The sequence below is a fragment of the Ranitomeya imitator genome, chromosome 4 (assembly GCF_032444005.1).
Source record: "Ranitomeya imitator isolate aRanImi1 chromosome 4, aRanImi1.pri, whole genome shotgun sequence".
Lineage (NCBI taxonomy): Eukaryota > Metazoa > Chordata > Amphibia > Anura > Dendrobatidae > Ranitomeya > Ranitomeya imitator.
In genome coordinates this window covers 647,737,223-647,809,311 of record NC_091285.1, presented here as the reverse complement: position 1 = coordinate 647,809,311, position 72,089 = coordinate 647,737,223, and positions in this window count along the sequence as shown.

Sequence of the window (72,089 nt, the reverse complement as noted above, 5' to 3'; positions counted from 1 at the left end):
AATATGTAGTAGTAATCTATCCAGGCCACTCCTATAGATTTTTATTGTCTAGTACAGGAAGAGGAGACATCTAGCGATGTCCAAAGAGAAGACAAATGCCAGACAGCCCATAGAAGTCCCTATGATACATGGAAATAATAATTTCTTAGAACTTGTCATCCCTATAAATAAGACAACCACATTATAGACCCCAAAACGATCAGCAGTCTGTGCAGAAAATAGTAGTGTTCTACTGCAGTGCCTCCGCAGGAGAAAAAAGGTACTACACACCTACTATTGAAACCTATGGACCACACATGTAGAGCACAGATGTGTCAGGTCCTCCAGACTGATAGATGCTCCTTATAGTCCCCCTGGCTAAGATATTATGACACTGAACTCAGAAGTCCTTAAGAAGGTATCTGAAAATTAAGAATGTACCTGAAAATGGTATCTGATCAAGAGGATGTTATAGAGGAGCAGCTGATCAGATTGATAAGACATTTTTATGGGAAAAGTTTCAGTATAACTCATATTTTATTCATTGAAATCTGTGGTGTTGTATGCACAGGAGTCCAGTGGGAGGTCCTAGTGATTGACTGTCTTTCCTAGTTGTCAGTCACTAGTAGGACGGCCTACTGGACTTTTACATAATACCAGAGTATCAATGAATAAAATACAAATTATACTGAATCTTTTCCAACAAACCAATCTGTTATTCCGCTCAGCTTCTCTTTCTCTACGCCGGGGTGTCCACAGATCGGACTGTGACGGGTTCACTTTAAAAATTGAGAGTTTAATAAGGACAGCCCTGGACATAATAAAGGACCCAGGATATTACAGGTTTAGTTTAACATAACAAACTACTACAAAAAGATGTCCATTCAGTTTACATACTGGATTTATCCTTCCTTTCCTCTTGGCTTGACATTTGTTGCGTAAGATGGCACATGATGGCCAACTTTAAAAAAAATATATGATTTTGCAATACTCTGTTGGGAGATGTTTATGCTACTGTACATGTGGCCACCTAGTGGTTGTGATGAGAATTGCAGCCTACTACATTTCTCCATAATGTGATTGATTTATATCATGCGAAATTGAGATTCCTAATGAAATTTCCAGAAAGTTAACCATGAACCCCTCCGACTAGGTATTGTTTAATATAGCCAAAGTCGATCGAGCGATCACCTGGTGGGCTTAGGCTAGGTGCATACAATCACAAATAATGGTTGGACAGCAGCTGCAAAACACTCTCATCGATACCCGGCTTAGGGTTTAGGAATCAAGGATCCAAAAATGAAGACTGTGATGGATTTTTGCAACATTTTTCAAAATAAAGGTAGGGAAACATAAAAAAATGATGTAAAAAATTGACAATTTTTATTTTGCACAAAATTCATTTTGAAGAAATAAAAAGCCTAAAAAAAAACATAAAGAGCATAAAAAAGGCAACGAATACCACAAGACAAAAAAGTAAAAGTGACTTATCAAGATGGTTTTAGGAAATAGTAATGAATGAATTAAAAAAAGAAGTGGTATAGGTCAGGGGTGGGCAATTTATTTTCGTAAGGGGGCTACATGAGAATCAACTAAAGGAACTTAATTATGCTAATTATTATTTTAGATTTTTTTACTTAATATTGAGCTGTATAAAGTATGTTGAGCAGCAGCTACTGTTAATATATGTTATAATTGGGGTTATTGTAACCTTGTACTCTGTAGTAGCTACTCAAAACCATATAATATTCTGCTTCTTATAAAGTTTATAAATCAAATTCCTTCTGCTGTTTATCCTTAAATATATTTAACCCCTTCCCGATTTTAAATGTATTTATACGTTCTGGGTGGGAGGTACTTCCAGACTTTGGACGTATAGATACGTCATGACGATTTTGCGCTCATAGGAGCTGTGTGTGCGCGATCATAGCCGGATGTTCAGCGAAATTGACAGATGGCACCCGGCTCTCACTGCCAGGTCCGGTTGCAAACACCGATCCCGGCAGTTTAACGCCTAAATGTTGCAATCAATATTGGTCTCAACATCTACAAAGTTCTCTCTCCCCATCCGATCAGCGCCCCCCATGACGTCATCACGAGGGCGCTATTGATGCCATTGTAACCCGACATCAGATGACTTTCAGTTCACCAGGGCTGGCAAGTTTGTTAGGCCATGCTAAGAGCATAATCTAAAAAAAAAAAACAAGATAAAAATAAATGCTTTATGATCATACCGCCGAACAAAAAGTGGCATAAAACTAGATCAATAAGCCGAATAAAAACGATATAGCTGAAAAAGTTATCTTGTCCCGCCTAAAACAAGCCATCATACAGCTCCATCAGCTGCAAATTTAAAAAGTTATAGTTCTCAGAATACAGCGATGCAAAAATAATTTTTTCAATAAACAAAATGTTATTGTGTAAAGGCGCCAAAGCACAAAAATGATATAAATGTTGTGTGTAAATCGTACTTACACAAAGAATAAAACTGCCTTATCAATTTTACCACATGCAGAACAGCAAACAAAGACTATTCCTGAATTGCTTGTTTTTGTTCATTCTGCATGCCAAACATCAGAATAAAAAGTGAGCAAAAATGTAATGTGCACAAAAATGATACCAATAAAAATATTAACTCGTCCTGCAAAAAACAAGCCCTCACATGACTCTGTCGGCAGAAACATGGAAAAGTTATAACACTCAAAATAAGGTGAAAAAAAAGCTTCTTTTAGTGTGTGACAGAAGCCAAACATAAAAACCTATGTAAATCTGGTATTGCTGCAATCACATCGACTCGAAGAATAAAGTTGTCAATCACTTATACCGCACGAGGAACAGCGTAAAAAATAAATAAAAACAATTCTTCACCTGCTGTTGCTTTTTTCATTCTACCTCCCAAAGATTGCAATATGGCTGGACTCACATTTATCCTGCGTTCTGCACTGAGCGCTTACACTGGGGTGTCCATGTAATTCTCTTAAATATGTGATTTAGACTGAACCCCCGTAGGAAGATTTACTATATCGAGGCAGATGGAGGCACTGTGGATGCCAACTTGTCTATGATCTGTCAGTGTCTGTTTTTTTAGGCATGTTTAAAAGTGCTGTTGGCCACAGTTTTGTACACCTCTGAAAAGAAGGACACCGTTGAATAGAGGCCAGATGGAGTCCAGAGTAACTCTGCTGCCTTATTATAATGAATGGATTTCTCGGGAGTTTCATCTGAATTACATCACAACATTCAGAGATTTTGATGGAAAACCCAATGTAAGTGCTCAGAGTAGAGTGCAGGATAAATGTGATCCCAAGCGTTATGTAAAATGTTCCCAATAAATCTTCAACTCAGTCCACAAATAAAAGCAAATCCCCACTCAGGTCAGTCATCTGTTAACGGAAATATAGGGTCTTCAAATTTACTGGTAGTGCAAAGGCTCTGAAAAAGCGCTATTGTCCCTCACCCTCACAAAAGAAATTCACTGAATTCTGCGCTCCAAAATCCAAATGCCCCCCTCCCTTCTGAGCCCCCAGTGTGCCTAAACCACATTTAGCATCCACATGTCTGGCATTTTTGTAACAATGAGAACTCGCCTAATTTGCTGATGCATGTCTTCAGAAGCATGAGTGTTATGACCTGGTGGTTAAGAGGCCACACTGAAATGACCTGGTGGCTAAAACGCAACATGGAACGAGCTCTGAGAAGGTGGTATCTCTACTGATCGCAGTCCCTAATCCTAACAACACAACTAGAAATAGCCGTGGGATGTTCCTGACACTCCCTAGACACCTCGTCACAGCCTAAGATATAACTACCCCTAAAGAAGGAAATAGAAAGCTATCTTGCCTCAGAGAAACCCCCAAAAGGAAAGACAGCCCCCCACAAATATTGACTGTGAAAGGAGAGGGAAATGACAAACTCAGAAATGAAATTAGAATTCAGCAAAGGGAGGCCAATACTAAACTAGATAGACAGAGAGCAAAGGATACTGTGCGGTCAGTATTAAAAACTACAAAATCCACGCAGAGTTTACAAAAATGAACTCCACACTGACTCACGGTGTGGAGGGGCAAATCTGCTTCCCAGAGCTTCCAGCTAGCCTGAATAAGACATAGTGACAAGCTGGACAAAAAGAGACAAAATGCAATGCAATAGAGTCCAAACAAATGGACAAACAAAACTAGCAAAACTTATCTTTTGCAGACAAGGACTGGCCATATGAGAAATCCAAGGGAACGATCAAATCCAACCAAGAACATTGACAGCAGGCATGGACTAAAGCCCAGAGCAGGTTTAAATAACAAACCCAGGCAAGGCGATTAGTGAAGGCAGCTGCTACAGCTACCTAACGGAGCAGCAGTTCCACTCAAAACCACCAGAGGGAGCCCAAGGGCAGAACTCACAAAAATGCCATTAGCAACCACAGGAGGGAGCTCCAGAACGGAACTCACAACACATGAGCTGGGCATAATGTTTACATACTAAAATGTACAGGTACTATAATATACAGGCACTACAATAGCAGATTTGCAATTTTCACTCAGCAACATCCACTGCTTGTTTCTGGATAAACATCCATGGAGTCAAATAGCCACTACACCTGTAGATAAATTCCCAAACTGGTATGATTTCCAAAATGAGGGTCACTTGAGGAGGGAATTCTGTTCTCCTAGCACTTAGGGATTCTGTATATGAGTCTGCAAACTATTCTAGGAAAATGTGCTCAAATTGGAAAGGATGACCTCATCTCCATCTGTCACCTCAACTGTCTGTTGAAACTAATCTTTGGACTCAGCAGCAAATATGTACAAAATAACATCCCACAATGACCAAACTGCATATTACACCCATATAGTGACCAAATAATACCATATATTGATAAACATATGATATTCATATACCGTATATACTCGAGTATAAGCCGAGATTTTCAGCCCACTTTTTTGGGCTGAAAGTGACCCTCTCGGCTTATACTCGAGTCAGTGTCGGTGTGGGGTCGGCGGGTGAGGGGGAGCGGCGGCTGTGATATACTTACCTGCTCCTGGCGCTGTCCCTGCATGTCCAATGGTCTCCAGGCAGCTCTTCCTGTGTTCAGCGGTCACGTGGTACCGCTCATTAAAGTAATGAATATGCACGCATATTCATTACTCTAATGAGCGGTACATGACCGCTGAACACAGGAAGATGCCGCTGGCTCCCGGAGACCATATGACAGTGAGACGCTGCCAGGGACCACGCAGGGAGCAGGTGAGTATATCAGGGGAGGGGGAGCATTGCGCGATAGTCACCTTCCACGTTCCATCGCTGTGCGCTGCTCTGTCTTCCGTCCTCTGGCTGGGACTATTCAGGTCAGAGGGCGTGATGACGCGATTAGTGTGCGCACCGCCCTCTGCCTGAACAGTCAGTGCCAAGGATGGAAGACAGAGCAGCGTGGAAGGTGACTATCGCAAGTGCCGGGGGCATGAGCGAAGAGAGGTAAGTATGTAATTTTTTTTATTTTAATCGCAGCAACAGCATATGGGGCAAATGTATGGAGCATCTTATGGGGCATATATGAGGAGCATCTTATGGGGCATATATGAGGAGCATCTTATGGGGCATATATGAGGAGCATCTTATGGGGCATATATGAGGAGCATCTTATGGGGAATATATGAGGAGCATCTCATGGGGCCCCTAATGTGTGGAGCATCTCATAGGGCCACAATGTATGGGGCCATAATGTATGGAGCATCTCATGGGGCCATAATGTGTGGAGCATCTTATGGGGCCATAATGTGTGGAGCATCTCATGGGGCCATAATGTATGGAGGATCTCATGGGGCCATAATGTGTGGAGCATCTTATGGGGCCATAATGTGTGGAGCATCTTATGGGGCCATAATGTGTGGAGCATCTTATGGGGCCATAATGTGTGGAGCATCTCATGGGGCCATAATGTACGGAGCATCTCATTGGGCCCCTAATGTATGGAGCATCTTATGGGGCCATAATTTGTGGAGCATATTATGGGGCCATCAACCTTTATGCAGCATTGTATGGGGCAAATGTTTCTATGGAGCATCTTATGGGGCCATTATTAACCTTTGTGCACCATTATATGGGATATATTTTAATATGGAGCATCTTATGGGGCCCATCATGAACTGTATGGAGCATTATATGGGGCTCCTGATTCAATATGGATATTCAAAAACACTTAACCTACTGATGTCTCAATTAATTTTACTTTTATTGGTATCTATTTTTATTTTTGACATTTACCGGTAGCTGCTGCATTTCCCACCCTAGGCTTATACTCGAGTCAATACGTTTTCCCAGTTTTTAGTGTCAAAATTAGGGGGGGTCGGCTTATACTCGACTATATACGGTATATATATATATATATATATATGATATTCATAGTTGATAAATACCACCACACCATGACCAGACCAGAGATTACCCCCACATAGTGACTGAATATCACCATATACTATAGGGACAAATACTGCCACACCATGACTGGACCACATATTACCGTCACACAGTGACCAAAAACTACAGTACTGACCATTAATAAAAAAAATATAATACTAGTATTACCATAAGTGGCATTATACACAGGAGCTCTGTATATAGTGTACAGTGTATAGTGTACTGGTCATTCACTGACTCACCAATTACATTATACACAGGAGCTCTGTATATGCTATATAGTGTTTAGTTTAAATGTACAGGTAACACACTGACTTACCAATGATGTCTGTAGTTGAAGCAATTCAACTTCGCTTTGTTTCTTCATCCAGCACCGATCACCAAGGCTTCTTCCAGTCAGGACTAGTCTCTGCAGAAAATAACACAGCTATCTATAATTGATCGCTTCACATTCCCCACGTTTTCCCCAACTTATACACTTAAACACATGAATAATAAAAGCAACATAGTGCTGCCCTGCACAGTAACAGGACCCCCCCATTGAAAACAGTATCCTCAAAAATAAAATACATCACAGCAGTAATAGTATAACTTCATTTGCTCCTACAGTTATAATGTGCTCCATCCTGGCCCCTTCCTGTAATAATTTCTTCCATCTTGGCCCCTTCTTCTAACAATTTCCTACCTCCTGGCACCTTCCTATAATAATGTCCCCATCCTGGCCCCCTTCCTGTAGTGATGTCCCCTATCCTGGGCACCTTCAGCTGATAATGTTCCCCAACCTTGGCCTGTTTAATTAACCCCTCTGTGACCTTAGACGTACTATCCCGTCGAGGTGCCCTGGGCTTATCTGACCCTGGACGGGATAGTACGTCATAGCCGATCGGCCGCGCTCACGGGGGGAGCGCGGCCGATCGCGGCCGGGTGTCAGCTGCTTATCGCAGCTGACATCCGGCACTATGTGCCAGGAGCGGTCACGGACCGCCCCCGGCACATTAACCCCTGGCACACCGCGATCAAAGATGATCGCGATGTGCCGGCGGTGCAGGGAAGCACCGCGCAGGGAGGGGGCTCCCTGCGGGCTTCCCTGAGACCCCCGGAGCAACGCGATGTGATCGCGTTGCTGCGAGGGTCTCACATCCCTCCCTGCTCCCTCCAGCCCCGGATCCAAGATGGCCGCGGATCCGGGTCCTGCAGGGAGGGAGGTGGCTTCACAGAGCCTGCTCAGAGCAGGCACTGTGAAGCCTGCAGCGCTGCATGTCAGATCAGTGATCTGACAGAGTGCTGTGCAAACTGTCAGATCACTGATCTGTGATGTCCCCCCCTGGGACAAAGTAAAAAAGTTTAAAAAAAAATTTCCAAATGTGTAAAAAAAAAAAAAAAAAATATTCCAAAATAATGAAAAAAAAAAAAAAATATTATTCCCATAAATACATTTCTTCATCTAAATAAAAAAAAAAAAACAATAAAAGTACACATATTTAGTATCGCCGCGTCCGTAACGACCCGACCTATAAAACTGTCCCACTAGTTAACCCCTTCAGTAAACACCGTAAGAAAAAAAAAAAAAAACGAGGCAAAAAACAACGCTTTATTATCATACCGCCGAACAAAAAGTGGTATAACACGCGATCAAAAGGACAGATATAAATAACCATGGTACCGCTGAAAGCGTCATATTGTCCCGCAAAAAAAGAGCCACCATACATCATCATCAGCAAAAAAATAAAAAAGTTATAGTCCTGAGAATAAAGCGATGCAAAAATAATTATTTTTTCTGTAAAATAGTTTTTATCGTATAAAAGCACCAAACCATAAAAAAATGATATAAATGAGGTATCGCTGTAATCGTACTGACCCGAAGAATAAAACTGATTTATCAATTTTACCAAACGCGGAACGGTATAAACGCCTCCCCCAATAGAAATTCATGAATAGCTGGCTTTTGGTCATTCTTCCTCACAAAAATCGGAATAAAAAGCGATAAAAAAATGTCACGTGCCCAAAAATGTTTTCAATAAAAACGTCAACTCGTCCCGCAAAAAACAAGACCTCACATGACTCTGTGGACCAAAATATGGAAAAATTATAGCTCTCAAAATGTGGTATTGCAAAAAATATTTTTTGCAATAAAAAGGGTCTTTCAGTGTGTGACGGCTGCCAATCATAAAAATCCGCTAAAAAACTCGCTATAAAAGTAAATCAAACCCCCCTTCATCACCCCCTTAGTTAGGGAAAAATAAAAAAAAATGTATTTATTTCCATTTTCCCATTAGGGCTAGGGTTAGGGCTAGGGTTAGGGCTAGGGCTAGGGTTAGGGCTAGGGTTAGGGCTAGGGCTAGGGTTAGGGTTAGGGCTAGGGTTAGGGCTAGGGTTAGGGCTAGGGCTAGGGCTAGGGTTAGGGTTAGGGTTAGGGCTAGGGTTAGGGCTAGGGTTAGGGCTAGGGTTAGGGCTAGGGCTAGGGTTAGGGCTAGGGTTAGGGCTAGGGTTAGGGCTAGGGCTAGGGTTAGGGCTAGGGTTAGGGCTAGGGTTAGGGCTAGGGTTAGGGCTAGGGCTAGGGTTAGGGTTAGGGCTAGGGTTAGGGCTAGGGTTAGGGCTAGGGTTAGGGTTAGGGCTAGGGTTAGGGCTAGGGTTAGGGCTAGGGTTACAGTTAGGGTTGGGGCTAAAGTTAGGGTTAGGGTTTAGATTACATTTACAGTTGGGAATAGGGTTGGGATTAGGGTTAGGGGTGTGTCAGGGTTAGAGGTGTGGTTAGGGTTACCGTTGGAATTAGGGTTAGGGGTGTGTTTAGATTAGGGTTTCAGTTATAATTGGGGGGTTTCCACTGTTTCGGCACATCAGGGGCTCTCCAAACACGACATGGCGTCCGATCTCAATTCCAGCCAATTCTGCGTTGAAAAAGTAAAACAGTGCTCCTTCCCTTCCGAGCTCTCCTGTGTGCCCAAACAGGGGTTTACCCCAACATATGGGGTATCAGCGTACTCAGGACAAATTGGACAACAACTTTTGTGGACCAATTTCTCCTGTTACCCTTGGGAAAATACAAAACTGGGGGCTAAAAAATAATTTTTGTGGGAAAACAAAAAGATTTTTTATTTTCACGGCTCTGCGTTATAAACTGTAGTGAAACACTTGGGGGTTCAAAGTTCTCACAACACATCTAGATAAGTTCAATGAGGGGTCTAGTTTCCAATATGGGGTCACTTGTGGGGGGTTTCTACTGTTTAGGTACATTAGGGGCTCTGCAAACGCAATGTGACGCCTGCAGACCAATCCATCTAAGTCTGCATTCCAAATGATGCTCCTTCCCTTCCGAGCCCTCCCATGCGCCCAAACGGTGGTTCCCCCCCACATATCGGGTATCAGCGTACTCAGGACAAATTGGACAACAACATTTAGGGTCCAATTTCTCCTTCTAACCTTGGAAAAATACAAAACTGGGGGCTAAAATATAATTTTTGTGGAAAAAAAAATATTTTTTATTTGCATGGCTCTGCGTTATAAACTGTAGTGAAATACTTGGGGGTTCAAAGCTCTCACAACACATCAAGATGAGTTCCTTAGGGGGTCTACTTTCCAAAATAGTGTCACTTGTGGGGGGTTTCTACTGTTTAGGTACATTAGGGGCTCTGCAAACGCAATGTGACGCCTGCAGACCAATCCATCTAAGTCTGCATTCCAAATGGCGCTCCTTCCCTTCCGAACCCTCCCATGCGCCCAAACGGTGGTTCCCCCCCACATATGGGGTATCAGCGTACTCAGGACAAATTGGACAACAACTTTTGGGGTCCAATTTCTCCTGTTACCCTAGGGAAAATACAAAACTGGGGGCTAAAAAATAATTTTTGTGGGAAAAAAATTTTGTTTTGTTTTTATGGCTCTGCATTATAAACTTCTGTGAAGCCCTTGGTGGGTCAAAGTGCTCACCACACATCCAGATAAGTTCCTTAGGGGGTCTACTTTCCAAAATGGTGTCACTTGTGGGGGGTTTCAATGTTTAGGCACATCAGTGGCTCTCCAAACGCAACATGGCGTCCCATCTCAATTCCTGTCAATTTTGCATTGAAAAGTCAAACGGTGCTCCTTCCCTTCCGAGCTCTCCCATGCGCCCAAACAGTGGTTTACTGCCACATATGGGGTATCAGCGTACTCGGGACAAATTGGACAACAACTTTTGAGGTCCAATTTCTTCTCTTACCCTTGGAAAAATAAAAAAATTGGGGGCAAAAATATAATTTTTGTGAAAAAATATGATTTTTTATTTTTACGGTTCTGCATTATAAACTTCTGTGAAGCACTTGGTGGGTCAAAGTGCTCACCACACCTCTAGATAAGTTCCTTAGGGGGTCTACTTTCCAAAATGGTGTCACTTGTGGGGGGTTTCAATGTTTAGGCACATCAGTGGCTCTCCAAACGCAACATGGCGTCCCATCTCAATTTCTGTCAATTTTGCATTGAAAAGTCAAACTGCGCTCCTTCCCTTCCGAGCTCTCCCATGCGCCCAAACAGTGGTTTACTATCACATATGGGGTATCAGCGTACTCAGGACAAATTGGACAACAACTTTTGAGGTCCAATTTCTTCTCTTACCCTTGGAAAAATAAAAAATTGGGGGCAAAAATATAATTTTTGTGAGAAAATATGATTTTTTATTCTTACGGTTCTGCATTATAAACTTCTGTGAAGCATTTGGTGGGTCAAAGTGCTCACCACATATCCAGATAAGTTCCTTAGGGGGTCTACTTTCCAAAATGGTGTCACTTGTGGGGGGTTTCAATGTTTAGGCACATCAGTGGCTCTCCAAACGCAACATGGCGTCCCATCTCAATTCCTGTCAATTTTGCATTGAAAAGTCAAATAGCGCTCCTTCCCTTCCGAGCTCTCCCATGCGCCCAAACAGTGGTTTACTGCCACATATGGGGTATCAGCGTACTCAGGACAAATTGGACAACAACTTTTTGGGTCCAATTTCTCCTGTTACCCTTGGTAAAATAAAACAAATTGGAGCTGAAGTAAATTTTTTGTGTAAAAAAGTTAAATGTTCATTTTTATTTAAACATTCCAAAAATTTCTATTAAACACCTGAAGGGTTAATAAACTTCTTGAATGTGGTTTTGAGCACCTTGAGGGGTGCAGTTTTTAGAATGGTGTCACACTTGGGCATTTTCTATCATATAGACCCCTCAAAATGACTTCAAATGAGACGTGGTCCCTAAAAAAAAATGGTGTTGTAAAAATGAGAAATTGCTGGTCAACTTTTAACCCTTATAACTCCCTAACAAAAAAAAAATTGGTTCCAAAATTATGCTGATGTAAAGGAGACATGTGGGAAATGTTACTTATTAAGTATTTTGTGTGACATATCTCTGTGATTTAATTGCATAAAAATTCAAAGTTTGAAAATTGCGAAATTTTCAAAATTTTCGCCAAATTTCCGTTTTTTTCACAAATAAACGCAGGTACTATCAAAGAAATTTTACCACTATCATGAAGTACAATATGTCACGAGAAAACAATGTCAGAATCACCAGGATCCGTTGAAGCGTTTCGGAGTTATAACCTTATAAAGGGACAGTGGTCAGAATTGTAAAAATTGGCCTGGTCATTAACGTGCAAACCACCCTTGGGGGTAAAGGGGTTAATAATGTCCCCCATCCTTGCTGTTCTGTTTGATGAATCATGTCATAAATCACACTCTGTGAGTCTCTCCAGGCTCTTTATTCACATCATGTCTCAACCTCCATTACATGAATCCCGAGTACAACAACATCCAACAAGTTCCAAACAACGAATATAGAACACACATAAAAGTAGTGAGACCCCTAGAGGCCACATGAACATATAACATATTGCTACATCCTTTCTCTTTTAACTAGAGGAACAATAAAAGATACTAAACTAATGTATACGATGACAAAGTTAGAAATTAACCTAGTACGTCCAGTTAGATATAATCTTTGAGGTGCGCCGGCTTTTTGCTAATTCTGCCAGCTCTGGTAATATAAGATGTGTCACTTTCTACATCTGGTACATCTGGTAGTTCTTCTGATATTGCCTGTCTCTGGCCAGAGTCCTCACCCTGATGGTCAGCTGTCACTGTTGGTGCCTGACTTGTACTTGGTGCCTCGTTGTCTTGGGTGTCTGGATACTGTTCAAAAGGCCATGAATCATCTCTTTCTTGCGTTTTCCTCAAATATCTTCGATTCATCCTTAGTCTTCTTCTGTCGTCTGTTAGAATTTCGTAAGACCGCGGTCCCAGTTTCTGGACAACCTTTGCCTTTTGCCAGTGTTTGTCAAATGTGGTGCTTGGCTGCAGCCGAATGTTGTCATTTCTCTGGAGCTCAGGCAGATCCTTTGCAGATTTATTGTAATAGAAAGCTTGTCTAGCTTGATTCTTCTGTAATTTAGCGTCGATGTTTCCCAGCAGCTTTGGCTCTAACAGATGACACGCAGTTGGTACTAGTGTCTTTGTACGCCTACTCATGAGCCTCTGTGCCGGACTGCTGTCTAGGCCTTGGGTGGGTGTGTTTCTATGATCCAGTATAGACAGATATACATCAGCACCCGCCTGGTTTGCTTTCTGCATGAGTCTTTTGGCCATTTTTACTGCTGACTCTGCTTTCCCATTACTCTGAGGATATCTTGGAGAAGACGTCTGGTGTTCAAATTCCCATTTCTTACTGAAAGTTTTGAATTCTTCCGACGTAAACTGTGCCGTATTGTCAGAGAAAACGATATCTGGAATGCCATACCTGGCAAAATGGGCCTTGAGTTTTTTAATCACTGTTCTCGCCCTTGTGTCCTGCACCAAATCAACCTCCCAGAAGTTAGAGAAATAGTCCACTGTAATCAGGTATTCTTTGTCATTCCATGTGAACAAGTCTGCTCCTATTTTTGACCAAGGCCTATGTGGAATTTCATGGGGTTGCAATGTCTCCTTTGGTTGCTTATCATTGCAGGATGCACATATTTCACATTGTGCTATGTAATTTTTTATGTGGTCATTCATTCCTGGCCAATAAACTGATTCTCGTGCACGACGTAGGCATCCTTCCATGCCTAAGTGAGAAGAGTGCAATGTCTTCAATATGCCTCTTCTGAGAACTTCAGGTATAACAGCCCTGTCTCCTTTAAAGATGATTCCTTGCTGCACTGACAATTCATCTCTTATGTGGAAGAATGGTGAGATTTCCCTCGGAGCATGCTGCTTGTATTTTGGCCAGCCCTGCAAGATGACAGTCTTTAAACTCTGGAGACTTTTATCCTTCTCTGTAAAAGTCTGGATTTGCTTGACCTTTTCTTTTGACACTGCAAGGTAGTTACACATATTGATGGTTTCAATGTCTTCCTCCTCATCATTTGTGATAGGAAGGTAAGCTCTGCTTAGCGTATCTGCAATCAGTAAGTCTCTTCCTGGACAGTACCCGATGTCAACATCATATTTCTGAAGTCGCAACAGCATGCGCTGTAGTCTCTTTGGGGCATTTAGTAATGGTTTCTTTGTAATGCTCTCCAATGGTTTGTGATCCGACTGCACTGTTACCCGTCGACCATAGGTGTACTGGTGAAACTTCTCCATCCCAAATACCACAGCCAGTAGTTCCTTCTCAATCTGCGCATATCCCTGCTCTGTTGTTGTAAGGGCTCTGCTTGCAAATGTAATTGGCTGTTTGTTCTGCATTAATGTGGCTCCAAGGCCTTTTTCTGAAGCATCACATTGTACCACCACTTCTCGATCTGGATCGAAATACTTTAGGGTTGCTGTATCTGCAATGGCATTCTTTACTGCTAGGAAAGCAGTCTCCTGGCTTTCTGTCCATTCCCAGCGCACATCTTTGTGGGTTAGCTGTCTCAGTGGCTCACACATGTCTGACAGATGTCTGCAAAATTTTGAGAGATAATTCACCATGCCCAAAAATCGTTGTACTCCAGAAACATCAGTAGGGGTAGGCAAATCTTGTATTGCTCTCACCTTTTCAGAATCCACTTTGACCCCAGTTGAAGTCAGTCGATGACCAATATAGGCCACTTCTGTCATTTTCAATTTGAATTTGTCCAAATTCAGCTTTATGTTTTTTTCTCTGCATCTGTCCAAAAATTGTATCATCTTCTGATCGTGATCCTTGATTGCAGATTCCATATTTTCACCTTCTCCCACTACTAGGATATCATCCGCTATTGTCTTCACTCCAGTAAGTCCTTCCAAAGCCTGCATCAATTTCTGCTGGAATATCTCTGGAGCAGGTTTTAGTCCCATGGGCATTTTCAGCCATTTAAAGCGTCCAAAGGCTAGGGTCACATTGCGTTAGTGCAATCCGTTTAGCGCTAGCGCTAGCGGATTGCGCTAACGCAATGTTTTCTATGGGGCTGCGGTCGGGGTCGCGGTAACATCCCCGCTCTCGCAGATCCCCAATCTGCGAGAGCGGGGAACGGACCGCGGGCGCGCCTCGGACGCTGCAAGCAGCGTCCGCGGAGCGCCAGGAGTCACCGGCGCGTCGCTAGCGCGTGCCGAACATGGCACGCGCTAGTGAAGCGTGTTCCCATTAGCGTGAATGGGCGCGTTAACGGCCGCATTGCACGGCGTTAATTTTGCCGTGCAACGCTGTCCGTTTAACGCGGTCCCATAACGCAATGGGAACCCAGCCAAATGGTGAAGAAAATGTTGTCAATAAACTTGAATCTTCAGTCAGGGCCACATGTCAGAATCCATTTTTTACATCACATACAGAAAATATTTTAGCCTTTGATAAATCTGGTAGAACATCATCTAATGTTGGCATTGGGTAATGATTTCGTTTCAGCGCCTTGTTGAGTGGCTTAGGATCAATACGTATTCTTAACTTGCCCGATGGTTTCTGCACTATGACCAAACTGCTGATCCAATCTGTGCTCTTATGGACTGGTGGTATCATGCCTCTTCTCTGTAGATCTTGCAGTTCTACTTTCAGCGGTTGCATTAAAGCTACAGGCACTCTTCTTGTAGGTAATCTGGTGGGCTGCACTGTGTTGTCAATTTCTAGCCTATATTTACCTTCAAAACATCCATCACCTTCAAATACATCAGCATACTCTGCTTTTATTTTCTGCATGTCCAAGTTGTGCTCTGCATTTAGTTTTGGATTTTGTATATCCTGGGCAACTTCAACAGACATAATGTTCTGAGACTGTACTTTTATTAAGTCCATTGCCTGAACTGCTTTTACTCCCAGTAATGGTACATGGTTACCACTCCGTAACACGGTAAATTCAACTCTATAACTCTTTCTGTTACATGGGTTTCGTATTTTTAGCTTACATGTCCCCATTGGTTTCAGAACACTTTTGTTGTACATCACCAGTACCTTGTCAGTTGGCTCAATAGAAACCTGTTTGTTTAGCAGATTAAATGAAATTACATTGCAGCTTGCTCCACAATCCAGCTGAAATCTAATGGGCTTCTCATCCAACAAGAATGTTGCATAAAGCTGCTTGGCATCCTTCACTACTGACTGCCCGACTACATTGACTTTCTCTGTTGTAGACTGCATTTGTAGCCATGTAATGTCCTCTGCACTGTCAGTGTCTGGTGTCACAGTGTGGAGCTGTCTGTACTGTTTGCCTCTTCCTTGCCTGCAGACAGCAGAGGAATGATTCTTCTTGCCACATGACCTGCAGGTTTCCCCATATGCTGGACACTTGGTTTTGTCTCTCTCATGTCTTTTCCCACAATACTTGCAGTGGACAGTGTTTATAGGGTAGTCTGGTCCTGTCTTTCCTTTCATAGATACTGCATGTACCTTGTCATCATCATTCTCACTGGTGCATGCTATCATCTTCAGGCTGTGCTTTGTGAGCTCAGCAGCCCTGCAGATTTGCATACATTTCTCTAAAGTCATGCCTTCCTCTCTCAGTAATCTTTCTTTGAGATGACTGTCCTTTATGCCACACACCATTCTGTCCTTGATTAGACTGTCCCTGATCTCTCCAAAGCCACATGTTTCTGCAAGTCTCCTCAGCTCTGTCAGATATCTGTCCACATTTTCACCATCCTCCTGATGTCTTGTGAAAAACTTATATCTTTCCACTGTCTCATTCTTCTCTGGATCACAGTGTTTATCAAATGCCTGCACAATGTCTGCTAGGAGGAGGTTGTCTGTGTCTGGGAGCAAGGTGTGGGCTAATTCTCTGCCATTTTCCCCAATTAGGTAATAAAACAGCTTTACTTTGCGTTTGTCATCAGTGGGGCCCACAGTCAGATCCACATACAGTGTAAACTCTTCCTTCCAATGTCTCCAAGTCTGGGACAGATTACATGAAGTGACATCCAGTCTCTGAGGGGGCTTCAGACCAGTCTCCATTTTTCTGTACTGTCAGGGAATCTGTACTTACAGTTGCAGTGATCTGCGCAGTTCCAGCCTCATATAAGCTCTAAGAATTTGCAGGTTCTGTGCCCGGCTGCCACCATGTTCTGTTTGATGAATCCTGTCATAAATCACACTCTGTGTGTATCTCCAGGCTCTTTATTCACATCATGTCTCAACCTCCATTACATGAATCCCGAGTACAACAACATCCAACAAGTTCCAAACAAAGAATATAGAACACACATAAAAATAGTGAGACCCCTAGAGTCCACATGAACATATAACATATTGCTACACTTGCACTTTATGTAATCATTTCCCCCATCCTGGGCCCCATATATCTCCCAAATATCCAACATCCTGGAACCCATTTGTCTCCATCCTCCTGGAGGCCACATTTCTCCATTCTCCTGGCCCCATATCATGTCTCCATCCTCCTGGCCCCTCATCATGTATCCATCCTCTTGGCCCCACATTTTGTCTCCATCCTCCTGGCCCCACATCATGTCTCAATCCTCTTGGCCCCACATCATGTTAGGGCTAGCGGAACGCACCAAATAATAAGACAGATAGAGTATGGTGCGTTCGCAGCCCGGGTCCACCGTGCAGAGATGGAACCTGCTGCCAAGTAACGACGGACTATATGGCGGTACTCATAAGTATACACACATGGGTTAAACTTCACCCAGCGTGAAGGAAGCGATCCTGTTGCGTCACAGGACCGCGGTACCGCACATAGAGCGCGAGCAAGTAGTCAGCGAACTCAACCCCAACTAGGATTGAAGTCCGATTAGACCCTTGCTGGCACAACACCACAACTGGGTGTTTAAGGAAACAAAATAATAATATTAAGGCACAAGAGTGCATGCGGTGCCGCACTGACGAACGCCACTAACCACCCAGGCTTGGGTAAGGAAAGCACAGAGGAAGTGCACGGCGCCGTACTGGCGGTCACAGCAACTGGACGCTGTAATGTGTGATTCGTGCTGTAGGATAAGTCGGGCGCTAGATAGCAAACATACACCTTCCGCGAACAGACATTCAATAGGGAGGGTTATTTAAAGAGCGACTTTCACTCACAACATACACACATTAACAATTGTACACTAGCGCATGGCCGTGCGGCCATGCGCAGTTTATATAGTTGCAGCACAGGAAGTGGCCACAGAAACTTTGCCCTTCCAAGACCTGAAGAACAAAACCAAAAAAGGGGTAACTAAGGACCCTAGAAAAATCAAAACACCTAAACAACAAGGATCCCTAAAATATAACGTTTATTGAACCAATAATAAAAAATCTCTTAATCATGACACAAGTAAAAACGAATTAAATAGACAAATTATGTACCTATTAGGTCCTAGTAAGTCACTACGCTGAATCCTACCTGCCAGTGGAGGTTGGCACCCTAATTTTCTGCGGTAGGCGCCCCCACTCCGCGTCGACTCGACCCTCACAAGTCCCTAGAATTCCCTAAATAAGGAACCCTAGGAGATCCTAACAATATCCCTAAAGGAAAATCCTACCTGGCAGTGGGGGTAGGCACCCTAATTTGAAACGGTAGGCGCCCCCACTCCGCGTCGACTAACCCTAGGAACCCTACAAAGTCCCTAAATAGGGATAGAAATAAAGAAATGTACCCAAAAACTCCCAAAAAAACCAAAAATAAAGAGAAACACACACAAAAAAAAGAAAATAATAATAATAATAATAATAATAATAAAAAATAGAAACAAAAAATATATACAAAAAAATGAGACAATGTCTCATCCCCTAAGAGATACACCCAAATAGTCCAATATCGGGTATCTCTATAATATAGCACAAATATGCTCTTATATGTGTAAATGCAGAGATCTCAAAATGGTTAAATGAGATGATACTGTATGATTTTAATATTGTCCATATACAAAAAAGCGCTCATACAATATAATACATGGATGCTTATAGTGTGTATATCAAATGAAAAACACACTATTTACTGCATATTGACATGCACTATAACAAAAACCACCTCTACAGATAGTGGTCAAAATTATATGTCGAGACGTCTCAATGAGCCAGTGCATTATTAAAGAGACATGTGTCACAAAGAAGAAAATGGGAATCAAATAGCACCTCAGGGTAAATAGCAAAGCACCTCAGGGTAAATAGATATCACCATATATTGTACCTATCCCATTTAAAGTGCACATTGCAATAAGCATGATCTATCAAGTAGATAAAATCTTATAGACAAGTTATCTTAAGTGCATGCTGCAGTAATGTAACAGGCTGACCCCACAAGCCTGGGGCCCCCAGAGAGGCAATATATTCTCATACATGGAGGGACATAATCATCCGCCAAAAAAATGCCATATCATTGATACTCATCTGCAGGCTTGCGGAGATGTCCGGCACAACTAGAATACCATTCGCATCAAGCGCTAGATAGCAATCTCCCCACAACAATGCCCGACGCGTTTCTCCCCCATCTATGTATAGTGGGGGTTCATCAGGGGTATATAGAGCTGATAGATAGCTGCATAAAATAGGAGCTGTGGACTTACCATGTGTCTCTCCTTAAATAGCAGTGCGAGCACATGTGGAGCACGCCGGTAACAGTTCCGTCCCCAGAGATGACCTCATCACACCATGCCGCCTAAGTCAATGAAGCGCACAATGCGTGTCACCCACAATATCATGTCCACGCATGCGCAGAGTCAGATGTACAAAGGAGAAGCCGATATGTGTGCAATCATAGCCGGCGCATGCGCAGAAGCATAGTGGCGTGATAATCAGTCACAAGGCCACCTAGCGGCAGGCGACGGAACAGTCCGTGGAACGTACAATACGTACCACACTGAAATAGGCGCCTGCGCATAAACTAAAAGCCTCAGACGGACCCACATACATGATGGAGAGGCACATTAATGAATAACTCTCAAGCCGGATAACTATAACGTACTCATATTGGAGCATAACCATAACTGTATTAGAAAAGTGCCACACCACTATCGGGGGCCCAAAATACATACTAGAATCTTATTATATGATGCATTTATAAGCGTACATACAATATACAGTATTGATAAATGTAATACACACAAATTGAAGAAAAATTGCATCCTTCAATATCTAACACATAGTTAAGTCTCCCAAGTAGTGTGATAAAAGTAATAATAAACAAATAAGTATCCACAGCAAAAAACGGACAACATAGCAAAGCATGAAAAGAGAAAAAGTAAAACAATTAAGTGTCCAAAAAATAAGACAAAAAATAAATAACTACATTCTGTATCAATATACATGGCTGTGGTTCAAAATTTATACAAGGCCTGATAGGTGGCTAGATAAAACTAGCAAAAGTCAACTGTTCATTGAGGCCAGAAGGATTCATGGATCTCAATAAATAGATCCATCTGGTTTCACGCTGTGTGATCTTTTTATCCCAGTCACCACGTCTAACAGAGGGAGGGATAACCTCGATGACACTGAATTTTAAAGAGTGCAATTGGTGTATCCCTGCAGTGCCGGATATCACCAAGGTGTTCACCAATGCGGACACGGAGTTCACGTTTGGTCTTACCCACATAGTCTTTCGGGCAAGTACACGTACAGAGATACACCACCCCCACAGTCCTGCAACTGGCAAAATGTCTCATAGAGAATGTCCTATTGGTAGCCGAACTTTTGAAGGTTTTGGAGACGTTAATGTGTTTACAAAAAGAACACCGTCCACACCTAAATGTACCAATAGATCTCTTGTCCAACCATGTACCCTGTTTGGTTGGGGGTACAAAATGGCTCTGGACAACATTGTCCCTGATTGACCTCCCCCTCCTATATGTAATCGATGGATGTGGGGCCACAAAACCGCCTATATCTGGATCAGATGTCAGAATACGCCAATGTCTCCTGAATATATCAAAAACTCTCTTAGACTGATCATCAAAGGTGCCAATCAGGCGTGTGATAGATGTAGATTCAGTCTCGATCTTAGGTAGCAAAAGTGATGTCCTATTTGAGTCCAGAGCTGTTTCATAGGCAGAAGTGACCACATCATCAGGGTATCCCCTATCTCTAAAGCGATGTCCAAGTTCGGTGGCCCTATTTTTAAACTCACTTAGGGAGGAACAGTTCCTCCGAAGCCGGAGGAACTGCCCTTTAGGGATACCACGTTTCAACGGGAAAGGGTGGTGGCTCTCCCATCTCAGAAGACTATTTGTGGCCGATGGTTTACGGTAAATAGATGTACCCAGAGAGCCATCCCTAAGTATCTTGATAGAAAAATCAAGGAAGGTGATACTGTCCCCACCTATTTCATAGGTAAAAAACAACCCTTCCACAGTGGTATTCAAATACTGCAGGAAGTTGGAAAACGAGACAGCATCACCCCTCCACAGGACAAGGATGTCGTCAATATACCTGCCCCAGAAGATAATCCTGGGACACCACGTCTCATCCTCGTCCCTGAAGACAAAAATGTCCTCCCACCAGCCCAGGAGCAAATTAGCATAAGTGGGAGCACAAGGGCTCCCCATCGCTGTGCCCCTGAGCTGGTGGTAGCATTTCCCGTTAAACAGAAAATAATTCCGTTGGAGGACGAAGTTAAGGAGCTCAATCAAAAAGGCATTATGTTGGGCACAGTGGATGCCTCTTCTACTCAGAAAATACTTAACAGCCCCGAGGCCATCCTGATGGCGAATGCTACTATAGAGTGCCTCCACATCAATGGAGGCAACAATAGTATCGGACTCAACCACAATCCCCTCCAATTTGGTCAGGAGGTCACTCGTGTCCCTGATGTAAGAGGGAAGGGCGGTCACAAACGATCTCAACAGTTTGTCCAAATAAACACTTGAGTTTTGAGAGAGAGCATCCACCCCTGATACTATGGGACGTCCCTTTAGGGGACTCATGCCCTTGTGGACCTTAGGGTGTGCGTAAAAGGTGGCTACAGTAGGAAACTTAGGTAGCAAGAAGTTATATTCATTATTTGAGATCAGCTTAGACCCGATAGCCCGAGTCAGGATGTCTTGTAATTCCGAAATATAGCCTACCGTAGGGTCATTTTTTAAAATCTCATACGACAAGTTGTCTGATAGAATAGCGTTACACATCTCCACATACTGTAAATGATCCAAGATAACAATGTTCCCGCCTTTATCAGACGGCTTGATGACAATTGAACTGTTATTCTTAAGATCATTAAGTGACTTTCTCTCAGCCAGTGTCAAATTAGGGTGAGTAGGATCGAGGTCAGGAGTAATGTTGTTAATTTCATCTGTGACCAATTTCTGAAATATCTCAATGCTTCCGTAATCACTTGGCGGTGGCATCCGCCTACTAACCGGCTTCAAATTTGAAAAAGGACCCTCACCCCCTGGTCTCTCCCCTTCCTCGCTCAATTCAGTGAGTATGTCCAAATCAGAGAGGTCATCCATAGAGATCCCTAACTGTAGGCACCTCTGGAGATCGTTCTTATGAAAGAAACGTCTCCATTTGAGTTTCCTGGTGAACAGGTCCAAGTCTTTGATCCATGTAAAAGGATCAAACCTCATTGTGGGAACAAATGTAAGGCCCTTACCAAGAACCCGCTTTTCAGTATCCTTTAGATGATATGATGACAGATTGATGATCTGATTTCTGTCACTTCCCGCCAGCATCATTGTTTCTGCTGACTGTTGGGATTCCGGTTCCGCAGATGGTACATACTTCCCCCATGATCCCCTAAAAAAGAGGAAAATGAGGAGGAGGAGGGTTGATATCCCCTTTCTGGCCTTTGCCATTTTCGCCCACCTCTCTTACCACGATTTCTAGATCTTACAAATTGTGTAGCTGGGTAACCTCTTGGTGCAGAATCAAGGTCAGAGGAGTCTATATCCGATGATGAAATATCGGTAGTCGGTGTAGGAGCAATTTGTAGAGAGGGATATGCCCTCTTTTCTTTAAACTCAGAGCAGTCCTTAATAAACCGCTTGTGTTTTCTCTCCTTTATTTCTAAATGAAATTTTTCTACAGCGTTTTTAAGAGTCTCCTCTCTATTATTGAACTCTGGGTCACTCTTAAATTTCAAAATAGACTCAATATGTTCTTTGAGTTTGAATGACGTACTCTCCAGAGTCTTTTTCTCCTCGTCCAACAATATCTGCATAAATCGCAAAGATGACGAAATAGACTCCTCCTCCCACCTAGTTAGTAACGTGGGAGAAGCACACCTAGGGGCTGGCAAGAGATGAATTCTGAGGCCACGTGGTATAACACGATGTTTGATATAATTGTCCAGAGACTGAACCTCCCACCAGGATTTAATATTATTCCTATAAACAGTCAGAAGGTCAGCAAACAAATTCCTCAAAGTAGGAGTAGAGGATGAACCCCCCGTACCTTCAACATCCAAGAAGACCTCCCTAGCGTCATCCAACCACCTCCTATTATCCAAAGGCCCTGACAAAAAACCAGCCATAACAAAGACCTAAAGAACAAAACCAAAAAAGGGGTAACTATGGACCCTAGAAAAATCAAAACACCTAAACAACAAGGATCCCGAAAATATAACGTTTATTGAACCAATAATAAAAAATCTCTTAATCATGACACAAGTAAAAACGAATTAAATAGACAAATTATGTACCTATTAGGTCCTAGTAAGTCACTACGCTGAATCCTACCTGCCAGTGGAGGTTGGCACCCTAATTTTCTGCGGTAGGCGCCCCCACTCCGCGTCGACTCGACCCTCACAAGTCCCTAGAATTCCCTAAATAAGGAACCCTAGGAGATCCTAACAATATCCCTAAAGGAAAATCCTACCTGGCAGTGGGGGTAGGCACCCTAATTTGAAACGGTAGGCGCCCCCACTCCGCGTCGACTAACCCTAGGAACCCTACAAAGTCCCTAAATAGGGATAGAAATAAAGAAATGTACCCAAAAACTCCCAAAAAACCCAAAAATAAAGAGAAACACACACAAAAAAAAGAAAATAATAATAATAATAAAAAATAGAAACAAAAAATATATACAAAAAAATGAGACAATGTCTCATCCCCTAAGAGATACACCCAAATAGTCCAATATCGGGTATCTCTATAATATAGCACAAATATGCTCTTATATGTGTAAATGCAGAGATCTCAAAATGGTTAAATGAGATGATACTGTATGATTTTAATATTGTCCATATACAAAAAAGCGCTCATACAATATAATACATGGATGCTTATAGTGTGTATATCAAATGAAAAACACACTATTTACTGCATATTGACATGCACTATAACAAAAACCACCTCTACAGATAGTGGTCAAAATTATATGTCGAGACGTCTCAATGAGCCAGTGCATTATTAAAGAGACATGTATCACAAAGAAGAAAATGGGAATCAAATAGCACCTCAGTGTAAATAGCAAAGCACCTCAGGGTAAATAGATATCACCATATATTGTACCTATCCCATTTAAAGTGCACATTGCAATAAGCATGATCTATCAAGTAGATAAAATCTTATAGACAAGTTATCTTAAGTGCATGCTGCAGTAATGTAACAGGCTGACCCCACAAGCCTGGGGCCCCCAGAGAGGCAATATATTCTCATACATGGAGGGACATAATCATCCCCCCAAAAAATGCCATATCATTGATACTCATCTGCAGGCTTGCGGAGATGTCCGGCACAACTAGAATACCATTCGCATCAAGCGCTAGATAGCAATCTCCCCACAACAATGCCCGACGCGTTTCTCCCCCATCTATGTATAGTGGGGGTTCATCAGGGGTATATAGAGCTGATAGATAGCTGCATAAAATAGGAGCTGTGGACTTACCATGTGTCTCTCCTTAAATAGCAGTGCGAGCACATGTGGAGCACGCCGGCAACAGTTCCGTCCCAAGAGATGACCTCATCACACCATGCCGCCTAAGTCAATGAAGCGCACAATGCGTGTCACCCACAATATCATGTCCACGCATGCGCAGAGTCAGATGTCCAAAGGAGAAGCCGATATGTGTGCAATCATAGCCGGCGCATGCGCAGAAGCATAGTGGCGTGATAATCAGTCACAAGGCCACCTAGCGGCAGGCGACGGAACAGTCCGTGGAACGTACAATACGTACCACACTGAAATAGGCGCCTGCGCATAAACTAAAAGCCTCAGACGGACCCACATACATGATGGAGAGGCACATTAATGAATAACTCTCAAGCCGGATAACTATAACGTACTCATATTGGAGCATAACCATAACTGTATTAGAAAAGTGCCACACCACTATCGGGGGCCCAAAATACATACTAGAATCTTATTATATGATGCATTTATAAGCGTACATACAATATACAGTATTGATAAATGTAATATACACAAATTAAAGAAAAATTGCATCCTTCAATATCTAACACATAGTTAAGTCTCCCAAGTAGTGTGATAAAAGTAATAATAAACAAATAAGTATCCACAGCAAAAAACGGACAACATAGCAAAGCATGAAAAGAGAAAAAGTAAAACAATTAAGTGTCCAAAAAATAAGACAAAAAATAAATAACTACATTCTGTATCAATATACATGGCTGTGGTTCAAAATTTATACAAGGCCTGATAGGTGGCTAGATAAAACTAGCAAAAGTCAACTGTTCATTGAGGCCAGAAGGATTCATGGATCTCAATAAATAGATCCATCTGGTTTCACGCTGTGTGATCTTTTTATCCCAGTCACCACGTCTAACAGAGGGAGGGATAACCTCGATGACACTGAATTTTAAAGAGCCAGGGTCACCATTATGTACTTGGGTAACATGACGTGCAATTGGTGTATCCCTGCAGTGCCGGATATCACCAAGGTGTTCACCAATGCGGACACGGAGTTCACGTTTGGTCTTACCCACATAGTCTTTCGGGCAAGTACACGTACAGAGATACACCACCCCCACAGTCCTGCAACTGGCAAAATGTCTCATAGAGAATGTCCTATTGGTAGCCGAACTTTTGAAGGTTTTGGAGACGTTAATGTGTTTACAAAAAGAACACCGTCCACACCTAAATGTACCAATAGATCTCTTGTCCAACCATGTACCCTGTTTGGTTGGGGGTACAAAATGGCTCTGGACAACATTGTCCCTGATTGACCTCCCCCTCCTATATGTAATCGATGGATGTGGGGCCACAAAACCGCCTATATCTGGATCGGATGTCAGAATACGCCAATGTCTCCTGAATATATCAAAAACTCTCTTAGACTGATCATCAAAGGTGCCAATCAGGCGTGTGATAGATGTAGATTCAGTCTCGATCTTAGGTAGCAAAAGTGATGTCCTATTTGAGTCCAGAGCTGTTTCATAGGCGGAAGTGACCACATCATCAGGGTATCCCCTATCTCTAAAGCGATGTCCAAGTTCGGTGGCCCTATTTTTAAACTCACTTAGGGAGGAACAGTTCCCTTCCAAGACCTGCCAAGAGGACCAATGGAATGTGCTGCAGAGCCTGAGCACATGACCCTCGATCTCCAACGGGAGATCTTGCCCTGGGCATGCTCAATGTGTGCAGACAAGGACTTAGTCCCAGAGAAGTCCGCTCGCTGCTGACCAGCACTGGCTTTAATGACAGAAGCTGAAGAAGCAGCAGTAACTCTCTGTACAGAGTGAGACTGAGCAAGACGCTGGGACCGACGTCCCTGCTGAGCAGACTCCACTGCGGCTGGATAAGAATGGGAGAACGCAGCGAAGATGGCTCGAGATTCCCCCTGTGCAGAAGCGGGAACTCGACACCTAACACATCATGTCTCAATCCTCTTGGCTCAATATCATGTCTCCCTGTCCCCCATATTTTGGATTTTCACTTAAAAAATTAGTGTTTTTTTACCTGGCCAAGGTCCAGCGGCATCCTCTTCCTTCTTCATATGTGGCGTGGACGGCGGGTCGGCACATTGAAGTGATAACATACGCCAGAGTTGTGCACGTCTGCTGGCCTCTGATTGGCTGGCGACTGTTAACTGTTACAATGCAGGAAGCCGGTGGCCTTCTCTACCACAATATATTTCAAATGAATGTGCGTCCTCAAAAGCACCCTCAGTTGAAAACTGCAGGCTAGAAAAACTGTCTGTTGCTGCATTCTCAAGAAATTAGCATTTTTATTCATTTGCAAATTTGACATTAATTTCTGTGGGTGTGACAAGGAGCCTCTGTTTCTTAGCCCCATATAGGTGTCTTTAGCCATAGAAGGTAGAGGATTGAGATGAGCTCTGTCACACTGAAATCACTTAACATGTCAATTGCATGTGAATTAAATCCCTGAAATCTTTAACCCCTTTACCCCCAAGGGTGGTTTGCAAGTTAATGACCGGGCCAATTTTTACAATTCTGACCACTGTCCTTTTATGAGGTTATAACTCTGGAACGCTTCAACGGATCCTGATGATTCTGACATTATTTTCTCGTGACATATTGTACTTCATGATAGTGGTAAAATTTCTTAGATATTACTTGAGTTTATTTATGAAAAAAACAGAAATTTGGAAAAAATTTAAAAAATTTTGCATTTTTCCAACTTTGAATTTTCATGCCCTTAAATCACAGAGATATGTTACACAAAATAATTAACAATTCCCACATGTCTACTTTCCATCAGCACAATTTTGGAACCAAAATTTTTTTTTGTTAGGGAGTTAAGGGTTAAAATTTGACCAGCGATTTCTCATTTTTACTACACCATTTTTTTAGGGTCCACATCACATTTGAAGTCACTTTGAGGGGTCTATATGATAGAAAATATCAAAAAGTGACACCATTCTAAAAACTGCACCCCTCAAGGTGCTCAAAACCACATTTAAGAAGTTTATTAACCCTTCAGGTGTTTCACAGGAATTTTTGGAATGTTTAAAAAAAAATGAACATTTAACTTTTTTTCACCCAAAAATTACTTCAGATCCAATTTGTATTATTTTACCAAGGGTAACAGGAGAAATTGGACCACAAAAGTTGTTGTGCAATCTACCCTGAGTATGCCGATACCCCATATGTGGGGGTAAACCACTATTTGGGCGCATAGTAGAGCTCGGAAGGGAAGGAGCGCCATTTGACTTTTCAATGCAAATTGGCTGGAATTGAGATGGGACACCATGTCGCGTTTGGAGAGCCCCTGATGTGCCTAAACATTGAAACCCCCCACAAGTGACACCATTTTGGAAAGTAGATCCCCTATGGAACTTATCTGGATGAGTGGTGAGCACTTTGAACCCCCAAATGCTTCACAGAAGCTTATAATATAGAGCCGTAAAAATAAAAAATCATATTTGTTTCACAAAAATAATATTTTTGCCCCAATTTTGTAATTTCCCAAGGGTAACTGTTAGGTCTCGAGTTCCCGCTTCTGCACAGGGGAATCTCGAGCCATCTCCGCTGCGGTCTCCCATTCTTAGCTAGCCGCAGTGGAGTCTGCTCAGCAGGGACGTCGGTCCCAGCGTCTTGCTCAGTCTCACTCTGTACAGAGAGTTACTGCTGCTTCTTCAACTTCTGCCATTAAAGCCAGTGCTGGTCAGCAGCGAGCGGACTTCTCTGGGACTAAGTCCTTGTCTGCACACACTGAGCATGCCCAGGGCAAGATCTCCTGTTGGAGATCGAGGGTCATGTGCTCAGGCTCTGCAGCACATTCCATTGGTCCTCTTGGCAGGTCTTGGAAGGGCAAAGTTTCTGTGGCCACTTCCTGTGCTGCAACTATATAAACTGCGCATGACCGCACGGCCATGCGCTAGTGTACAATTGTTAATGTGTGTATGTAGTGAGTGCAAGTCGTCCTTGGATACCCCTACCCTATTGAATGTCTGTTCGCGGAAGGAGTATGGTTGCTATCTAGTGCCCGACTTATCCTACAGTACGAATCACACATTACAGCGTCCAGTTGCTGTGACCGCCAGTACGGCGCCGTGCACTTCTTCTGTGCTTTCCTTACCCAAGCCTGGGTGGTTAGTGGCGTTCGTCAGTGCGGCACCGCATGCACTCTTGTGCCTTAATTGTTATATAGTTTCCTTACACACCCAGTTTCGGTGTTGTGCCAGCAAGGGTCTAATCGGACTTCAATCCTAGTTGGGGTTGAGTTCGCTGACTACTTGCTCGCGCTCTATGTGCGGTACCGCGGTCCTGTGACGCAACAGGATCGCTTCCTTCACGCTGGGTGAAGTTTAACCCACGTGTGTATACTTATGAGTACCGCCATATAGTCCGTCATTACTTGGCAGCAGGTTCCATCTCTGCACGGTGGACCCCGGGCTGCAAACGCACCATACTCTATCTGTCTTATTATTTGGTGCGTTCTGCTAGCCCTAACAGTAACAGGAGAAGTTGGACCACAAAAGTTGTTGTGCAATTTGTCCTGAGTACCCTGATACCCCATATGTGGGGGTAAACCACTGTTTGGGCGCATGGCAGAGCTCGGAATGGAAGGAGCACCGTTTGACTTTTTCAATGCAGAATTGGCTGGAATTGAGATAGGACGCCATGTCGCGTATGGAGAGCCCCTGATGTGCCTAAACAGTGGAAACCCCCCCACAAGTGACCCCATTTTGCAAACTAGACCACCTAAGGAACTTATCTAGATGTGTTGTGAGAACTTTGAACTCTCAAGTGTTTCACTGAAGTTTATAACGCAGAGCCGTGAAAATAAAAAAATCTTTTTTTTCCACAAAAATGATTTTAGCCCCCAGTTTTGTATTTTCCCAAGAGTAACAGGAGAAATTGGACCACAAAAGTTGTTGTCCAATTTGTCCTGAGTACGCTGATACCCCATATGTGGGAGAAAACTACTGTCTGGGAACACGTCGGGGCTCGAAAGGGAAGAAGTGGCGTTTTGGAATGCAGACTTTGATGGAATGGTCTGCGGGCATCACGTTGCATTTGCAGAGCCACTAATGTGCCTAAACAGTAGAAATCCCCCACAAGTGACCCCATTTTGGAAACTAGACACCCCAAGGAACATATCTAGATGTGTTGTGAGAACTTTGAACCCCCAAGTGTTTCACTAAAGTTTATAACGCAGAGCCGTGAAAATAAAAAATCATTTTTTTCCCACAAAAATTATTTTTAGCCCCCAAATTTTTATTTTCCCAAGGGTAACAGGGACCACAAAAGTTGTTGTCCAATTTGTCCTGAGTACGCTGATACCCCATATGTGGGGGTAAACCACTGTTTGGGTGCATGGCAGAGCTCAGAAGGGAAGGAGACCGTTTTACTTTTTCAAAGCAGAATTGGCTGAAATTGAGATCAGACTTCATGTTGCGTTTGCAGAGCCCCTGATGTGCCTAAACAGTGGAGACCCCCCAATTCTAACTCCAAACCTAACCCAACACATCCCTAACCCCAATCCCAACCCTAACGCCAACACATCCCTAACCCCAACACACCCCTAACCCTAATCCCAACCCTAATGATAACCCTAACCACACCCCTAACCTGAACACACCCCTAACCCTAATCCCAACCCCAGCACACCCCTAACCTGAACACACCCCTAACCCTAATCCCAACCCTTACCATAACCCTAACCACACCCCTAACCCTGACACACCCATAACCCAACCGTAAACGTAATCCAAACCCTAACCCAAACTTAGCCCCAACCTTAACCCTAACTTTAGCCCCAACCCTAACCCTAACTTTAGCCCCAACGCTAACCCTAACTTAAGCCCCAACGCTAACCCTAACTTAAGCCCCAACGCTAACCCTAACTTAAGCCCCAACGCTAACCCTAACTTTAGCCCCAACCCTACCTTTAGCCCCAACCCTAATGGGAAAATGAAAATAAATGCATTTTTTTATTTTATTTTTCCCTAACTAAGGAGGTGATGAAGGCGGGCTTTGATTTACTATTTATAGTGGGTTTTTATATTGAATTTTTGTTTGACAGCTGTCACACATTAAAAGACGCTTTTCATTGCAAAAAATAGTTTTTGCGTCACCACATTTTGAGAGCTACAAATTTTCCATATTTTGGTCCACAGAGTCATGTGGGGTCTTTGCGGGACGAGTTGTGGATTCTATTGGTACCATTTTCGGGCACATGACATTTTTTGATCACTTTTTATTCCGATTTTTTGAGGCAAAATGAACAAAAACCATCAGTTCATGAATTTCTTTTGGGGGAGGCGTTTACACCGTTCCGAGTTTGGTAAAATGGATAAAGCAGTTTTATTCTTCGGGTCAGTACGATTACAGCGATACCTCATTTATATCATTTTTTATGTTTTGGCGCTTTTATACGATAAAAACTATTTTATAGAAAAAATAATTGTTTTTGCATCGCTTTATTCTGAGGACTATAACTTTTTTATTCTTTTGCTGATGGCGCTGTATGGCAGCTCGTTTTTTGTGGGACAAGATGATGTTCTCAGTGGTGTCATGTTTATTTATATCCGTCATTTTGATTGGGTGTTATTCCACTTTTTGTTCGGCGGTATGATGATAAAGCATTGTTTTTTGCCTCGTTTTATTTATTTTTTACGGTGTTCACTGAAGGGGTTAACTAGTGGGACAGTTTTATAGGGCGGGTCGTTACGGACGCAGTGATACTAAATATGTGTACTTTTATTGTTTTTTTATTTACATTTTGCTTCTTTATTTAGGAATTTTTTGAAAAATATATTTTTACACAGTGTAATTTGGTTTTTTTTTTTACTTTTTTACTTTGTTCCAGGGTGGGACATCATTATATATTGTCAGATCGCTGATCTGACACTGCACAGCACTGTGTCAGGTCAGCGATCTGACAGGCCCTGCAGAAGACTTGCCGGCGCCTGCTCTTACAGATTCTCATCTCGTACTTGTTAGGGCAGCCATCCTCACAAACTGGACAAATCTCCTTCACTTATAATTACTTCTGATGTAGAAGCATTTTACAACCAGACATGTCCGTCTACCTGCCCCAATTGAAAAGCACTGTACATGAGAAATTTGTATTTCATTTGGAGACGTCTGGTCTCACGCTGACACAGGTCACTCGGAACACATGTCCCACCAGCCTGTCCTAGCTACACCCCTAAATGTCCAAAAATTTGAGTGGGCCAGTAGGTTTTACCAAATTTAGTCTGATGGGTTAATAAAAATGCTATTCATGCCTGAAGACATGAATATAGCTGAACTAAGCAAATATATTAAAGCTCTCCCAACAAAAACGGACCTGGAAGGCTTTGCATGCAGGCTGGAGAACTCGTACAAAAAGGAGATACATAATCTGCAGATGGAGTTTACATCACGAATAGAGGATGTAGAAAAGACGCAGGAAGATATCTCACAGGAACTCCAGGCGCACAGAGAAATCTTAATGAATCATACTATAAAACTGGAGGAAATGTCTTCTGGCCTCGAGGACTTGGAAAACCGCAACAGGTGCAACAATATCCGCATACGAGGCCTCCCAGAATCCGTCAGTCCTCAGGACTTAGACCGCACAGTTCAGAGAATATTTCTGGACATTCTGGGTGACTGCGAGGACAGTACCATCGAATTTGACAGGATCCATAGATCTCTTGGTCCCAAACCCACCTCTGATTCACGCCCTAGAGATGTCATTTGTAGGGTGCACTACTTCAGAACCAAGGAGTCCATCATGATGGCCTCTAGGAAAAAGGGACCTCTCCAGTTTGAAGGCCAACCAATTCTACTCCTGTCAGACTTATCCAGGCGTACCTTATTTTTGCGCAAAGCCTTTAAACCCCTCTTAACGGTTCTTAAGGAAAGAGACATTCCTTATAGACGGGGGTTCCCATTTCAACTAACGGCATCCAAAGGTGACAAAAGCGCATACTTCCGCCGAATTGGGGACCTGGCCAACTTCCTAGGAACATTTGAACTGCCGTTAATAGATCTCCCAGAATAGCCTTCAACCCAAACACTTCCGGATGCTCCTCCAAGGTGGCTCAAGGTCCCTCAGTCCAAGAAAAGGCTCTCCAATGAGGTCCCTTCTGATCCTCCATGAAGTTCCTTTTTTTTTCCTTCTTGTTTTCTCCATTCTTTTTTTCTCTTGTTTCAACTAGTTCCTGTTCATTATTGCAATATGTCCGGATGCTCTGCTGCAGTTAAATAGGTCATATGTTAGTATATTGTTAACAGGCTGATTCTCCAGGCTGGGTGGACGGACCTACTGTCGGCCTGCCATGGGGGTCTGGCTTAAATTCTGAACTTTTGAGTATATAGTGTCGCGAATGTTACTACTGTTTATAGTTCCCTTCCCACATTGTGTCACGAAAAATTATCCCAAATGGTACCACAGCCCTAACCCGTATTCCAAATCAAAAGGTGTTTCAATAGCTTTCCACAAATCCTTCATGCCTGAAATCCTGGATTCTTTAATCGACAAAAATGGTAGATATATCTTCCTACTCATCTCATGGGCAACGTATAAACTTGTAATAGCCAATGTTTATTTACCAAACCAAGGGCAACAGACCTTTGGAGCTGATTGCAAAAGGCATCTTGGGGAGTTTGCTGGCTCCTCTCCTGTAATACTTGGAGGCAACTTTAACATTCCAATGAACCCTGCGGTGGATGTCTCTTCGGGTAAGTCCTCCTATTCTTCATCTTCTATTAACAAAATTAGATCCCAATTACGCAGCTTGAGACTGGTAGATGTCTGGAGAGTTCTGAACCCTAGAGTCAGGGACTATAGCTTCTTCTCGAAAATCCATAACACATATAGCAGAATAGACTACTTTTTTGTCTCACATAGGTTACTTGACTTGCAGATAGAGGCACACGTGGGGTCGATACTGTGGTCGGACCATGCAACTATTTACTTATCACTTTCACTTCATACTGCCTTGAGATCGGGATTCTCCAGGCGTTTGAATGAAAATCTGCTCCTGGATTCAATATGTAAGTCCGAGATTGAACAGACAATCGCGGATTTCGTGGCCGACCATCGGGCCCTGATGGGTTCTCAGCAGGTTTCTATAAATCATTTAATGCATCGCTTTGCCCATTGTTCCTGGAGGCCTGTAATTTTGTCTCTCTTGGAGGTTCTTTCCCTACACAGTCACTCGCCGCCCACATCACGGTGCTTCCCAAACCTGGTAAAGACCTCTCTACGTGTAACAACTATCGGCCGATTTCTTTTATAAACGTAGATATTAAAATATATGCTAAAATGTTAGCAAATAGATTATGCCACCTCTTACCTAAACTAATAAATCAGGACAAGGTAGGATTCATCCCAGGACGGGAAGCAAGAGACAACACAATCAGAACTATCTCTCTGCTTGACAGAGCGGGCAGGGAGGGGGACCCCCTGTGTATCATGTCGATTGACGCTGAAAAAGCTTTTGACCGGGTTCATTGGGAATTTATGTTTCAAACTCTAGAGGAAATTGGCTTAAAGGAAAATATGATGCACAGGATTTCTGCTCTATATACCTCTCCTAGTGCCCAGGTCAAGGTCAACGGCGCACTTTCAAATGTGTTTCCAGTCAGAAATGGTACAAGGCAGGGGTACCTACTCTCTCCCCTTTTATGTATACTAACAATGGAGCATTTGGCCGTGGCATTGAGAAATAACCCCTCAATTAACCCCTTCATGACCCAGCCTATTTTGACCTTAAAGACCTTGCCGTTTTTTGCAATTCTGACCAGTGTCCCTTTATGAGGTAATAACTCAGGAACGCTTCAACGGATCCTAGCGGTTCTGAGATTGTTTTTTCGAGACATATTGGGCTTCATGTTAGTGGTAAATTTAGGTCAATAAATTCTGCGTTTATTTGTGATAAAAACGGAAATTTGGCAAAAATTTTGAAAATTTCGCAATTTTCACATTTTGAATTTTTATTCTGTTAAACCAGAGAGTTATGTGACACAAAAAAGTTAATAAATAACATTTCCCACATGTTTACTTTACATCAGCACAATTTTGGAAACAAAATTTTATTTTGCTAGGAAGTTATAAGGGTTAAAATTTGACCAGCGATTTCTCATTTTTACAACGAAATTTACAAAACCATTTTTTTTAGGGACCACCTCACATTTGAAGTCAGTTTGAGGGGTCTATATGGCTGAAAATACCCAAAAGTGACACCATTCTAAAAACTGCACCCCTCAAGGTACTCAAAACCACATTCAAGAAGTTTATCAACCCTTCAGGTGCTTCACAGCAGCAGAAGCAACATGGAAGGAAAAAATGAACATTTAACTTTTTAGTCACAAAAATTATCTTTTAGCAACAATTTTTTTATTTTCCCAATGGTAAAAGGAGAAACTGAACCACGAAAGTTGTTGTCCAATTTGTCCTGAGTACGCTGATACCTTATATGTGTGGGTAAACCACTGTTTGGGCGCACGGCAGGGCTTGGAAGGGAAGGAGCGCCATTTGACTTTTTGAATCAAAAATTGGCTCCACTCTTTAGCGGACACCATGTCACGTTTGGAGAGCCCCCATGTGCCTAAAAATTGGAGCTCCCCCACAAGTGACCCCAATTTGGAAACTAGATGCCCCAAGGAACTAATCTAAATGCATAGTGAGCACTTTCAACCCCCAGGTGCTTCACAAATTGATCCGTAAAAATGAAAAAGTACTTTTTTTTCACAAAAAAATTCTTTTAGCCTCAATTTTTTCATTTTCACATGGGCAACAGGATAAAATGGATCCTAAAATTTGTTGGGCAATTTCTCCTGAGTACACTGATATCTCATATGTGGGGGTAAACCACTGTTTGGGCACATGGTAAGGCTCGGAAGGGAAGGAGCGCCATTTGACTTTTTGAATGAAAAATTAGCTCCATCGTTGGCGGACACCATGTCGCGTTTGGAGAGCTCCTGTATGCCTAAAATTTGGCGCTCCCCCACAAGTGACCCCATATTGGAAACTAGACCCCCCAAGGAACTTATTTAGATGCCTAGTGAGCACTTTAAACCCTCAGGTGCTTCACAAATTGATCTGTAAAAATGAAAAAGTACTTTTTTTTCACAAAAAAATTCTTTTCGCCTCAATTTTTTCATTTTCACAAGGGCAATAGGATAAAATGGATCATAAAATTTGTTGGGCAATTTCTCCCGAGTACGCCGATACCTCATATGTGGGGGTAAACCACTGTTTGGGCACTCGGCAGGGCTCGGAAGGGAAGGCGCGCCATTTGACTTTTTGAATGGAAAATTAGCTCCAATTGTTAGCGGACACCATGTCGCGTTTGGAGAGCCCCTGTGTGCCTAAACATTGGAGCTCCCCCACAAGTGACCCCATTTTGGAAACTAGACCCCCGAAGGAACTTATCTAGATGCATATTGAGCACTTTAAATCCCCAGGTGCTTCACAGAAGTTTATAACGCAGAGCCATGAAAATAAAAAATAATTTTTCTTTCCTCAAAAATGATTTTTTAGCCTGGAATTTCCTATTTTGCCAAGGGTAATAGGAGAAATTGGACCCCAAATGTTGTTGTCCAGTTTGTCCCGAGTACGCTGATACCCCATATGTGGGGGTAAACCACTGTTTGGGCGCAAGGCAGGGCTCGGAAGGGAAGGCACGCCATTTGGTTTTTTAAATGGAAAATTAGCTCCAATCATTAGCGGACACCATGTCACGTTTGGAGAGCCCCTGTGTGCCTAAACATTGGAGATCCCCCAGAAATGACCCCATTTTGGAAACTAGTCCACCAAAGGAACTAATATAGATGTGTGGTGAGGACTTTGAACCCCCAAGTGCTTCACAGAAGTTTATAACGCAGAGCCATGAAAATAAAAATAAAAAATTATTTTCTCAAAAATGATCTTTTAGCCTGCAATTTTTTATTTTCCCAAGGGTAACAGGAGAAATTTGACCCCAATATTTGTTGTCCAGTTTCTCCTGAGTACGGTGATACCCCATATGTGGGGGTAAACTACTGTTTGGGCACATGCTGGGGCTCGGAATTGAAGTAGTGACGTTTTGAAATGCAGACTTTGATGGAATGCTCTGCGGGCGTCACGTTGCGTTTGCAGAGCCCCTGATGTGGCTAAACAGTAGAAACCCCCCACAAGTGACCCCATTTTGGAAACTAGACCCTGAAAGGAACTTATCTAGATGTGTGGTGAGCACTTTGAACCCCCAAGTGCTTCATAGAAGTTTATAATGCAGAGCCGTGAAAATAATAAATACGTTTTCTTTCCTCAAAAATAATTATTTAGCCCAGAATTTTTTATTTTCCCAAGGGTTACAGGAGAAATTGGACCCCAAAAGTTGTTGTCCAGTTTGTCCTGAGTACGCTGATACCCCATGTGTGGGGGTAAACCACTGTTTGGGCACACGTCGGGGCTCAGAAGGGAAGTAGTGACTTTTGAAATGCAGACTTTGATGGAATGGTCTGCGGGCATCACGTTGCGTTTGCAGAGCCCCTGGTGTGCCTAAACAGTAGAAACCCCCACAAGTGACCCCATTTTAGAAACTAGACCCCCCAAGGAACTTATCTAGATATGTGGTGAGCACTTTGAACCCCCAAGTGCTTCACAGACGTTTACAACGCAGAGCCGTGAAAATAAAAAATCATTTTTCTTTCCTCAAAAATGATGTTTTAGCAAGCATTTTTTTATTTTCACAAGGGTAACAGGAGAAATTGGACCCCAGTAATTGTTGTGCAGTTTGTCCTGAGTATGCTGGTACCCCATATGTGGGGGTAAACCACTGTTTGGGCACACGTCGGGGCTCGGAAGTGAGGGAGCACCATTTGACTTTTTGAATACAAGATTGGCTGGAATCAATAGTGGCGCCATGTTCCGTTTGGAGACCCCTGATGTGCCTAAACAGTGGAAACCCCTCAATTCTACCTCCAACACTAACCCCAACACACCCCTAACCCTAATCGTAACCCTAATCCCAACCCTAACCACAACCCTAACCCCAACACACCCCTAACCCTAACCACAACCCTAATTCCAACCCTAACCCTAAGGCTATGTGCCCACGTTGCGGATTCATGTGAGATTTTTCAGCATCATTTTTGAAAAATCCGCGGGTAAAAGGCACTGCGTTTTACCTGCGGATTTTCCGCGGATTTCCAGTGTTTTTTGTGCGGATTTCACCTGATTCCTATTGAGGAACAGGTGTAAAACGCTGCGGAATCCGCACAAAGAATTGAAATACTGCGGAAAATACAACGCAGCGTTTCCGCGCGGTATTTTCCGCACCATGGGCACGGCGGATTTGGTTTCCATATGTTTACATGGTACTGTAAACCTGATGGAACACTGCTGCGGATCCGCAGCCAAATCCGCACCGTGTGCACATAGCCTAATTCTAAAGGTATGTGCACACGCTGCGGAAAACGCTGCGGATCCGCAGCAGTTTCCCATGAGGTTACAGTTCAATGTAAACATATGGGAAACAAAAATCGCTGTACACATGCTGTGGAAAAACTGCACGGAAACGCAGCAGTTTACATTCCGCAGCATGTCATTTCTTTGTGCGGATTCCGCAGCGGTTTTACAACTGCTCAAATAGAAAATCGCAGTTGTAAAACCGCAGTGAAATGCGCAGAAAAAACGCGGTAAATCCGCCATAAATCTGCAGCGGTTTAGCACTGGGGATTTATCAAATCCGCAGCGGAAAAATCCGCAGAGGACCAGAATACGTGTGCACATACCGAAACCCTAGCCCTAACCCTAGCCCTAACCCTAACCCTAGCCCTAACCCTACCCCTAGCCCTAACCCTACCCCTAGCCCTAACCCTACCCCTAACCCTACCCCTAACCCTAGCCCTAACCCTACCCCTAACCCTAGCCCTAACCCTACCCCTAACCCTAACCCTAACCCTAACCCTATTCTATCATTAGTGGGGGAAAAAAAATTCTTTATTTTTTTATTGTCCCTACCTATGGGGGTGACAAAGGGGGGGGTCATTTATTATTTTTTTTATTTTGATCACTGAGATATAACCTATCTCAGCGATCAAAATGCACTTTGGAACGAATCTGCCGGCCGGCAGATTCGGCGGGTGCACTGCGCATGCGCCCGCCATTTTGGAAGATGGCGGGCGCCCGGGGAGAAGACGGACGGACCCCGGCAGGATCGGTAAGTATGATGGGGTGTGGGGGGAGCACGGAGGGGGGGGATCGGAGCATGCAGGGGTGAATCGGAGCGCGGGAGGGGTGGAACGGAGCACGGGGGGGTGGAACGGAGCACGGGGGGGTGGAACGGAGCACGGAGGGGGGTGGATCGGAGTGCAGGGGGGTGATTGGAGCACGGGGGGGTGATTGGAGCATGGGGGGAGCGGACAAGAGCACGGGGGGAGCGGAGCACAGGACAGAGGGGAGCCGGAGCAGTGTACCGGACAGATCAGGGGGCTGGGGGGGCGATCGGTGGGGTGGGGGCACATCAGTGTTTCCAGCCATGGCCGATGATATTGCAGCATCGGCCATGGCTGGATTGTAATATTTCACCAGTTATAATAGGTGAAATATTACAAATCGCTCTGATTGGCAGTTTCACTTTCAACAGTCAATCAGAGCGATCGTAGCCACGGGGGGGTGAAGCCACCCCCCCTGGGCTAAACTACCACTCCCCCTGTCCCTGCAGATCGGGTGAAATGGGAGTTAACCCTTTCACCCGATCTGCAGGGACGCGATCTTTCCATGACGCCACATAGGCGTCATGGGTCGGATTGGCACCGACTTTCATGATGCCTACGTGGCGTCAAAGGTCGGGAAGGGGTTAAAGGGATAAAAATGCGTTCCGAAGAACACAAGATAGCACTTTTTGCAGACGATATTCTGCTATACATCACATCTCCATCTACAAGTCTACCAAGCATTATCTCGGAAATTTGGCCTCCTAAGTAATTTTAAAATGTACTCCCACAAATCCGAAATCTTAAACATCTCATTACAACTCCCCTTGGTTGAACAACTAAAGACGACCTTCCCATTTAAATGGCGTTTTGACTTCCTCACCTACTTAGGCGTTAAAATTACCAGCCAGACATCCAAATTGTTCGAGACCAATTTTACAACAGCTCTACAAAAGGTTAACCTAGATTTAGAAAAATGGCATAGGCTTCAGTTGTCTTGGCTAGGTAGGATTAATGCAGTTAAAATGGACCTCCTGCCACGCCTCTTATACTTTTTCCAAACAATACCTCTATACCTGCCAGCTTCCTTCTTTTCCCGCCTTAAACAAATAATCACCCGGTTTATATGGTCTCACAGTCGGGCGCGCATTTCCTACGCGTTATTAAGCAGATCAAACCTGACAGGTGGTCTAGGCCTCCCAGATCTTGCGATCTATAGTTACGCATCAATTGGAACATGTATACTGGACCTCTACCATAACAAAAATAGTCAAAAATGGGTAAAGTTAGAGAATGATCTGAATGGCTGTGACTCTCAGGTTGTTCTCTGGTCCGGGGGTAGGAGGACGGGGTCAGGCGCCTACTTGCCCTTCCTTACACGAAACATATTGCTTTTCATTAAAAACAGAAACTCAGACCTTAAGATCATAACTCTCCCAGGACCTTTGATCCCAATCTATGACAACCCTGCCTTCCCTGCGGGGCTAAATAGAGAGATGTACTTAAACAAGAGAAAAGATTCCAAACCCATTCTTCATGATTATCTAAAAGAGACCGGGATGAAATCCCTTCAGGAACTATTTCCGGAGGAAGAAGCACCCTCTGCTGATTGGTTTTTATGAACAACTTAAAAGTTTTATTTACGCGATCTCTAAACAAACCAATATTGGCAGACCGCTAACTCCTTTTGAGACGCTTTGCACATCAACTAACCCTCCGGATCATACTGTCTCGCTGCTATATAAAATTTTCCAGAGGGGAAGGGCTCCACTGCAGGGTTCACCAGTATTCTTCTCGAAATGGGAGGGCGAACTGGGAAGGCCATTACTGCCTGAGGATAGAGAAAAAATTCTTCTCTTCACGTTTAGATCGTCACTATGTGCGGTGTCGCAGGAGAGGAGCTACAAGATCTTGACGAGATGGTACAGATGTCCCTCTATGGTGCATGCGTTGTTCCCCACGACTCCTGACACTTGTTGGAGATGCTTAACCCCTTAGCGACCGCCGATACGCCTTTTAACGGCGGCCGCTAAGGGTACTTAAACCACAGCGCCGTTAATTAACGGCGCTGTGGAAAAAGTACATAGCGCCCACCAGAGGCAGATTTTCTCCGGGGTCTCGGCTGCCGGGGGTAGCCGAGACCCCAGAGAACATGATTCGGGTCGGTTTTCACCGACCCCGCTTTTGCGATCGCCGGTAATTAACCGTTTACCGGCGATCGCAAAAAAAAACGCGATTTCTTTTTAATTTCTCTGTCCTCCGATGTGATCGCACATCAGAGGACAGAGAAAGGGGGTCCCAGATAGCCCCCCGATACTCACCTATCTCCCCCGATGCTCCTCGTGGCTCCCGGTGGGCGCCGCCATCTTCAAAATGGCGGGCGCATGCGCAGTGCGCCCGCCGGCCAGCCCCGGGAGAATCAAAGAGCATGATCGGGGTCGGTATTACCGACCCCGGTTTTGCGATCGCCGGTAATTAACTGTTTACCGACGACCGCAAAAAAAAAAAAAAAGCAAAGTAATTCTCTGTCCTCTGATGTGATCGCACATCAGAGGACAGAGAAATAGGGGGATTCGGGGACCCTATTATACTTACCGGTGTCCCTGGGTCCTCCTGCTGCTCCTCCTGGCCGCCGGCGTCTTCTGGGGAAAAGAAAATGGCGGGCGCATGCGCAGTGCGCCCGCCATCTGTCTCCATCTGCTGGCCGGCAGGAGAAGAGCAGTTGGGGCTAAAATTAGGGTTAGGGTTAACGTTAGGGCTAGGGTTAGGGTTAGGGCTAGGGTTAGGGTTTGGGCTAGGGCTAGGGTTAGGGTTAGGGCTAGGATTAGGGCTAGGGTTAGGGTTAGGGCTAGGGTTAGGGTTAGGGCTAGGGTTAGGGCTAGGGTTAGGATTAGGGCTAGGATTAGGGTTAGGGTTAGGGCTAAATTTAGGGTTAGGGTTGGGGCTAAATTTACGGTTAGGGTTGGCGCTAAATTTAGGGTTAGGCTTCTTTCACACTTACGTCGGTACGGGGCCGTCGCAATGCGTTGGCCCGACATACCGACGCACGTTGTGAAAATTGTGCACAACGTGGGCAGCGGATGTAGCTTTTCAACGCATCCGCTGCCCAATCTATGTCCTGGGGAGGAGAAGGCGGAGTTACGGCTACGCATGCGCGGTCAGAAATGGCGGATGCGACGTACAAAAAAACGTTACATTGAACGTTTTTTTGTGCTAACGGTCCGCCAAAACACTGATCCAGTGCACGACGGACGCGACGTGTGGCCATCCGTCACGATCCGTCGGCAATACAAGTCTATGGGCAAAAAACGCATCCTGCGGGCACATTTGCAGGATCCGTTTCTTATCCAAAACGACGGATTGCGACGGATGCCAAACGACGCAAGTGTGAAAGTAGCCTTAGGGCTAGGGTTAGGGTTGGGGCTAAAGTTAGGGTTAGAGTTGGGATTAGGGTTAGGGTTTGGATTAGGGTTAGTATTAGGGTTAGGGTTGGCATTAGGCATTAGGGTTTTGCTTGGGATTAGGGTTAGGGTTAGGGTTAGGGTTGTGCTTAGGGGTGTATTGGGATTAGGGTTAGGTTTGAGGTTAGGGTTGAGATTAGGATTAGGGGTGTGTTGGATTTAGGGTTTTGATTAGGGTTATGGTTAGTGTTGACATTAGGGTTGTTTTGGCGTAAGGGTTGTGATTATCGTTAGGGTTAGTGATTAGGATTATGGACCAGGTTCGGATTAGGGTTAGGGGTGTGTTGGAGTTAGGGTTGGAGCTAGAATTGGGGGGTTTCCACTGTTTAGGTACATCAGGGGGTCTCCAAACACGACAGCCAATTTTGCGCTCAAAAAGTCAAATGGTGCTCCCTCCCTTCTGAGCTCTGCCGTACGCCCAAACAGTGGGTTACCCCCACATATGGGACAACTTCTGGGGTCCAATTTCTCCTGTTACCCTTGTGAAAATAAAAACTTGGGGGCTACAAAATCTTTTTTGTGGAAAAAAAAATATTTTTTATTTTTATGACTCTGCATTATAAACTTCTGTGAAGCACTTGGGCATTCAAAGTTCTCACCACACATCTAAAAAAGTTCCTTGGGGGGTCTAGTTTCCAAAACGGGGTCACTTGTGGGGGGTTACTACTGTTTAGGTACATCAGGGGCTCTGCAAACGCAACATAACGCCCACAGGCCCACAGGCCATTCTATCTATCAAAACCAGGGATTCAAGCTTCAAAACCAGGGATTCAAGCTTCAAAACCAGGGATTCAAGCTTCAGGAGGCTAATTTGCATATTCCAGGTGCCTTCTGGGAGAAGCGAAGTCTCCCTAAGCTAGGAGATCGTTGGGTACAGCCGGGACCAGCTGCTTCGAAAGCATCACCAAACCAGGGATTCAAGCTTCAGGAGGCTAATTTGCATATTCCAGGTGCCTTCTGGGAGAAGCGAAGTCTCCCTAAGCTAGAAGATCGTTGGGTACAGCCGGGACCAGCTGCTTCGAAAGCATCACCAAACCAGGGATTCAAGCTTCAGGAGGCTAATTTGCATATTCCAGGTGCCTTCTGGGAGAAGCGAAGTCTCCCTAAGCTAGGAGATCGTTGGGTACAGCCGGGACCAGCTGCTTCGAAAGCATCACCAAACCAGGGATTCAAGCTTCAGGAGGCTAATTTGCATATTCCAGGTGCCTTCTGGGAGAAGCGAAGTCTCCCTAAGCTAGAAGATCGTTGGGTACAGCCGGGACCAGCTGCTTCGAAAGCATCACCAAACCAGGGATTCAAGCTTCAGGAGGCTAATTTGCATATTCCAGGTGCCTTCTGGGAGAAGCGAAGTCTCCCTAAGCTAGAAGATCGTTGGGTACAGCCGGGACCAGCTGCTTCGAAAGCATCACCAAACCAGGGATTCAAGCTTCAGGAGGCTAATTTGCATATTCCAGGTGCCTTCTGGGAGAAGCGAAGTCTCCCTAAGCTAGAAGATCGTTGGGTACAGCCGGGACCAGCTGCTTCGAAAGCATCACCAAACCAGGGATTCAAGCTTCAGGAGGCTAATTTGCATATTCCAGGTGCCTTCTGGGAGAAGCGAAGTCTCCCTAAGCTAGAAGATCGTTGGGTACAGCCGGGACCAGCTGCTTCGAAAGCATCACCAAACCAGGGATTCAAGCTTCAGGAGGCTAATTTGCATATTCCAGGTGCCTTCTGGGAGAAGCGAAGTCTCCCTAAGCTAGAAGATCGTTGGGTACAGCAGGGACCAGCTGCTTCGAAAGCATCACCAAACCAGGGATTCAAGCTTCAGGAGGCTAATTTGCATATTCCAGGTGCCTTCTGGGAGAAGCGAAGTCTCCCTAAGCTAGGAGATCGTTGGGTACAGCCGGGACCAGCTGCTTCGAAAGCATCACCAAACCAGGGATTCAAGCTTCAGGAGGCTAATTTGCATATTCCAGGTGCCTTCTGGGAGAAGCGAAGTCTCCCTAAGCTAGAAGATCGTTGGGTACAGCCGGGACCAGCTGCTTCGAAAGCATCACCAAACCAGGGATTCAAGCTTCAGGAGGCTAATTTGCATATTCCAGGTGCCTTCTGGGAGAAGCGAAGTCTCCCTAAGCTAGAAGATCGTTGGGTACAGCCGGGACCAGCTGCTTCGAAAGCATCACCAAACCAGGGATTCAAGCTTCAGGAGGCTAATTTGCATATTCCAGGTGCCTTCTGGGAGAAGCGAAGTCTCCCTAAGCTAGAAGATCGTTGGGTACAGCCGGGACCAGCTGCTTCGAAAGCATCACCAAACCAGGGATTCAAGCTTCAGGAGGCTAATTTGCATATTCCAGGTGCCTTCTGGGAGAAGCGAAGTCTCCCTAAGCTAGAAGATCGTTGGGTACAGCCGGGACCAGCTGCTTCGAAAGCATCACCAAACCAGGGATTCAAGCTTCAGGAGGCTAATTTGCATATTCCAGGTGCCTTCTGGGAGAAGCGAAGTCTCCCTAAGCTAGAAGATCGTTGGGTACAGCCGGGACCAGCTGCTTCGAAAGCATCACCAAACCAGGGATTCAAGCTTCAGGAGGCTAATTTGCATATTCCAGGTGCCTTCTGGGAGAAGCGAAGTCTCCCTAAGCTAGAAGATCGTTGGGTACAGCCGGGACCAGCTGCTTCGAAAGCATCACCAAACCAGGGATTCAAGCTTCAGGAGGCTAATTTGCATATTCCAGGTGCCTTCTGGGAGAAGCGAAGTCTCCCTAAGCTAGAAGATCGTTGGGTACAGCAGGGACCAGCTGCTTCGAAAGCATCACCAAACCGCGCGCCTGTAGGACATTATTGCAAGAGAGCTTGGCTGAGTAGATTACACAAGAAGGAAAACACACAGCAAGTCAGCAGGATCTAGGAGCAACATGGCAGATGTGACAACCTACATGGTGAGCTGCAGCATGTGCTACATGTTCACAGATCGACCAGAAGAAGAATCCAATTTCACCTGTCAGAAGTGTAGACTAGTGGCCCTTTTAGAAGAAAAGGTGCGGGGTCTGGAAGAAAGAATAGCAACTTTGAAACTCATCAAAGAGAATGAAGACTTTCTAGACAGAACAGAAGCATCTCTACTGGTCACAGAAGGTGCAAAAAGTGTCAGAGAACCTCCAAAAGCAGATGAGTGGAAGCATGTGACCAAAAGAAGCAAGAAGACCATGGAGAAATCACCAACCACACAACTGAAGAACCGATATCAAATCTTTGTAGAGGATGAAGATGGCACACCTAAGAATGAAGCAATACCAGCAAGCAAAAAAGAAAAGGGCACACAGCAACAAGTGACAGCAAAAAGTACAGCCAAGAAGCAACGAAGAGTGGTGGTGGTGGGAGACTCACTACTGAGAGGCACCGAAGCAGCCATCTGCAGACCGGACATAACTGCAAGAGAAGTATGCTGCCTTCCAGGTGCGATGATCAAGGATGTGACCGATAGGATACCAAAGCTCTTCAGCTCCAAGGACGTCCACCCATTTCTTCTGATACATGTTGGCACCAATGACACGGCAAGGAAGGACCTACCGACAATCTGCAAGGACTTTGAAGAGTTGGGGAAGAAAGTAAAGGAACTGGATGCACAGATAGTTTTTTCTTCTATCCTTCCAGTAGACGGGCATGGCACCAGGAGATGGAACAGGATCCTTGATGCAAACAACTGGCTAAGACGATGGTGCAGACAACAAGGATTTGGATTCCTGGACCACGGTGTGAATTACTGGTATGATAGACTCCTCGCCAGAGACGGACTACACCTCAACAAACCTGGGAAACACACATTCGCCAGAAGACTCGCTACACTCATCAGGAGGGCGTTAAACTAGAAGAAGAGGGGACGGGAAGAAAAACATTAGACTCGAACAAAGACGACCCAGGAAAACATACTCAGAAGGGAGGTAAGAACATTTCTAAAACAATCCACAGTGAGGAGATTGGAACAAAACAAAATCCTCTAAACTGCATGCTCGCAAACGCCAGAAGCCTGACAAACAAGATGGAAGAACTAGAAGCAGAAATATCTACAGGTAACTTTGACATAGTGGGAATAACCGAGACATGGTTAGATGAAAGCTATGACTGGGCAGTTAACTTACAGGGTTACAGTCTGTTTAGAAAGGATCGTAAAAATCGGAGAGGAGGAGGGGTTTGTCTCTATGTAAAGTCTTGTCTAAAATCCACTTTAAGGGAGGATATTAGCGAAGGGAATGAGGATGTCGAGTCCATATGGGTTGAAATTCATGGAGGGAAAAATGGTAACAAAATTCTCATTGGGGTCTGTTACAAACCCCCAAATATGACAGAAAGCATGGAAAGTCTACTTCTAAAGCAGATAGATGAAGCTGCAACCCATAATGAGGTCCTGGTTATGGGGGACTTTAACTACCCGGATATTAACTGGGAAACAGAAACCTGTGAAACCCATAAAGGCAACAGGTTTCTGCTAATAACCAAGAAAAATTATCTTTCACAATTGGTGCAGAATCCAACCAGAGGAGCAGCACTTTTAGACCTAATACTATCTAATAGACCTGACAGAATAACAAATCTGCAGGTGGTTGGGCATTTAGGAAATAGCGACCACAATATTGTGCAGTTTCACCTGTCTTTCACTAGGGGGACTTGTCAGGGAGTCACAAAAACATTGAACTTTAGGAAGGCAAAGTTTGAACAGCTTAGAGATGCCCTTAATCTGGTAGACTGGGACAATATCCTCAGAAATGAGAATACAGATAATAAATGGGAAATGTTTAAGAACATCCTAAATAGGCAGTGTAAGCGGTTTATACCTTGTGGGAATAAAAGGACTAGAAATAGGAAAAACCCAATGTGGCTAAACAAAGAAGTAAGACAGGCAATTAACAGTAAAAAGAAAGCATTTGCACTACTAAAGCAGGATGGCACCATTGAAGCTCTAAAAAACTATAGGGAGAAAAATACTTTATCTAAAAAACTAATTAAAGCTGCCAAAAAGGAAACAGAGAAGCACATTGCTAAGGAGAGTAAAACTAATCCCAAACTGTTCTTCAACTATATCAATAGTAAAAGAATAAAAACTGAAAATGTAGGCCCCTTAAAAAATAGTGAGGAAAGAATGGTTGTAGATGACGAGGAAAAAGCTAACATATTAAACACCTTCTTCTCCACGGTATTCACGGTGGAAAATGAAATGCTAGGTGAAATCCCAAGAAACAATGAAAACCCTATATTAAGGGTCACCAATCTAACCCAAGAAGAGGTGCGAAACCGGCTAAATAAGATTAAAATAGATAAATCTCCGGGTCCGGATGGCATACACCCACGAGTACTAAGAGAACTAAGTAATATAATAGATAAACCATTATTTCTTATTTTTAGTGACTCTATAGCGACAGGGTCTGTTCCACAGGACTGGCGCATAGCAAATGTGGTGCCAATATTCAAAAAGGGCTCTAAAAGTGAACCTGGAAATTATAGGCCAGTAAGTCTAACCTCTATTGTTGGTAAAATATTTGAAGGGTTTCTGAGGGATGTTATTCTGGATTATCTCAATGAGAATAACTGTTTAACTCCATATCAGCATGGGTTTATGAGAAATCGCTCCTGTCAAACCAATCTAATCAGTTTTTATGAAGAGGTAAGCTATAGACTGGACCAAGGTGAGTCATTGGACGTGGTATATCTCGATTTTTCCAAAGCGTTTGATACAGTGCCGCACAAGAGGTTGGTACACAAAATGAGAATGCTTGGTCTGGGGGAAAATGTGTGTAAATGGGTTAGTAACTGGCTTAGTGATAGAAAGCAGAGGGTGGTTATAAATGGTATAGTCTCTAACTGGGTCGCTGTGACCAGTGGGGTACCGCAGGGGTCAGTATTGGGACCTGTTCTCTTCAACATATTCATTAATGATCTGGTAGAAGGTTTACACAGTAAAATATCGATATTTGCAGATGATACAAAACTATGTAAAGCAGTTAATACAAGAGAAGATAGTATTCTGCTACAGATGGATCTGGATAAGTTGGAAACTTGGGCTGAAAGGTGGCAGATGAGGTTTAACAATGATAAATGTAAGGTTATACACATGGGAAGAAGGAATCAATGTCACCATTACACACTGAATGGGAAACCACTGGGTAAATCTGACAGGGAGAAGGACTTGGGGATCCTAGTTAATGATAAACTTACCTGGAGCAGTCAGTGCCAGGCAGCAGCTGCCAAGGCAAACAGGATCATGGGGTGCATTAAAAGAGGTCTGGATACACATGATGAGAGCATTATACTGCCTCTGTACAAATCCCTAGTTAGACCGCACATGGAGTACTGTGTCCAGTTTTGGGCACCGGTGCTCAGGAAGGATATAATGGAACTAGAGAGAGTACAAAGGAGGGCAACAAAATTAATAAAGGGGATGGGAGAACTAGAATACCCAGATAGATTAGCGAAATTAGGATTATTTAGTCTAGAAAAAAGACGACTGAGGGGCGATCTAATAACCATGTATAAGTATATAAGGGGACAATACAAATATCTCGCTGAGGATCTGTTTATACCAAGGAAGGTGACGGGCACAAGGGGGCATTCTTTGCGTCTGGAGGAGAGAAGGTTTTTCCACCAACATAGAAGAGGATTCTTTACTGTTAGGGCAGTGAGAATCTGGAATTGCTTGCCTGAGGAGGTGGTGATGGCGAACTCAGTCGAGGGGTTCAAGAGAGGCCTGGATGTCTTCCTGGAGCAGAACAATATTGTATCATACAATTATTAGCTTCTGTAGAAGGACGTAGATCTGGGTATTTATTATGATGGAATATAGGCTGAACTGGATGGACAAATGTCTTTTTTCGGCCTTACTAACTATGTTACTATGTTACTATGTTATCTAAGTCTGCATTCCAAAACGGCGCTCCTTCCCTTCCGAGCTCTGCCGTGCGCCCAAACAGTGGTTTACCCCCACATATGGCGCATCAGCGTACTCGGGATAAATTGGACAACAACTATTGCAGTCCAATTTCTCCTGTTACCCTTGTGAAAATAAAAACTTGGGGGCTACAATATCTTTTTTGTGGAAAAAATATATATTTTTTATTTTCACGACTCTGCATTCTAAACTTCTGTGAAGCACTTGGGCATTCAAAGTTCTCACCACACATCTAGATAAGTTCCTTGGGGGGTCTAGTTTCCAAAATGGGGTCACTTGTGGAGGGTTTCTACTGGTTAGGTACATCAGGGGCTCTGTAAACCCAACATAACGCCTGCAGACCATTCTATCAAAGTCTGCATTCCAAAACGGCGCTCCTTCCTTCCGAGCTCTGCCGTGCGCCCAAACAGTGGTTTACCCCCACATATGGGGTACCAGCATACTCAGGACAAATTGGACAACAACTTTTGGGGTCCAATTTCTCTTGTTACCCTTGTGAAAATAAAAACTTGGGGGCTAAAAAATCTTTTTTGTGGAAAAAAATATATTTTTTATTTTCACGACTCTGCATTCTAAACTTCTGTAAAGCACTTGGGCATTCAAAGTTCTCACCACACATCTAGATAAGTTCCATGGGGGGTCTAGTTTCCAAAATGGGGTCACATGTGGGGGATTTCTACTGTTTAGGCACATCAGGGGCTCTCCAAACGCGACATGGCGTCTGATCTCAATTCCAGACAATTCTACATTGAAAAAGTAAAACGGCGCTCCTTCACTTCCAAGCTCTGCGGTGCGCCCAAACAGTGGTTTACCCTCACATATGGGGTATCGACGTATTCAGGAGAAATCGCACAACTTTTGTGGTCTAATTTCTCCTGTTACCCTTGTGAAAATAAGAATTTGTGGGCGAAAAGATCATTTTTGTGTAAACAAAAGCGATTTTTTATTTTCACGGCTCTATGTTATAAACTTCTGTGAAGCACTTGGGGGTTCAAAGTGCTCACCACACATCTAGATAAGTTCCTTAAGGGGTCTAGTTTCCAAAATGGGGTCACTTGTGGGGAGTTTCCACTGTTTAGGTACATCAGGGGCTCTCTAAACGTGACATGGCGTCCGATCTCAATTCCAGCCAATTCTGCATTGAAAAAGTCAAACGGCGCTCCTTCACTTCCAAGTTCTGCGGTGCGCCCAAAAAGTGGTTTACCCCCACATATAGGGTATTGGCATATTCAGGAGAAATTGCATAACAAAATTTATGGTTACATTTCTGTTTTTACACATGTGAAAATAAAAAAAATGGTTCTGAATTAAGATGTTTGCAAAAAAAAGTTAAATGTTCATTTTTTCCTTCCACATTGTTTCAGTTCCTGTGAAGCACGTAAAGGGTTAATAAACTTCTTGAATGTGGTTTTGAGAACCTTGAGGGGTGCAGTTTTTAGAATGGTGTCACACTTCATTATTTTCTATCATATAGACCCCTCAAAATGACTTCAAATGTGACGTGGTCCCTAAAAAAAAATGGTGTTGTAAAAATGAGAAATTGCTGGTCAACTTTTAACCCTTATAACTCCCTAACAAAAAAAAATTTTGTTTCCAAAATTGTGCTGATGTAAAGTAGACATGTGGGAAATATTATTTATTAACTATTTTTTGTGACATATCTCTCTGATTTAAGGGCATAAAAATACAAAATTTAAAAATTGCAAAATTTTAAACATTTTCGCCATATTTTCGTTTTTTTCATAAATAATCGCAAGTAATATCGAAGAAATGTTACCACTAACATGAAGTACAATATGTGACGAAAAAACAGTCTCAGAATCAGCGGGATCCGTTGAAGCGTTCCAGAGTTATAACCTCATAAAGTGACAGTGGTCAGAATTGTAAAAATTGGCTCGGTCATTAAATACCAAATTGGCTCTGTCACTAAGGGGTTAAAGGAAACAGGCTCTTATCTCCACATTTGGTGGGATTGCCCCCCCCCCCATAAAAGCCCTATGGTTGGCCGTCTTTGAGCTCCATAACAAGATGTCTATCACTCAGATCCAACCTTCTTCATGCCTAGCATTACTATCCTTATGTGATTTGTCGATTTCTCGATATAAGAAGGGCATCCTCAGACACTTTCTTACCGCGGTTAGGAACCTGATTCCACACTTTTGGAAACAAGAAAAATTTCCCTCAAGTGCGGAGTTCGTGGCGGAACTCAATGACATCTATAGAATGGAGCAATTAATAAACCAATCCCCAGACAATGTAGACAAAACCTATACTACATGGGCCCCCTGGATAGCTTTCAGGGAAACCCCTGACCTGGATCTCTGGATTTCTGGAACCTGATGCAACGCATGACCCGCTCTCGTTTATTACTAGATCATTCTTCGGTCCGCGCCCTGACCGCTGGGATGGGACGGTAGCCACACTTCTCTCCAACCTACCCCATTACCCTACCCAATCCTCTCCTCTTCTTTCTACCCTCCTTCCTCTTCTTTATCCTAATCTCTTTGTTTGTCTTCCACCCCTCCTTTAGTTTAAATAAATATTGTGATTACTGAATATTCATAATGAGAATTAATATTGGTTATTAACCACTTCAGTTGTTCTTTATTGTCAATATATCATAATACCAATCAGTAGTATTATTTATCAGATTTTTAAAGTGCAAGATACATGATGGTGTTGTAACGCATTTCTTGATTAACATGTAATTCTACCTGGTATCCTGCTGATCTACTTGATTGTACCGTTCACTTTTATTCTTTTTGCTTCACTCAATAAACATGATTTATACAAAAATGCTATTCAGACCTCTTGGGAAAATTAGGTCATCATGACTATGGCTGTCGCTCTAAGCAGTTACTACAGTAGTGTAGTCGCACAGCTTTTGCTGAAGATCTGATCCGTCCATTTATGCAGATTTTACAGTACAAGGGAATTATCACTACATATCTAGGCTGGCGACTGGGAAAGCTCTTAAAATAGATTTTTGACTGAAAGCCAAAGTCCCTAAGCGATAAGGTGTAAAAATAAAAGGATATAATACTAAATTAGCTACATATTCCTCAATGCAGGCAAAACAATCCACAATCTAGTGTAGATCATCTCTCTTATTTCCCATCGTCATCCCAAATGTAAGTTATTATCAGCAAGAGCCATCATGTCACCAGTTACATCATGCTCTCAGCCCTGGATCCTCTCGCGAAGCGTGCTCTCTCTATGAATATATCATCTTTGCTTTGTCTATAGATGCCTGGTGGAGCCTATACCCTCAGCTACTCAACGGATGAATGAAACTAAGTAGCTGAGGTGAGATTAGAGATCTGTCAACTGAGCTGGTTCGGCATTTCTGCCACTTTTCACCTTGAGTGGAGTGATAGCAGTTTCTTCCCTGAGGCACCACCATTGATTCCAGTTGTGACCCTATAGGCCATGGTATTTCACACCTTCTTATCTTCAGGGTCAAAGTCATGAATCATTTCTGAAATTACCTATACAGCCTATACAATACACCTGACCTCCATGTGGAAGATCTGTTCAGGAAGGAATTTTCCAGGAATACAAAAACAAAAATGTATTTTAAAAAGTCATAAATAAATTCATAAATATCTTTAACTAGATGGTGGCCCGATTCTAACGCATCGGGTATTCTAGAATATGCATGTCCACGTAGTATATTGCCCAGCCACGTAGTATGCTCCATGCAGTTATGGCCCCATAGATGCCCCATATAATGCTCCATGCAGTTATGGCCCCATAGATGCCCCATATAATGCTCCATGCAGTTATGGCCACATAGATGTCCCATATAATGCTCCATGCAGTTATGGCCCCATAGATGCCCCATATAATGCTCCATGCAGTTATGGCCCCATAGATGCCCCATATAATGCTCCATGCAGTTATGGCCCCATAGATGCCCCATATAATGCTCCATGCAGTTATGGCCACATAGATGTCCCATATAATGCTCCATGCAGTTATGGCCCCATAGATGTCCCATATAATCCTCTATGCAGTTATGGCCCCATAGATGCACCATAGATGCCCCATATAATGCTCCATGCAGTTATGGCCCCATAGATTCCCCATATAATGCTCCATGCAGTTCTTTATGGCCCCATAGATGCTCCATATAATGCTCCATGCAGTTCTTTATGGCCCCATAGAGATTCCGACGCTAGCGTTTAACGCACTGCTCAACAGAGGCAACGGATGCATTTCTCCGGCGCATCCGCTGTCCCATTGTGAGGTGCGGGGAGGTGGGGGCGGAGTTCCGGCCACGCATGCGTGGTCAGAAAAAGCGGTCCGTCAGGAGCAAAAAACGTTACATGTAGCGTTTTTTGCTCCCGACGGTCCGCCAAAGCACGACGCATCCGTCGCACGACGGATGCGACGTGTGGCAATCCGTCGCAATGCGTCGTCAATATAAGTCTATGGGGAAAAAATGCATCCTGCAAGCACTTTTGCAGGATGCGTTTTTTCTGCAAAACGACGCATTGTGATGGATTGCAGTTAACGCTAGTGTGAAAGTAGCCTAACTCCTCAATTTGCATCTAAAAGAATTCACAATATAGGCGATTTATTAGTGCATAATTGTCTTCTGCCAACGGACAACAGTTGGAACAAATTAACATGCTAAATGGGAACTATAGGTGTGGACATTGCAGATATTGCCATTTACAAGTCACCACTAACCCTTTTCAATTTGGTTCAATTACACATAGAGTTTGAGATTTTATTTCTTGTCAAACCAAATTTGTAGTTTATATTTTATTCTGACCGTGTTTATTCTTTTATATAGGAAAAACAGTAAGACCGTTAGCTACCAGATTTTGCGAACATTACTGATAAATAATTACAGGAAAGAGTTCCTTGAGACCCATAAACATATACAAGAGAAACACCATGCTAATCCTGAGACTCTATGCTTTGCACAAGGTGGACATCATAATAAAATCCTTCAAAGACACAAAGTCCATTTCTTCGTTAAGGATCCGTTAAGGATCTTAAAAGCTAATGCACAAGGTCCATTGGGACTTAACGATAGATTAGATCTGTCAATTTTCCTTTAATAACATCTAATGTCAGTAGATAGTAATTTGTTAGGAGTCGAGTTCCTGCCTCTGCACAGGGGGAATCTTGGGCCATCTCCGCTGCGGTCTTCCATTCTTCTCCTGCCACAGTGGAGTCTGCTCAGCTGAGACGTCAGTCCCAGCGTCTCGCTCATTCTGACTCTTTGCAAAGAGTTACTGCTGCCTTTCCAGCTATTGCCATTGTAGCCATTACTGGGCAGCGGCGAGCAGACGTTTTTGGGACTAAGTCCTACTTTTCCCCTTCTGAGCATGTCCAGGGTAAGATCTCTTGTTGGAGATCAAGGGTCACATGCTCAAATACTGCAGCAAATCCCATTGGTCCTCTAGGAAGGTCCTGAAGCTGCTCAACTTCTGTGGCAGCCTCCCATTGGTCCTTCTGGGAAGGTCCTGTACTTGCTGCAGCTCTAAAAAGTTTGCATGACCGCACGGCCATGCGCTAGTGTACATTTGAAAACGTGTGTGTTGATGAATGCAAGTTGTTGTTTAAACATCCCCTCCCTTGTGTATGACTGCTCGCATAAGGTGGATGTCTGCTGTCTAGCGCCCGACTAAGCTATCAGCATAAAACATACGATACAGCGTCTATTGCTGTGACCGCCAGTGCGACGCCATGCGCTAATAGAGCGCTTCTCTAAAACCCAAGTCTGGGTGGTTGGTGGCGTCCGCCAGTGTGGCACTGCTCGCACTCTTGTGCTTAAATTTACTATTATTAGTTATAGTCTGTCACCCAGTAGCGGTGTCGAGCGCAAGTGGTCTAGACGAACTCTATTCCCGAGTCTTGGGATTGAGTTCTGTGACTCCTTGCTTGCACTCTTTGTGCGGTACCGCGGCCCTGTGATGTAACAGAGTTCACTTCCACCGCCATATAGTGCCGCCATTTGCCAGCAGCAGGTTCTCTCCTGTACGGTGGACCCCGGGCTGCGAACGCACCAAATATGATCTCACTATTTACTCGGTGCGTTCCGCCAGTCCTAACAGTAATTACTACATTAAATATTTTAAACAATTTATTTCTTTTTATTCACATCAAAAATTTCACAATGTTTAAGATATGCATCTTCACGGTCTTATCCCTTATAAAGGAAATGACCTCATGTAATTACTCACCTGGACCCGTTGAAGCGATCACACGTGAATCGGCCATTGTCCTGTTCTCCCTGCATGCCTCGTTAACCTGTATGTCCCACACTTTGTTCATACCTCAGATGGTGAAATAAAGGACATTGGAATTTTTTCAAACTGGTGAGTGCTGCATCTTTTTCTTCCAAGTTTATATACGCATTTGTGTTTTTCATGCTGAGCACCAAAAACTAGTTACATTTTCCACCTGACTTCAGTAAAAAAGGATCAATCTTCTAAAGAAGTGTTGAATATGTAGACTGTAAGCCCGCAAGAGCAGGGTCCTCGTCCCTCTGTATCAGTCTGTCATTGTTCGTTTGTTTACTGTGAGTGATATCTGTAACTTGTATGTAACCCATTCTCATGTATGCTTGGTCTGGGGGAAAATGTGTGTAAATGGGTTAGTAACTGGCTTAGTGATAGAAAGCAGAGGGTGGTTATAAATGGTATAGTCTCTAACTGGGTCGCTGTGACCAGTGGGGTACCGCAGGGGTCAGTATTGGGACCTGTTCTCTTCAACATATTCATTAATGATCTGGTAGAAGGTTTACACAGTAAAATATCGATATTTGCAGATGATACAAAACTATGTAAAGCAGTTAATACAAGAGAAGATAGTATTCTGCTACAGATGGATCTGGATAAGTTGGAAACTTGGGCTGAAAGGTGGCAGATGAGGTTTAACAATGATAAATGTAAGGTTATACACATGGGAAGAGGGAATCAATATCACCATTACACACTGAACGGGAAACCACTGGGTAAATCTGACAGGGAGAAGGACTTGGGGATCCTAGTTAATGATAAACTTACCTGGAGCAGCCAGTGCCAGGCAGCAGCTGCCAAGGCAAACAGGATCATGGGGTGCATTAAAAGAGGTCTGGATACACATGATGAGAGCATTATACTGCCTCTGTACAAATCCCTAGTTAGACCGCACATGGAGTACTGTGTCCAGTTTTGGGCACCGGTGCTCAGGAAGGATATAATGGAACTAGAGAGAGTACAAAGGAGGGCAACAAAATTAATAAAGGGGATGGGAGAACTACAATACCCAGATAGATTAGCGAAATTAGGATTATTTAGTCTAGAAAAAAGACGACTGAGGGGCGATCTAATAACCATGTATAAGTATATAAGGGGACAATACAAATATCTCGCTGAGGATCTGTTTATACCAAGGAAGGTGACGGGCACAAGGGGGCATTCTTTGCGTCTGGAGGAGAGAAGGTTTTTCCACCAACATAGAAGAGGATTCTTTACTGTTAGGGCAGTGAGAATCTGGAATTGCTTGCCTGAGGAGGTGGTGATGGCGAACTCAGTCAAGGGGTTCAAGAGAGGCCTGGATGTCTTCCTGGAGCAGAACAATATTGTATCATACAATTATTAGGTTCTGTAGAAGGACGTAGATCTGGGTATTTATTATGATGGAATATAGGCTGAACTGGATGGACAAATGTCTTTTTTCGGCCTTACTAACTATGTTACTATGTTACTATGTTACTATGTACAGCACCATGGAATCAATAATAAATAATAATAGATAAAATAATATGTACCCGTAGTGCTGGTAATTTTTTCTTGCATTAGGCCCGGAAAGAACGTCTGCCCTACAATCCAAATTTGAGCTTTCTTGAGGTTGGAGCTTACGCTAGAGTGTGAGGACAAGAGGCCCTGATGGAGGCAGGTATGGTCCGAAGCCATGAAGCAACCACTTTGGGAGCGATCAATGCCAAATCAGACTGGGCCCCCAAATTATGACAGGAGATGCCAGACATTTGGGGGAAGCTGTTGAGCATGAGAGACTTCTGCAGCCGCTCCCTAATCAAACTCCATATGGTATGAAGAGAGACTAGAATGGGGGTATACCTATCCCGGACATCAGGCTTATATGCCTAGTCGCCAACTAGATGAGCGCAGAGTTGAATGCTGGACTAGTGGTGGAATGGGACACATGTTGAGGAATTGCCCCACATGAGGCAGCCAGCACTTGGGGAGGTTATTAAACTAATGTGCCCCACAGCGAGGGAGTACACTGCAGGGCTAGAAGTCCCACTAATGAGCTGAGCTAAACAGCCAGAGGATTTGTTGTCCCAGGTAACCACAATGACAGAAATATATTTCTATCAACACTTCCCAAATGTAGCTCAATCAATAGGGGGAACCACCATTTGACTGATGGCGGCCAATCAGTTACCCACCTAGTGGTATTGCTGGATATATGTGTTTGTCTGCGAATGGAACTTAGGAAAAAAGGGGATTGTGCTGTTAAACGACCCCATCAGGATTGGACGAGTCATGACATTGGGGATGAATGCCTTAAAGGAAGTAGGCCAATACCTGGTGGAATGCCAAAGAAGAAACAACTGGAAATGGGCAACACGGCACCACTATAGTAGAAGAGTATTCCAACAGCTAAAATCCAGAGGCTGCCATTCGAATCCCAGGCTCTGGGAAACATGGTAGTACCAACTACTATCGCCATGACTTTACCACATGGTCAGACAGTGCTCATTATACCAGTCTGGGCCATGACGTCTTTGTGGAAGTGCAAGTTAAAACCCAGGAGATTGGAGAAGTGAAGCCGGGATTATTGGTCACCCACGCTCTTGACGACAGTGTGCCAGGGACGTGTTCTGGTGAGATGCATTAATTTCAGATGAACACGCCTATGTCTGGCACCCAGGAAGAAAACATCTATGTGAAGCAGGAAAATCTCGCAAGATCGGATGCCGTGAACATGACTCCTGTGGATGGGGATCTGTGGACACAATTGATGTCCATAGACTGGAAGAAAAGCAAGTACAATGCGAAAGACTAACATGATATCCTCAAACAGATGAAAGTAGATCCATTCGAGTTTACCTCCAGACATGTGAGACAGGTGGAAGACCTATTAGGGTGTTATCAGGAAGCGTTCGTCAGTCACGATGACAACTTTGGCTGTACAGAGGCCATCCAGCATGAGAACCCTACGGGAAGTACAACCCCCATATGGGAAAGGTATCGTCAAGCTCTGCCTCAGATGTACCAGGGAAAAAAGGATCTGTTTGCCGACATGTTACAGAATGGAGTGATACGAGAAAGCCAGAGCCCCTAGGCCCTTATTGGGTTGGTTTGGAAAAAAGGACAGCACGCAAAGGTTCTGTGTTGACTATTTATGGTTAAATACCTGCATGGACTGAGATTCATACCCTTTGCCAAAGACTGAAGAATCCCTGTCTTCATTAGGAAGAGCTACATACTTCTCCTCCCTTCATTTGGCCATTGGCTACTGGCAGGTCCCCATGGCCGAGCAGGACCAACCATCACTGAGAAGTTTGCGGAGTATCTGTCGGGGTTGGAAGTTCATGAGAGGGGAGCATGCTTTGCAACAGAGAGAGCCTACCAACAGTTGCAGATGCTCATTTTTTGGCTCCAACAACATGGTGGAAAAAGTATAAAGACAATTTCATCTGGCATTATATTGTGCGAGAGACAGAGGTGGATATTAGTAATGCTAAGTCTAAAGTGAGAAAGGAGAAATGTAAGGGGATGAATGAGTGAGGAGACACACAGTAATGGCAAAACCGAGCTTCTGCAAATGAACATAGCCATCAGCTGACCAAAGATGATAAAAAAAAGAGGAAGCGGAGACAATTACACTAATAGAAACTAAAGAGCGAAATACATGTTCCCTGAAGGAAAATAATAAATCAGGCACCAGATCAGGTGACAGCTATGGAGCACCTAATAATTATATCAAACCCGGGAAGGCAGAGAAGGGGAAGATTTAAGGTCTGGACCTGTAGCAGGACGGACATGTGAGCCACGGAATTGGCTTATTGGGTATTCTAATAGGTCAGAGACTGCACGTGAGTCAACAGTGTGATGGAGCAGCAAAAAATGCAAACATAGTCCTGGGATGTATTAAGGGAAGCATATCATCTAGATCACGTGAAGTAATTATCCGCATCTACTTTTCCTTTGTCAGGCCTCATCTGAAATACTGTGTCCAGTTCTGAGCACCACATTAAAAAAAGACATTGAAAAACTGGAGCAAGTTCAGAGAAGAGCTACCAGGATGACGAGCGGACTGCAAAGTATGTCTTACAAGAAACAGTTACAGGATCTGGGAATGTTTAGCTTGCAAAAAAGAAGTCTAAGAGGAGACTTAATAGCGGTCTACAAGTTTATGAAGGTCTGTCACAGTGTAGAGGGATCATCCTTATTCTCATCTATACATGGAAACACAAGAAGCAATGGAATGAGACTGAACGGGAGAAGATATAGATTAGATATTAGAAAAAGCTTTTTGACAGTGAGGGTGATCAATGAGTGGAACAGGCTGCCACGAGAGGTGGTGAGTTCTCCTTCAATGGAAGTCTTCAAACCGAGGCTGGACAGACATCTGTCTCAGATGGTTTAGTGAATCTTGCATTGAGCAGGGGGTTGGAAACAATAACTGGAGATCACATGCAATTCTAACATTCTACGATTCTTTGATTTTTAAGCCCATGAATATATTGTGCATATACTGGATAACATATACATAAGGAACCACCACCCTATTGAAGTTGCCAAGTTCTGGAGCATTGTAAAAAAGCATTTGTTTCATAGCTTCATTACACCGGACATTCTCAGGGCACTACAAGGCATGGAAGGAAGTCAATGTATGTAAGATGGCATGGTCCCACCATCTGTCAGTTTACAGAGCACATCCTGTGCAGCAAGTAATGAGTTAATCAAAGCCTAAAAGGGAAGCATACTGAGAACCCATCTCCAGGACATCAAAGGCAGAGAGATGCCCAAGAAAGATACCACAAATATGTGGAAAGGCAATGATTCAGCATGGACTAATTACAGAGATAAAAGCTGTAGCTCACTAACAATTCACAACTAATGTCAAATACAAGTTACGTCTTTAATGATTTTGCATTAGGAAAAGCAAAAGTCTTATGTCACATTCTCCGTGACCCTGGAAATACTTAGAATATCCAAGAACTAGTCAAGTTCCATGTGATTAAGTGAGTTGATTCGAAGCTTCCTCTGATCTACATGTACTGGGGAATTAAAGGGATCATATGATGAAGATACCAGCTTTTCAGGCTAAAGACACAATGGTAATCAGCTAATGGTGGTTAGTCCAACTCCAGAAATCTCTAGTGATAAATGGTGATCACTGCTGGCCATAAAAAGACTATGGAGATAACAGGAGTCTGTCAGCACAAAACTACTGTTCAGACCAAGCACAGACACTTAGTGCAACTTTGGTTACGTCCAAATATTTCAATGTACCTTTCCACCTACTTGTATTGCAACTATCTCTGTCTTCGTCATCCTTGGTAAACAACTCGGTCTTTACAGGAGTTAGAGGAGAGTGGAAGTAGTAGGAAAGCAGCTTAGTGGGGAGGTGTTTTGAACTGTAACGGGCCTGCCGAGGCTCTGTGCGGCCTGCCGGGGCTCTGTGTGGCCTGCCGAGGCTCTGTGCGGCCTGCCGGGGCTCTGTGCGGCCTGCCGAGGCTCTGTGCGGGCTGCCGGGGCTCTGTGCGTGTGCTTAGTTTGAACAGTTTTTTTTGCGCTGAAGACACCCTTTAACAGACACTTGCAATTACATGAAATGGGTCTGCTGCGCCAGAGCTAGACAAACTTTATTTTTGCTGTTCCCCACTCACATTAAGGGGTGTCCTAAGCAAGGAACTCTTTCCAAGATGGCCACAAGCCCTACTACATATCATGACAATATATTCCCTATAAAAGGGTACTCCATTTGTGAACAGTTTACACTGGATAGCTGGCTAACTGGTAGTGGATATCCTGAATTCCCTGTGTAAATGGAGCAGTATGTTTGATACTGCTCCTCTCGCAGTCTAGGGAGCGGCCAAAGATAGCCAAGTGTAGATGACTTGTGCTTGGTCATGTTCGGTTACTCATCACGTGACCTACACCAATGGTGTCCAATAGACCACATGAACTTCGTTTGGTAACCTTTGTGATCCCCATAATTTCATTAGGAGGAACAGCACTGCATGTTGCACAATAAAGTCTGTGTTCTCTAATGTTTCCTCCTATTATATAAGAGGAAACCATTTATATTCCAGGTTACAACTTCATATAAAACCGAGGTGCCTAGCTTTGGTGATCCAAGTCTTGAAAATGAACGTTCCAGCAAAACAATAGGTTGCTGAGAAGTTTTTAATGGGACCAGATTTTGGTCCAGGTTTTAGGAGCGGCCAGAAGAACTTGGGTGGGAATAGCCAGTCTCATAGCTGAAGTCTGGACTTTGCAGCTCCTACAAAAGGTAGCTGAATTGTCTCAGGTGAGTTGGAGATAGCGGAGATGGAGTGTGAGTTCTAAGGATGAACAGACCGTGCCTGAAGCTGTTGCAGTGACTAACTTACCCTGAAAATAACACATTGTACATTGTACTGTACCTACCATGAAAGGACTGTTTTATTTTGTTATTTGATGATTTCTTTTGGCTGAATAAAAACCCTTTCGTTTATTTTTGGAGGTTTATGAGATATAATAGACCAAAGACTGTTGTGCACCAGAACAAAGTGTTTGTGTATACCCCTTATCATTGGTAGGAAGTTTGAATCCCTACAACATGAGCCACATGAACAAGATAGTTAGTCATCCAGTGGTTGATAGATCTAACGTAGCCTAATATACTTAACAGAATATAAAGGACCAAGGAGGATCCCTTATGTGTAGTGGAAAGGTGATTCTGACTGCTAAATAGTAAAGGGTTCTTTACAGTTAGAGCAGTCAGACTGTGGAATGCCCACCATATAGCTATATATTAGGGAAGGAACAGCTACACCTTACTTCATCTGAAGCAAAGATTCAGCTGGCAGATCTAGCCCTATTTCTATATACTTTGGCCAAGGCGTGATGGACTGTTGGCTCCGTCTTGGCATCAAGCAAAAGGTGCACAACCCCGCTGATAGTAACAGCTAAAAAATGAGAAATAACAAAGATTATGGAATAAAGGATGCAAACTAATCTACGTGTATTGAACTTTTGCACTAGAAAACATATTGAGATGCCACCTAAGGTTTAAAAAACCCCACAGTAAAGTTTCTCAGACTTTTTTTCTGTCACTGTCAGTTCACAGAATCTGAATTATTTCCCGTAAAAAAATACAGATTTGATGTAGTCTAAATTCTGGGAATTCTATACATTACTTAGTATAAAGTATAGCAAAGCATATGATAAGTTAGAAAGAGAAATCTCCTGTCATCACTTCCAAGTCTTCCACACATGGTAGGGATTAAATCATTTTATCAGATGACTTGCAAAAAATAGAAATAATTTCCAGATTGGATTGAGGCTGAACTTTATAATCTTAAATGATCATTGGGAAAAGGACTGTGCTCACTGCTACTATCTCATTAACCCTTTTCACAAACCCTGTGCAGTACCAACATTAATGTAGGAAGTGCATGTGACATAAAGAATAATGTCCAGCCATTTCTTGGGTAGTCTCACGTCTTTACACTGAAAATGCGTATCCTCTGAGGCACAAGATTTATTCTCTATAAGCTGGAAGAGGAATTTTCTCACTCTTTACCCTTCACCCTTCATCCTTGTATAGAGTTGTGGAAGTTCCCAGTTTGGTTCCAAGTTTGTTTTCACCAATGGTTGGAAGATGAGCTGAAGTATGCCATAGTGTAGTCAAGAATAAAGTCAAGAGTGAAAAAGTCATCAAAATAAACATAGCAAGAATATAACAAGCCAAAAGCAAGCAAGGGGTGAAAACCAGTAGTCAAATAAGTTATTGAGTGGCTGATCCATGGGTAGGAACAGAAGAGAATCCAGTAACAAAGCCAAGTCATCAGACATGGTGTCAATATAAGGTACCATTTACACATATAGCCGTAGGCACTACTATAAGTTGTGGTGCTCAAGTAGGTGCCCAAACCATCCAATATTAAAGATAACCTTGGCACACACGTAGTGAAATGCGGTGAAGATTTAATAAATTAAGGAGAGTGCATACAGTAGACGTTTCGGTCAAAATTAGACCTTCATTAATGTACCTCTCTTAGAGCATTTTAAGTTTTTTGGGTCACAAAAAGGGTTAAACCCCACTTCTAGTAGAGATTCAGTTTAGAAAAGGCCGAACCCGGCGCAAGTTTAAGGATGTACGGACGCGGTATCCACCGCTCGTCCAGTGTGGTGGATACCGCATCCGTTAGTCCTTCCACTTGCGCCGGGTTCGGCCTTTTCTAAACTGAATCTCTACTAGAAGTGGGGTTTAACCCTTTTTGTGACCCAAAAAAACTTAAAATGCTCTAAGAGAGGTACATTGATGAAGGTCTAATTTTGACCGAAACGTCTACTGTATGCACTCTCCTTAATTTATTAAATCTTCACCGCATTTCACTACGTGTGTGCCAAGTTTATCTTTAATATAAGGTACCATTCTCACTGGACACCTACCATAGTCAACAGATCGAAGAAGGAAACCATGACCTGAAAATGTAAGTCAAGTTGTAGACAAGAGTGACTCAGAGAGCTCAGATTGCCTCGCAAAATAAAAGAATCAAAACACAACCAGTTCCCAAGAGTAAAGTATAGATATTAAAGAGTTGTGGCCATCTCAGATGTTCATGGCTGAGATGGGAAAGGAAGTGTATAAGAGCCATCCATGGGATCTACAGAAACAACCTAGTGCAGGTGAGCTACATTGTTTTTGACATAAACCCTTATCACCGAGGAGGTTTGCTGTAACAAAGTCAATTCTGGCTCAGGATGTCGCCATATTTAGAGATGGCCCGATGTTTCTTAGAATCTCAAACTGTTATTAATTCTTTGGCCACTCTCACACTTGTAAATTTTGAACAGTATTTTGCATCAGTATTTATTCAGGTATGTTACTAGACTGGCAGAAATGTACTGTAGCATGGACCCCTTGTGGTCAAGGAAGAGTAGCCTAGTCCTAAATTAGTCTATGACATCCTTTCGCCATACAGCTTATTGGAGATATGGATTTTGGTGCTGCAGGACACTCTTTAGGTCAACATCCTAAGGTGATCTCCTAAACATTTACTTTACTATCCCAAAATAAAGTACTGTACAGACCCATAATATGGTATCAGACTGATATATAGCAAAAGTCAGGACTAAAAAGGACTGGAACAGTCTCAAGAACAAGTCAGGTCACAACAGAAGGTCAACTGAACCATCAACAAGAGTTGCAAAAAACAAGAATAAAGAAAATGTTTGGTGGAAGGTACAAAATATGTCCATAATATACTGTATAACCACAGTTAGGCTAGACATCATCAACAAGATACCCGTTAACCCTTTAAAGGGTTTGCCCATGGTGTGTAATAAGAATATTTTATTATACCAAAACTAGACTCTATCTATCCAAGTAGAATGTTTCTCCAATCACTACCAAAGGACAGGGATGACTCTAGCGTACAACCACTTCATTTCTAGGAAAAGTCATAAACCTAAAAAAAAGGACTACAGCATAAGAAGCTATAAGGATATTTTCACATGTGCTATTTTCTCTTATCAAACAGAATTGAAGTTGGTAAACAATTTCTCCCTGACGAAGGTCCCCATTGCCAAATGAGCACCATACATAATAGTATTGTATGTCATGTTCCCATCTTGGTGACCATTATTTTATTTTTTTTATGGTACTTTTCACAATATAATTTGCAATGTAAAGAACATATCCAAAGCCAAGCCAACAATGATGCCAGCTAAATAGCAGAGACAGGAACTGCCAGCGGCTGCAAGCTGCTCCACCACCTAGTCATATGTGAAGGACAGAAGATAAGTAACAATGACGATTATGGTCACTTGGTTTGTGCCCAGGATGAAGTCTACTGCATTGTAAATAAGAGGAAACACGAGGAATTCACTAAAGAAAGGAAATTGCCTAGTATTTATTTGTTTTCCACATTTAATGACCTTTCATGTTGTGTGTCCATTGCTGAGGACAAAGATGTGAAAGGTCTCGGGAGACAGGTTAAGAAGTTATTACGAAAAGAGGTTAATGACCAGAGCTGGCATTGTCACATCAAAGTGTAACGTCTATGGAATGTACAGTAGATGTGCAAATTACACACAGAGGTGGTTCCCCGGCACAGTGGCTGCACATTTTGTGCCAATACAATACAGAAGAACAAGTGGCATCATATCCTAACAAGAGCGTGTAAACCACTGTCTAGTCATTTGTAAAATTGATTCCTTTGTTTCACTTGGCACTGTCTAAACTGAGGAATGCCGTCAAGTCCGGGATCTTTAGAGAGTGGTGCCAATCTGTGATGAGGGCTCTACAAATTGAATGAAAAGTTGAGAATGAGCTAAATAACGTTTGACTAGATATCTATGTAAAGCCATCTCACTTTTCTTCCATTTTAAAAATGCCAGTTGATATAGTGGTAAAATACTTCAGTATAGAATTTTTCAGATTGGCATTTCTTATGCCACCCCAGAAAAAAAAGTATGCAAGAGTGGTTTATGGTGAAAGTAATGCTAATGTGATACATTTGGTATTGCATGAAAGTCAGAAAATGAAATCAAAGTGAAAAGTCTTAAAATTTGCCAAAACATTGACAATGACAAGAACACTTTTTCCGTATAATTTTCACCTCTTAGCCAGTGAAACATAAAAAGTATACCTGCGATGGTATGCAACAGAATCTGGTTAGGGATGAGTGAGCACTAACATGCTGGGATTAGAGATGGGCGGATACCTGGATGTTCGGGTTCGGCCGAATAGTTACAAAAAGTTCAGGTACTAGAACAGTACCCGGACCCGAACCTGAACCCGGACCCCATTCATTTGAATGGGAAGCCCGAACATCCAATATTTGCTGCACTGTAATGTGCATGACAACGCATCAAACAGCGCTTCTGATCGGCAGTGAAATCATCCCCGCTGGTTAGAGAGCCACGTTTACCACACTATCAAAAGACAAAACTCTCACTGTGCTAGCGGAGATCTCACTGAGTTCCCCACAGTTCATCCCGGCTGGAAATGGAGCCTCAGTTATGTCACCACTAGTCACTGAGGCTGCGCTCGCAGCTGTTCATTCATCAGTGGTTCTCAGCTTGGACAGTCGCATCTTGGCACTGTCCAGGTTGAAAACTAATTTTCCCCCAGACATGGATTATGACGTTAGACAGAATAACGGACAGGTATGGTACTTTTTTTTTTTTTTTTTGGTTTATTACAGGAGAATGAGGGCTTCGGTGGAATTAGGCGAGGTCGTAAGTATGGTTTAATTGAGATTACTAAAGGAGTTTGTGTAATTCTTTCAACTAAAGGAATTTATTCTTGGTGTCTGTGTTTTCTTACAATGTGACTATGGGATTAGTAATGGGGATGTCTTATTGACGCCTCTCCATTACTAAACTCAGGGCTTGATGTCACCTGACAGGGACATCACCCCCTCCAACTATCACCTCACTTGCCACCACTACAGGGCAAGTGGGAAGAGTCGGGCAAAGCACCAAAATTGGCGTATCTAGTAGGTGTGCCTTTTCCAGGCAGCTGCAGGCTGCTATTTTTACGCTGGGGGGAGCCAATATCCATGGCCCCTCACCAGCCTGAGAATACCAGCCCCCAGCTGTCTGCTTTAGCAAGGTAGGTTGTCAATAATGGGGGGGGGGAACCCCACGCCGTTTTTTTAAATTATTTATTTAAATAATTTAAAAATACGACATGAGGACCCCTCCATTCTTGATAAACAGAATTGCTGAAGCTGACAGCTGAGGGTTGCAGCCCCCAGCTGTGAGTTTTGACTGGCTGGTTATCAGAAATAGGGGGTATTTATTTATAGAGCAGGAGCGGCTGATGAATTCTCCCATCCGCCGCTCCTGCTCTCACTGTTATTAGCAGCAGCAGGTTTCAGGTGATGGGAGCAGTTGTCCCATCAGCTGAAACCAGTGATCAGAGGTAAACTTTATACCTCCAATCACAGCTGAGCGCTCACGCTGTCTTTTGACAACGTGGGAACAGCAGTTCCTGACTCGAAGGGATGATTTCACTGCCGACCAGAAGCGGTGTTTACTGTGCTGTCAAGCATATGACAGTGTGACAAACACCCGGTGTTCAGGCAGCCGAACCCGAACAGTAACACGGACTTCCTGGTGAAGTCCGTGTTCGGTGTCCATGCCCGAACAGTAGGTGTTCGGTACTGACTCCAAACTTTACTGTTTGGGTTCACCCATCTCCACCTGGGATGCTTGATACTCGAACCAAGCAGTTCCTGATGCTCGGATGCTCATTTTGAATAAGGAGTATAAAGGGAGTCAATGGCAAATCCGAGCATTTTTCCGGCAGACCCTATAAGTAGGTCTGGAGGGCAGTGAAATGTTGAAATGGATGTAAAAAGTGCTGAAGGAGAACAGCATGGGGAAGACCACTTGAAGCATTTCTAACTCCCAGATCGCTGATGAGAACAATGGTGTCACACTTTTACTCTACCTTAACCCCTTTCTGACCTCAGACGGGATAGTACGCCCAAGGTCAGAACCCCCACTTTGATGTGGACTTCGGTGGCGGGCCTGCATCAAAGCGGGACATGTCATCTGTATTGAACAGCTTCAAATCTCAGAGAGACAGGAAAATCTTATAAACTCATGACGACCTTTGACACACTTAGTGCAGGAATGAATGTGTCGCATGGATTTATGTCTTTTTACATCAATTAAGGAATTTGCACTTCAGACCATGTGGGGTCATCATAACAGAATCAGACCCCAATCAGAGGACAACAAAACATTCACTCCTAATCTAGGAACTTTCCAATATTTATGGACAACTGTTTATCACTTATCACTCTCCCATAATGACAGTTCTGTGCTGTGTTGTGTATAAATATGTGATTCTTCAGAATTTGCTTTAGTCTGTGCCTGATGAAGAGATCTGTGTAGTCTCGAAAGCTTGCAATTTGTTACGATCTTTTCAGTTAGCCATTAAAAGGTATCAACCACTGAGGACTCTCAATTCTAAATATTTTTCATACAATCCCAATAAATCTATCACTCCTTCCATTAACCCGTCACTATTGTGTAATTTATTACAAACACAAATAATCTAATTTTCCCTCACAGCATATGCCATACATTACTGAGCAGGCTGTTCTGCACTTGTTAGTATAGCTTCAGTTAACCCGGCTTCTGTGGCCCGGACTGTAAGCAGTTGATACCTTGTGGGAATAAAAGGACTAGAAATAGGAAAAACCCAATGTGGCTAAACAAAGAAGTAAGACAGGCAATTAACAGTAAAAAGAAAGCATTTGCACTACTAAAGCAGGATGGCACCATTGAAGCTCTAAAAAACTATAGGGAGAAAAATACTTTATCTGAAAAACTAATTAAAGCTGCCAAAAAGGAAACAGAGAAGCACATTGCTAAGGAGAGTAAAACTAATCCCAAACTGTTCTTCAACTATATCAATAGTAAAAGAATCATACGTCAAAAGTAAAAAATTGTCAGGAAAGAATGGTTGTAGATGATGAGGAAAAAGCTAACATATTAAACACCTTCTTCTCCACGGTATTCACAGTGGAAAATGAAATGCTAGGTGAAATGCCGAGAGACAAAGAAAACCCTATATTAAGGGTCACCAATCTAACCCAAGAAGAGGTGCGAAACCGACTAAATATGATTAAAATAGATAAATCTCCGGGTCCGGATGGCATACACCCACGAGGACTAAGAGAGCTAAGTAATGTAATAGACAAGCCATTATTTCTTATATTTGGGGACTCTATAGTGACGGGGTCTGTTCCACAGGACTGACGCTTAGCAAATGTGGTACCAATATTCAAAAAGGGCTCTAAAAGTGAACCTGGAAATTATAGACCAGTAAGTCTATCCTCTAAAATATTTGAAGGATTTCTGAGGGATGTTATTCTGGATTCTCTCTGTGAGAATAACTGTTTAACTCCACATCAGCATGGGTTTATGAGGAATCGCTCCTGTCAAACCAATCTAATCCATTTTTATGAAGAGGAAAACTATAGCCTGGACCAAGGTGAGTCATTGGACGTGGTATATCTCGATTTTTCCAACGCTTTTGATACCGTGCCGCACAAGAGGTTGGTACACAAAGTGAGAATGCTGGGTCTGGGGGGAAATGTGTGTAAATGGGTTAGTAACTGGCTTAGTGATAGAAAGCAGAGGGTGGTTATAAATGGTATATTCTCTAACTGGGTCGCTGTGACCAGTGGGGTACCACAGGGGTCAGTGTTGGGACCTATTCTCTTCAACATATCTATTAACGATCTGGTAGAAGGTTTACACAGTAAAATATCGATATTTGCAGATGATACAAAACTATGTAAAGCAGTTAATACAAGAGAAGATAGTATTCTGCGACAGACGGATCTGGATAAGTTGGAAACTTGGGCCGAGAGGTGGCAGATGCGGTTTAACATTGATAAATGTAAGGTTATATACATGGGAAGAAGGAATCAATATCACCATTACACACTGAACGGGAAACCACTGGGTAAATCTGACATGGAGAAGGACTTGGGGATCCTAGTTAATGATCAACTTACCTGGAGCAGCCAGTGCCAGGCAGCAGCTGCCAAGGCAAACAGGATCATGGGGTGCATTAAAAGAGGTCTGGATACACATGATGAGAGCATTATACTGCCTCTGTACAAATGCCTGGTTAGACTGAACATGGAGTACCGTGTACAGTTTTGGGCACCGGAGCTCAGGAAGGATATAATGGAACTAGAGTGAGTATTAAGGAGGGCAACAAAATTAATAAAGGGGATGGGGGAACTACAATACCCAGAGAGATTAGAAAAATTATGATTATTTAGTCTAGAAAAAAGAAGACTGAGGGGCTATCTAATAACCATCTCTAAGTATATAAGGGGACAATACAAATATCTCTCCGAGGATCTGTTTATACCAAGGAAGGTGACGGTCACAAGGGGGCATTTTCTGCATCTGGAGGAGAGAAAATTTTGCCACCAACAAGAGGATTGTTTACTGTTAGGGCAGTGAGAATCTGGAATTCCTTGCCTGAGGAGGTGGTGATGTGCCAAAGTATAATAGACATACATATCTACAAATAAGGTGCATAAGAAGAAAAAGGAAAATGATAAATTAATATACCGTATATACTCAAGTATAAGCCGAGATTTTCAGCCCATTTTTGGGGGCTGAAAGTAAGTCCACCTCTCGGCTTATACTCGAGTCATACCCGGGGGTCGGCAGGGGAGGGGGAGCGGGGGCTGTCTAGTTATACTTACCTACTCCCGGCGCGGTCCCTGGACGTCCCTGCTTCTTCCAGCGCTGCAGATTCTTCCTGTATTGAGTGGTCACATGGTACCGCTCATTACAGTCATGAATTTGCGGCTCCACCTCCCATAGAGGTGGAGCCGCATAATGATGACTGTAATGATCGGTAACTGTGACCGCTCAATACAGGAAGAAGATGCAGCGGTGGAAGAAGCAGGGACGTCCAGGGACCACGCCGGGAGCAGGTAAGTATACGGGGAGGGGAGCGCTGCGCGATATTTACCTGCTCCTCGTTCCGGTGCGGCTCCGTCTCCAGCATCCTCTGGCAGTGATGCTCAGGTCAGAGGGCGCGGTGACATAGTCAGTGCTGGAGACGGAGCCGCACGAGGAGCAGGTAAATATTGAAAGCGCCGGCGTCCTGAGCGGAGAGGTATGTGATTTTTTTTCTATTGCAGCAGCATTCTATATGGCACAGATTTCTATGGAGCATCTATGGGGCCATAATGAACGGTGCAGAGCATTCTATATGGCACAGCTTTCTGTGGAGCATCTATGGGGCCATAATGAACGGTGCAGAGCATTATATGTGGCACAGCTTTCTGTGGAGCATCTATGGGGCCATAATGAACGGTGCAGAGCATTCTATATAGCACAGCTTTATATGGAGCATCTATGGGGCCATAATGAACGGTGCAGAGCATTCTATATAGCACAGCTTTATATGGGACATCTATGGGGCCATAATGAACGATATGGAGCATTATATGTGGCACAGCTTTATATGGAGCATCTTATGGGGTTATGGTTTTGTACATTAATTGCATATAGTCGTTCCTTCCTTGAACACCTTACATTGAAGTTTGCTGTTGGTTTTAGTGGCACACCATATTGAATATTATCATTGCATTGTGTCTGTCTGAACGTCTACATTTTGATGATTATGCTTTCTATGTATGATAGTGATTAAAGATGAGTGAATCAATTCGCAGGACCCTGGTCCAGTGATCACATCAAGGTTTCATGGGAGACCTGTAGACTGACTTCTTACTTGCGGACATCCTCAGCTTTTGAAAAGCTGGTCCGGAGGAACATTGTGTGCCCATCACACCACAATAATGATATGGCGCCATGCCGGCAAATCAAAAGAGAAACTGGAGATGCTGGCAGGTAAGAGTAATATGGCCACTAGACCAGAGTCTGTCAAATTTATCCACTCATCTTGGAGGAGCTTCTTCTAATTATCAATAAGATTCCAGAATGCACAGATTACGCACAGAAAATAAGTACACCAATTGTTTTCCCTCTTCAAGAAGAGATTCCTTTAGTGAATTATTGGCAAATAACTACTAGATTTGTTGGAGTGCGATCATGTTTTGATGAAAGGAAGTAATTTGTACTTGTTGGAACATTCATTGCTACAAAACACCACAATTCATAACCACCCCGGAGAATTCGTTGAAATACAGAATGAATTGTTTTAGAAGATATTGGGTAAAGAAAAAAAGAACAGCCCCAGGAAGACTGTCCATGTCCTCTTCCTGCAGACAAAATACTAATTCTGCAAAGAA